General features: G+C 36.1%; 1 protein-coding gene, 1 long non-coding RNA gene and 1 other non-coding gene across 11 annotated transcripts; 2 read left to right on the top strand and 1 right to left on the bottom strand.

Annotated features, from left to right (window-relative positions):
- Positions 1-29,177: 29,177 nt before the first annotated feature.
- LOC110910343 lies at positions 29,178-32,107 on the top strand. The gene is made up of 3 exons (XR_002576027.1): positions 29,178-29,284; positions 29,958-30,042; positions 31,894-32,107. It is a non-coding gene; the product is annotated as an uncharacterized LOC110910343 (long non-coding RNA).
- Positions 32,108-41,267: 9,160 nt separating this feature from the next.
- Positions 41,268-44,822, top strand: LOC110912466. 9 transcript variants are annotated; one of them, XM_035981528.1, is made up of 6 exons: positions 41,268-41,515; positions 41,612-41,667; positions 42,315-42,404; positions 43,497-43,664; positions 44,154-44,330; positions 44,590-44,822. In XM_035981528.1, exons 2-5 carry the CDS (start codon positions 41,620-41,622, stop codon positions 44,304-44,306), a joined length of 459 nt encoding a protein of 152 aa, XP_035837421.1. In that variant the 5' UTR covers positions 41,268-41,515; positions 41,612-41,619; the 3' UTR covers positions 44,307-44,330; positions 44,590-44,822. The 9 variants fall into 9 exon arrangements, with proteins under 9 accessions (XP_035837421.1, XP_035837416.1, XP_035837419.1 ...); XM_035981523.1 differs by having other exon boundaries at positions 41,269-41,515; positions 41,597-41,667; positions 42,322-42,404; XM_035981526.1 differs by having other exon boundaries at positions 41,271-41,515; positions 41,617-41,667; positions 44,154-44,259.
- On the bottom strand, positions 42,881-42,954 carry TRNAN-GUU. Its single transcript has one exon. It is a non-coding gene; the product is annotated as a tRNA-Asn (tRNA).
- Positions 44,823-72,089: the final 27,267 nt, after the last annotated feature.

The following is a 72,089-nucleotide window of genomic DNA, read 5'->3' as shown; positions in this document are numbered from 1 at the left end:
TGAAACAAGCACCAAGAGCCTGGTATGAAACTCTTTCCACCTTTCTACTCTCCATTGGTTTCACCAAAGGCAGAATTGACAAAACACTGTTTTTAAAATGGAGAGGAAAGGATTTGATGATTGTCCAAATTTATGTGGATGACATCATTTTTGGAAGCACATGCAATAAAATGTGTGAAGAGTTCAGGTAACTCATGACAGCTGAGTTTGAAATGAGTGCAATGGGTGAACTCCAGTGCTTTCTTGGTCTCCAAGTAAGGCAGCTGCAAAATGGCACTTTCATCCATCAGGGCAAATATGCCAAAGAACTTTTAAAGAAATTTGATATGGATGATTGTAAGCCATGCAGTACACCCATTGCAACCAATAAATTGGTCATGTCTGATGAAAAGGATGATTTGGTTGATCAGACCTTATATAGAAGCATGATTGGGTCTTTATTGTACCTAACTGCATCTAGACCAGACATCATGTTTGCAACATGTGTCTGTGCAAGATCCCAATCAGCCCCCAGAAAGTCAAACCTTATTGCTGTAAAAAGGATATTCAGACACCTCAAAAGTGCTCCCACACTTGGTATCTGGTATCCAGCTGATGGTAAAATTGAGCTTTCAGGTTTCTCAGATAGTGACTTTGCTGGATGTGACAAGACAAGGAAGTCCACTTCAGGTGGGTGCCAATTCCTAGGCAACTGCTTAGTGTCTTGGCAAAGCAAAAAGCAAGCAGCTGCTTCCACATCCACTGCTGAAGCAGAATATATAGCTGCTGCAAGCTGCACAGCCTAACTGCTTTGGCTTCAAAATCAGTTGCTGGATTTTGGTATCACTGTCTTGAAAACACCACTTATGTTGGACAGTCAGGCAACAGAAAATATCATCAAAAATCCAGTTTCTCATTCAACCACAAAACACATCGACATCAGACATCACTTTGTGAGGGATTGCTATGAAAAAAGGTTTGATTTCTCTGCATCATGTTCCAACTAAGGATCAGCTGGCAGATGTGCTAACCAAAGCATTAGACACATCCACCTTTGAAAGCTTGATCTCTAGGATTGGCATGCTAAATATGGAATAACAGGCAAAATCCTGTTTTTCTATGAATAAAAGCATTAAAATGTTTTCAGAAAATCAAAAATCCATCCTTAAAAATAGCTAAAAATGAATTTTTCATTAAAATCCTTAAAAGTCTGCCATAACCACTGATGAGTTCAAAAGACTGTTCTACTTCAAAAGACTGTCCACTGCTGAAAGCCATCCCTTGTTCTCTCATTTCTTTGATAAACGCTGTTGTTCAAAAGCAGTGTTGTATCCACTGATGAGCTATCCACTGATATAAAAAATCATCCACTGCCTTCCGTACGGTTACAACCACTGCTTTCTTCAGTAACTTTCACAAAAGTACTGTCCTTCACTTCATCAGGGGATGGTACGTGGACAGTACATAGTGGTCAGATCTTTTGTAACCGCTGCCACGCCAGCCTTCACTTTTTCTCCATAAAACCCCCTTTCAAGCCCCAAACAGGGTTTTACTGTCGAATTGAATTCACAAAAATTCTCTTCTCAAAGCAGTTTCCTCACATTTCATCAAATTTCTCCATAAATTTCTTCAATCGTCGTCTTCAAAACGATGACCAAATCAAAGGCTTCCGCAAAATCATCTTCAAAAGCTGCCTCTTAAAATTTCTCATAATCTTCTGGGTCTTCTCACAAAGCCCGTCACCACCGATACCTTTGATTCCATCCTTGATATGCTTAATGCAACAAAGTACAAAACTTTGTTAACCATCGATGCACCAATTTACTTGACGACCCAAAGAGAGTTCTGGAAGAATGCAACCCTTAAAAAACAAGGTGAAACTGTCACTACCATTACCTCTTCTCTAAAGGGCAAAACTGTCAACATCACACCACAATCCATATCAGAGGTCTTTCAGCTCGATGATCAGGAAGGTAAAGATTCTTTCCCTAAAAACGAGTTAAAAATTGACTTCATTGAGAGAGGGTATGCAGACACAATGATGAAGAGGGATACCTTACAAAAAGGTTTCTTCCCTCCTGCAACATGATTTTTATTCCATACCCTCCTCATGTGTGTTTCAAATAAAACCACTTCTTTTAATGAAATACCATTGAAGATTCAAAACCTGGGATATGTTATTCTTTAAGAAGAAAACTTTAATTATTCCCAGGTAATCTTCAATGATTTGGTAAAAATGTTGAAACAAAATCATTCTTACTGTTTCCAAGATTTTTAAGTTATTATTTTGAGAAAAAAATTAGTAAGGATGATATTGCTGTAATAAACCAAGGTGAATCTCTACAAATGCACAGCTTAACTGCTAAAACTTTTACAAGAATGTCAACACCTTGCAAAACACAAGCAGAGGTGCCTGAGCAGAATTTAGCAGCAAACACTGCTCCTCAGGTATCTGCTGCTGAGCCCACTGCTCAAGGTGATCAAGGTAGCAAAACAACTGCCTTGAAACCCACACCTAAAATCACCAAAAAGCCACAGAAAAAGAAAACTCAAAAACCCCCCAAACCTACCAAAAAGGCAACTCTGGAGGATGAGATACCAGAGTAACTGTCTGTGACAACACAAAAGTCACAACTAACCACTGCTGCTTTTTCCTCACAGCAGTTGGTAAAAATATCTCACACCATAACTGAAACTCCTCCTGTCTCTTCACAAAAAGAACAGGTTGTAAAACAAGGGTCACCACATCATGATGCTCTGGAAGCACTTGTTTCCATCATCCACAGCCCAATACCCGGGGCAAATCCTCTTTCTACACCCAAACTCACATCCCCAATTCCCCCAAACACCAAACTACTGTTGGATGCAATTGATTTGAACCTGGCACAAACCAGTCCTTCTCAATAACCTGTTCATGAGAATATACCTCAACATGAGACTGGGCCTGATGTATCAATCTTTGCTAACCCACCAACACAACCTGAGGAGGTTACACCCCTTGAGTTACATGTAACTCTTGGTGGTAATCCAAGTGAAGCAGCCACTACAAGTGTTGAACCTACAGGTTTACACTTGGACAGTGGTTACATCAATAAGACTTCCTTGGAGGCAATTCCTTCCATAACACCCCTGTTATCTGCTAGTGAGTTTGTTTTAACCACTGGTTCCATCAAAAGATTATCAAGTGTTAAAGGAAGAAGACCCCAGTACCAAGAAAAAGGGGCATCAGTTGTTGATGTTAGGAGTATACTCCGTACCTCAACCTCTGATAAAACCACTGCTAGTGGGAAATCAGATGATCCCATTCAGTTGGGTGATGGTTTAAAGTACCAGGAATTGACGGAAAGAGTCGAAAAACTGGATACCTCTGTTGCAGAAATCAAAGAAATGTTGCAACAGTTGTTGATAGTTCAAATGGTACAATCCACTGCTGTTCCACCTCAAGCACCTGCTCCTCCACCAGCAGACGTCACAAATGAGCTTTGGAACCTTTTTCAACCTTTTCTCCAACAACAACATCAACTGGCTGAACAGCAACATGAAAAACATGTTCAAGATCTGAAAAATACAATGGAGTCTAGGTTCAAGGATACAAAAGATGACATCAAGGCTATCAAGGCTCATCTATTGACAACCACTGGCACTGCTCCTCCGACAGTTCTTTTTATTGATGAACTCCCCCCAGATAATGCCAAAAAGGGGGAGAAAATTAAGGAGTGGATAAAGAAAGAGATTGATAATGGGTTGTATCTTGATCCAGAAAAGGATGCAATGCTCAGAAACATTCCCTTGCCAGATGGTAGCAAGAAGGTTGATGTTACCCAGAATGCATTTGATGATGGTGTCATAAGTGTAAAAAGGGATAGAGCGGCAAAGGATTTGTCAAGGTGGAATGAGGAGAAGAGAGCTTTCATAAAGCTGAATGCGCAGGGTTGTTCTGGTGAAAAGGATGTTCAAAATCCTGTTCCAAAAAGAAATCTTACGAGAAAAGTAAGGAAACCCAAGTCCACACCATCCAGTCTTCCAAAGTATACTTCAAAGCCACCATCCAAAAGCCACCAACATCAAACCTCACCCAAACAGCTGCTGAGACTCCTGCTGTATCACCATCTGCCGGTACTTCAATTGTTTCAACAACTGCTCTCATTTCAACACACACTACTTCAACACACACCACTACCACTGCCTTACCATCACCACCATCACCACTTAAAACAACATCTCCACCATCATCTCCTGCCAAAAAGCAGAAGACAGCAGATGTTACAACATCTGTTGTAATGACAACAGTGGTTGAAACACCAGTTGTTTCAACAGCTATTTGTCAATCACAAACCACTGCCTCTCATATCATTACCACTGTTCCATCCACGACATCATCTGCTTCTCCTACAATAAAAAGGAGAAGGGTTATCATACCAGATGATGATTCTCCATCACCATCACCACCACCAACAGCTTCAAAATCCCAAGCACTTGTCACAATTCCAAAACCCATTCCTCTCTCTTCAGCTCAAATCCAAAAGCCATTACCTCCTGCAGGTGTTGTATTTCCTTTGGAACTCATAGCAGTTAGGGAAGAAATCAAATCTTTCTATTATGAGGATGACCCTGCCAAAAGGAGTTTGCCATCGATTGAAGGATATCCCCGGCCAAATAATATTGAAGAATATTTTAAAATCAAGGCCAAGCAAGCAGAGGATATCTCAATCAAAAATAAACATGGGAAATCTGATAGAGAATTTCAGCAAAACTATCAGTTTCTACTCACACAGGTCAGATCTATGGAGCAATTAGCCAAAACTGTATGTCAACAAATCTCTAAAAGGGCAGATGAGTCCTTGAGAAAAGACTACATTGAAAACATCATGATCTACAAGAAATACAAGGGGGAGAAACACATGTATAAAAACTGGACCATTCCTAAGCTTGAAAAAGAAGTAGCCAGGATTCATGAAATGATCAAAAATAAGGTCAAGCAGACTCCTCCTGAAAAATTCAAACAATTTGAAGCTGACAAGGCCTTAGAGTTGAAGAGAATGAAAGAGGAGCTGGTAACAGCTGATTATGGGTCAAAGAATTATGTGTCAAAGTGGGGAGAAGCTAGGGTCAGGGCCACCTATAAAAGGTTGGAGGAACTTAGGAAGAAAGATCCAACAGCTCCACAAAAGCCTGACTACTCCAAAGCAGAGGTCTCAAAAAGACCACCAAAGCTGCAAGCCAAAAGAACCACTGCTCCTGCCGGTGCTGCCATCTACAAAAGAAGGAGACAAAACCAGTTGGGTGCTGAAACAGTTCAAGATCTAATTGCTGGTAATGACCTTGTAAAAGAGGGCATTAGGTTAATGATGAAAGAAGATCCTGAATTGGAACAATCTACAAGTACTGCTCAGCCAGTCATGAATAGGCCAGCATCACCAAATACCTCATCTAATAAAAATCTCCCAAGAAACCCACCAGGATCAAAAGTACTAAAGTGGAAAACTGATAAACAGACCCACGTACTGACTGTGTTCAAGTCTAGTGGAGAAGTGAAGAAATTAACAAGGGAACAAGCTCTTGGCCAGAGTATTGAAGATTTGCAGGATCTCCTTGATCTTCCACTTAGCAGGGATGATGATGACACAGACGCCTTAACCTTTGAATTACAACTCAAAGGGCAAATAAGGGAACTGCTGATGAGGCAATAAAGATCTTTTAATAATGGAGAGTTTTGGCATTATCTGTTCCAGGGGGAGATTGTTGGGATTGAACCCTGCCAAAGGAACAGATAATAAAAGCCAAAACTGGATCAGAGCAGTGGATCCAGAATAAGCAGATGTTATGCATGCAAATCTCTCCCCTTGAAAGTGGTTTCAACATTTGCTGACCTCCTATCCGCTGATCATGCAAACTGCTGACCTACAACTGCTGATGAAGTCAAAGACTGTTGAAGAACTAAAGCTCTGCTGCTCAATCTACTGCCTTGTTTCAAGCACTGCTGATCATGACAAGTACTGCTGTGTTCACAGCAGTGGAAGGATGCAGCAGCTGTTTATGTTTACGTTATGTAATGAATTGTAACATCAATAGTTAGCATAGCAGTGTTTGTATAGGTCAGTTGTTAAGAGTTTGTTAGGAGGTTAGATATCACTTTCTTGGTGACGTCAGCTTAGATGCTCAGTGGTTTGCTAGTGCCTATAAATAGAACAGTGCTCTGTACTATTCTGTTTAGCTCTTTCACCATCTTCTTCCTGCATGAACAAATATTGAGCTCGGGCTGAGGGGGAGTTTGCAAAGCATACATGCAATTGTAATCAAAGTTTGAAATAAATTTAAGCATTTGATTCTTTGTTGAAAATGTATGTTTGAAAGCATTTCTTCTGTTTGATTGTGAAAAGTTTGCGTCCATTTAATTTCCGCTGCACAACTCATTCATCAATTCATCTTAATTCAAACACAAATCACAATCAATCCAAACTCAGATCCTAACAATTGGTTATGTATCAAGCGTAAGTCGTGTAACGGACACGCCAATCCGTTGTAAAAGCATGAGCCCTTGTAGAGGGATTATAGCTCGGAACATTCGCTCGTCAAATGATTTCGAAAATGCACGGATAAATTCTTGTAAACAAGCATGATGATTATTGCACAAGCAACCCTCGGGAGGGGAGTAAAAGCTCACACTTGGTAAATGTGGAAATGGGTGCATTGGCTTTAAGTTTATGAGAAAATAATACATGCTATGGAACTTGTAAACAAATGGGTCAAATAAACAACGGACAGATTATAGAACAACTTTTATAAATTAATATTTTTATGCAAAACATATTGATAAACGCGTCCGTAATTAAATTACGGTCGCGTAGGAAAAAGAATCGGTTAAATCGGACTTACGGATCCAAAGTTATGACCATTTGAAATTGAACATAGTAAAAATTCGGAGCTGGCAGAAAATGCAGGTCCAGAAACAGGACCTGCTGGAAAACGTGTTCTCCCGCGCCACGCGATGGGGGTAGGCAGATCTGGCGCGACACGCGGGGCCTCGCGCCACGCGAGAACCCTTCGTGACACGCGACAGGGTAAAAAGATGAAATTTATTTTATTTTCGATGGTTTCAATCCTAGAACTTGTTTATAAGTATTGTATGTATGTCATAGCTAACTTTTTAAGTGGTTTTGACTCTAGGTACTAAATGGGTCCTTCCGGATGATGATCGAGCATGTTTCAAGAACCGAACACAAAACTTTTGGATGCTTCCGCGTTAACTCGATCTTGTTTAGACAATGTTTTTGATGTAAATGAATTGCTAATCATGTGATCAATGTTTTAAACTAGTTAGTAGTTAACTAGTAGGTGTTATTAAAAACTTGTTTTGTACTTATTATCAATGTGTATGGTCTTTAAACATGAAAATTTGTAAACTCAAATTTTAGTATGAAATTCATGTAATTTATTATCAAATCCCGTCCTTTTTATTAAGGGTCTTACACAACCCGACAATTCTGAGTATTAGGCTCGGTTCGCAACCGAAAGTCGCAAAAGTAGACTTTTGCTTTGACTTTCAGTTCTGACCCAAATTAGCTTAGTATAATTATGCCTTAGGGTTCCTTGGTGACCATATTATATGTTAGTATAACCCTCTAAGGTCATACTACATGATCCCTAGAAATTAGAGATCATTTGCATGTTTCCGTTAAATGCTTAAAAATTAACCATTATGCCCTTATGTTATAAAAACGAGATTTTTTAAAATATGAGAGGATAAAAAGCTTTATTACTGATATATAAGTATGTCCTAAAAATTTGACATCCGTTTCTGGTCTCAAATAAAAGTTATGCAAGATATTGTAAAACAAGACTTTTTGTTAATTAAATTGCATTTCTGGCATAAGTCATATTTAAACCCAATTTTTGGCACCAAACTTCCTACCCACTGTTATGATATAATATTTAGGGATTTTTGGAAATTTTTGTCAAATTTTATACTGACCATAACGTAGAGTTCTAGCATGAATTCGGTAATTGACGATAATGCCCTTTTCATTAATAAAATGAGATTTACATATCTTTTATATGCTAAACTTTTTCTTACTGATGTGATATGTTAAATAAAATATTTCTAACATTCAAGACTGATCAAAACTTCAAAATTTTATAAACATCTCAAATATCGTCAAATACCGACTTTTACGCTAAATATGCGCATAGTATGGTTTAAAACCATATTTAACGCCTAAGACTTGTTACCTACTGATTTTATAAATAAATTTTTATACTTTAACAGTAAGTGTAACTCTTGAACTCAGACTTCCAAATTTGACCTTAAAAGCATATGTGAAATGACCAAAATGTCCCTTCGGTGCATAGTTTGGCCATAAATGATAAACCTCACATATGTATGATATCCTACTGATGTAACTTGATAAAATAAATATTTTTATTGAATATTTTAGACCAGAACCTCAGTTTGCTTTTTTTTTACCGGAAAATTTGGATCACTGACGGACCATTGAAGTATAATCGTGCCACCAGTAGAACCACCCGATCATATCCATCTCCACTAGACATAATGCCTATACAACAAATCAGGAGGAAACCCAACAAATATGGGAAAAACCCCCCTTGTGGGAATCGAACCCAAGACTTATTGGTCCCTCAGTTTGCTATTAAACCTATTTTATAAATTTTAAAATGACCAAAATAACCTTACGGGGCTTAAATTGGTTTTAAATTCGTTTTGGGCATAATTATTGATATCCTACTGATATCATATCATATTTAAAGCATATTAACTTGTGAAACTTGTATATGACCCATTCAGTTACCCATTATGCATATACGTGTTCGGTACGGTTTGTGTAACTAGTTTGCATAAATTAGCCGAAACGGGTCAAACCTTATCATCTTTACTTCAAAATCTAGAATGTATTTAGTTTACCCATTTTATACAAGTCTTCATACTTGTTGGGTCTAAATCACATTCCAATCCGGTCACCGCTTAATCTTGTGTTTCGTACCGTAAACTTTTCTTTAAAACTAACCGGTCTAAGTTACAACTTAAATAAGACCCGTTAGGAATCTAATAGGTTATTAAAACCTTCGTTCCAGATTAGGATCCCAGTAAAAGCTATCTGCACTTGTTGATTAGAATATACGGCTGAGTATAATTTATATTTTAGCTCAGGTAAATATTTTTGACTTATTTTCCCTTATACGGGCTTGGGATACGGTAAATTATTACCGCTTGGTCGGGTATTGAATATTTACTCGATTAGTGGTTAAATCATTGAGATAACTCATTTTAATATGTTTTGTTTGATACAAAGCATTTGGGGGTTAATATGACCGTGTCCTGGATATCCTCGGCTCATTCATTTGAAATGGCCATGACTTAAGCACGGGGTGTAGGCATACAAACCAATTTTGGGGGTTAATATGACCGTGTCCCAAGTTATAAAAGATTTTATGCCTTGTGCATCCAAACCAATTTTATAAACACTTTTCAAAAAAGTCAGTTAATTGTATTTACCAGTTTAAACTGTTTAAACTGATGTATTTTTCAAAAAGATTAAGTGTAGATACTACGCGAAATGGGCTGGAAGCTCCTGAGTATTAGATAAAGAGTCTTGCAAGCTCTTAATACTTAAAGTCTGTCGAACAATATTTTACTTTATGTTTTAGATCCCCCTGTGGATCCACATACAACCGTTTGTATAATATTTCATTATACTTATCATTTTGGTTTGTATTATTTTCATTCTAGACTTCCGTTGTGCATTAAACTGTGATTATTTGACTGTGATGATATCAACTACGTCACGATACTCCCCACTGGGCCCACCGGTAATTCGTGGAAATATCGGGGTATGACACTTACGTATACCCTATTCGCATATGATCTATGTATCATTCCTTAGTTTAACATACCATTTGTACATGTATTTTTCCCAAAGTTTAGAAAATTAAAAAACGTTTAAAAATGGGGACATGAACTCACTGTTTTGCGTCTTCGTGCGTCCTAACTTCACCGGTCTCTTCTTGGTTTGCGACATAACCTATAAATGTTCTACGTATGTTAATCACCTAAACTTTTAATTCACTACGTACAAGTTATCCATCTTGTCTTATATATTTGTTTTGTTTTAGATGTATATGTTCTTGAATTGTTAATATATATCTTACATATATATATATATATATAGTTTTTTATACTTATGAGTTTTATTAACGGGTCTAGTTCTTATTGTGACTTCGTGCCTCGCACGAGTAAGGTGTGCATGTCCGAGACATGTGTGAGTCGTGCCCATTATAGTCGGATTCCACCCGTTCGTCGCATTATCATTAAATTAAATTGTATTTTCTATTTCTAATTATATATATTTTTATTCTCCATATATATATATATATATATATATATATATAATAGGATTAAAAGGGATACGTGTTAAAAATAATATATTTTTAGCTTATCCTTGTATATGTTTATTTGTATTATTTCTCAAAAATAATGTAAGTAAATTGTTAAATAATATTTTCAATATTATTTTTAGTATATGTATAGTTAGGCAAGTATACATGTATTTAAGTATAAATACTTATGTATCTTGTATAATTGTCAAAAATCATTTCTTATAATTTTATACTTTCCGGAATTTTATTTCTTAAAAATAATATATTTTTAAATCTTGTTTGTGATATATATATTTTTGCCATGCTTGTTAAATATGTATATATCTTGTCATTTGTCCGATTTTTGTATAACTTTCATTAATTGTAGTAATTATATATATTTCTCTATACATATATATATAGGGTGAGGTTATTGTAAAAAAGGTGGTTTTTGTGAGAAAGGTAAGAAAGAATATGGTGAGGACATGTGGCACTAATTAAAATTAAGACTTAAGGGTATCATTGTAAATGCATTAACAATTCAAATATGTTAATCCTTGATTTAAGGATTTGGAGAGAGAAAATCATTGATTTAAGGACTTGATAACCGTCCATAACATCATTCCTACTTCATTTTAATTTTTTTTTTTTTTGCATCATTCACAAAAATCAGAGCATGTTCATGACATGGTGTTTTAAATAAATTCATAGTTCAATTCATGGTGTGTTTACAAAATAATATAACACCATTTAGTAAACAAAATATAACACCATTCAGTACACAAAATAACACCATTCAGTACAAGATATAACACCATTCAGTACACAAAAAGATAACACCATTCAGTAAATAATATAACACCATTCAGTAAACAAAATAACACCATTCAGTAAACAAATAACACCATTCAGTAAATAATATAACACCATTTAGTACAAGAATATAACACCATTCAGTAAAGAAATATAACACCATTCAGAAAAAGAAAATAACACCATTCAGAAAAGAAAAAAACAAAAGAAAAATAACACCATTTAGAAAAGAAAAAAAACACCATTAAGAAAGGAAAATAACACCATTAATGAAAAGAAAAATAACACCATTCAGAGAAGAAAATAACACCATTCAGAAAAGAAAAAAAAACACCATTAAGAAAAGAAAATAACACCATTAATGAAAAGAAAAATAACATCATTCAATAATCCTTACATCTCTGTATCATCTTCTTCTCCGCTGCCGGCACCACCACTGCCGGTCTGCCACCGCCATCGTCGAACCCAACCACCCGAGAGTAAAATCTCATTTTCTCCGACGCCGATTGTCTTCAACAACCGCTACGCCTCCATCTCCATACGCCACCACCCTCATCTACCGTACACATCCAACCATCGCGCACCCTCTTCGCACTCCGACACCGGCTTCCGATTGATGTTTGATCTTCCGATTAGTGGTGGTCTAGGAGTTGTGCTGTTGGATCTTCCGATTGATTGAATATGGAAGAAGAAAGGGAGAAAGAGAGAGAGAGAAATTGTGAGCGTATGATAGAGAGAGAACGAAATTGCAGGGATTTTGATTTACAAAATGGGGATAAAAAGACACAATTGCCCCTAGATATTCTAATTCAATCCATATTAAGAAAAATATTTTACATTTTGGTCCCTATTAATCTCAACCAATAGATCAAAAGATCTAATGGCTGAGATTCTTTCTTACCTTTCTCACACTTTGGGCCTTTTTTACAGGATCCTAACTCTATATATATATATATATATATATATATATATATATATATATATATATATATATATATATATATATATATATATATATATATTCCTTATTGAATTTATGGAATTTGGACACTTGGACAAATATATATAGTGGAGGGTTCAAATGAGAAGAAAAATTTTGTAAGAATAAAAAGAATAACTTTTAAACCAATAGAAATGTTCCATTTTACTTCATTTAATATGTGTATTTAATGTTATTAATAAGGGCATATAGGTAAATTTCTAATTGTAATTAACTAGCTAACAAACTAATATTGTAACTCACTTTTAGATATACTCTTTGAAGATAAAATGTTTTAGGATGAAGGACAATTTCGACATGTGTAGGATAAATTTTAGTATATCTAGGATAAATTCTTAAATATGCATGATAAATTTGGATATGCGTAGGGTAAATTTCGGTAAGTGTAAGATATATGTAGGATAAATTTAAAATGTGTAGGAATTAAATGTTTTTTTGCTTTATTAATTAGAGATAACATAATTAATGGGGGAGTTATAAACTAGTTAGTGATTTACCATTATGCCCTTTTCTTCTTTTATTCTCAAATTAAATTTCTTCTCAAATGAACCTTCCCCTATATATATATATATATATATATATATATATATATATATATATATATATATATATATATATTGGTATTTTTGTCCATACACCCATGTATGGATGATTATGTGTATATTATTTTTAAATGTTTCCTTTTGTATTTTATGTGTATTTGGTGTTTATACTCCTTGGGAGTATTTAGTGTATTCTAAGTTCCTACATATACACTAATATATATTTACACATATTATACAGATAACACATAATTTTGGTGACCATTAAATATATATATATATATATATATATATATATATATATATTCCCTAAAAATATACATATTTATACTTGTTTTAATTCTTAAAGAAAAATCTATTTCTTATCTTGTATTTTTGTATAAAAATTAGGGGAAAACCTTGTTTAACATTATTGAACATTTTTGTAGAAAAAGCCTTGTAAAACCTTATATTTTTCTAAGTGTCAAAATTTTATAAAAATTTTGACATAGTTTCCCCTAAAAATGGAGGTTTTCCCATGTCTTAAAACATGTGTCTATTTTCTTTTTATCATCAAAACTCAATCATAAACCATTTTTGCAAGTAATAATCACTAAATTCATCATACTTTCCCATGTAAAAAAGTTGAAGTTCTATGAAAATTTGTAGTAATTTAGATCTACACATCAAACATGTAGATCTACTTAAATCAAGGCTTACTTGTTAACCTTTATAAACTTTGATGAAACTTTAATTTTCAAAATTGTCCATCCACTTGATTAGTAAGTTTAAGAACATGAATATTTCATTTTAAAACCATTTACAAGCTCATTCTTAGGATCTTCAAGTATAATAACATGTTTCTTCATGGATCTTTCAAGATCCATGCTTACACTTGTTAGATCTAAGCTTCTAACAAGCTTACATATGATAGATCTTAACAAAATCCGAAAATCAACAACAATAACTTCATCACATACTTTAAACAACATTAGAAACACTTAATTTTCTTTTGATTATGTTGTTTCTTCACATATTTATCTTTTAAAGTTAAGTTTTCTTGATGGTTTAACTTGTACACATATAACATACTACTTATAAGCATCAAAATGAAGACTAGAAGGCTTACTACTAGCTCTTGTGGCTAGGGAAGTGGCAAGAGAACAAATAAGATGAAGATGATGAGAAAAAGGTGGTTAAAAGCTCCAGGTTCTTCAACTTCTAAGACTTGTAGCTTCCTTTGTTAGCCTTGAGACACCCTTGGATATGCTTGAATTTACTTGAAAGTGAAAGAAAAATGGAGATGGTTGTGGATGCTTGTTGGCCGTGAGTTAGAAGAAGAGATGAGAAGATGATGAAGTTTGAAATGTGAAGTGGTGAATGATAAGATGATGTTGGTGACAAGGTGCTTTATAAACTTCAAGTAAACATTACTTCCATCATACAAAACAATTAACCATCATTCTTCTCACAACATTAGGAGACAACATGGGGCATGTGGGCCCATGTTTGGACCGCCCAAGGCTTAAGGGTGGAGGGGGTAAAATGACAAAAAATGAAAGGTGAGGGGTTAAAGGTGTAAGTTAGGGGTTTAATGATATGTTATATGTGTTTAAGTGTTTTTAAGTGTTATATGACCAATACTAGTTAAATAACACCAAAACAATGTTTCTAGTTCATTTGTGGTGTTTGGTAGTGTCCGGATAATTGTTCGGTTGTCGGTTCGTTAAAGTATTAACTTGTGTAATTTATACGATATGAAGTACCTTTTGTGTCATGATTTCATTACCGACACTTTACAAGTTATTCTGGATGTTTAACACTATTTCTGAATGTTATTTTAACTTGTAAATGCTTAATTTTTGCTGAAAAATGTTGAATTTATTATTTATAATATTTACACATATTATACACATAGCACATAATTTTGGTGACCATTAAATATATATATTTTTTCCCTAAAAATATACGTATTTATACTTGTTTTAATTCTTGAAGAAAACTCTATTTCTTATCTTGTATTTTTGTATAAAAACTAGGGGTAAACCTTGTTTAACATTATTGAACATTTTTGTAGAAAAAGCCTTGTAAAACCTTATATTTTTCTAAGGGGCTGTTTGGTAGCCTCTGAATGGTCATTAAGAGGCTACCTCTTAATGGAACCATTAAGAATTTTACCAATGAGAAGGTAGAAGAATGTGACATGTGATGATTTACCATTCAGAGGTTACCTCTTAACCATTCAGACTTGAGGTTACCTCTTATTTATTCAGAGGTTTTAAACCATTAAGAGGTAGCATCTGAATGGTCATTAAGAGGGCTACCAAATAGCTCCTAAGTGTCAAAATTTTATAAAAATTTTGACATAGTTTCCCCTAAAAATGGAGGTTTTCCCATGTCTTAAAACATGTGTCTGTTTTCTTTTTACCATCAAAACTCAATCATAAACCATTTTTGCAAGTAATAATCACTAAATTCATCATACTTTCCCATGTAATAAACTTGAAGTTCCATGAAAATTTGTAGTAATTTAGATCTACACATTAAACATGTAGATCTACTTAAATCAAGGCTTACTTGTTAACCTTTATAAACTTTGATGAAACTTTAATTTTCAAAATTGTCCATCCACTTGATTAGTAAGTTTAAGAACATGAATATTTCATTTTAAAACCACTTACAAGTTCATTCTTAGGATCTTCAAGTTTAATAACATGTTTCTTCATGGATCTTTCAAGATCCATGCTTACACTTGTTAGATCTAAGCTTCTAACAAGCTTACATATGATAGATCTTAACAAAATCCGAAAATCAACAACAATAACTTCATCACATACTTCAAACAACATTAGAAACACTTTATTTTCTTTAGATTATGTTGTTTCATCACATATTTATCTTTTAAAGTTAAGTTTTCTTGATGGTTTAACTTGTACACATATAACATACAACTTATAAGCATTAAAATGAAGACTAGAAGGCTTACTACTAGCTCTTGTGGCTAGGGAAGTGGCAAGAGAACAAATAAGATGAAGATGATGAGAAGAAGGTTGTTAAAAGCTCCACAAGAAGGTTCTTCAACTTCTAAGACTTGTAGCTTCCTTTGTTAGCCTTGAGACACCTTGGATATGCTTGAATTTACTTGAAAGTGAAAGAAAAATGGAGATGGTTGTGGATGCTTGTTGGCCGTGAGTTAGAAGAAGAGATGAGAAGATGATGAAGTTTGAAATGTGAAGTGGTGAATGATAAGATGATGTTGGTGACAAGGTGCTTTATAAACTTCAAGTAAACATTACTTCCATCATACAAAACAATTAACCATCATTCTTCTCACAACATTAGGAGACAACATGGGGCATGTGGGCCCATGTTTTGACCGCCCAAGGCTTAAGGGTGGAGGGGGTAAAATGACAAAAAATGAAAGGTGAGGGGTTAAAGGTGTAAGTTAGGGGTTTAATGATATGTTATATGTGTTTAAGTGTTTTTAAGTGTTATATGACCAATACTAGTTAAATAACACCAAAACAATGTTTCTAGTTCATTTGTGGTGTTTGGTAGTGTCCGGATAATTGTTCGGTTGTCGGTTCGTTAAAGTATTAACTTGTGTAATTTATACGATATGAAGTACCTTTTGTGTCATGATTTCATTACCGACACTTTACAAGTTATTCTGGATGTTTAACACTATTTCTGAATGTTATTTTAACTTGTAAATGCTTAATTTTTGCTGAAAAATGTTGAATTTATTATTTATAATATTTACACATATTATACACATAGCACATAATTTTGGTGACCATTAAATATATATATTTTTTCCCTAAAAATATACGTATTTATACTTGTTTTAATTCTTGAAGAAAACTCTATTTCTTATCTTGTATTTTTGTATAAAAACTAGGGGTAAACCTTGTTTAACATTATTGAACATTTTTGTAGAAAAAGCCTTGTAAAACCTTATATTTTTCTAAGGGGCTGTTTGGTAGCCTCTGAATGGTCATTAAGAGGCTACCTCTTAATGGAACCATTAAGAATTTTACCAATGAGAAGGTAGAAGAATGTGACATGTGATGATTTACCATTCAGAGGTTACCTCTTAACCATTCAGACTTGAGGTTACCTCTTATTTATTCAGAGGTTTTAAACCATTAAGAGGTAGCATCTGAATGGTCATTAAGAGGGCTACCAAATAGCTCCTAAGTGTCAAAATTTTATAAAAATTTTGACATAGTTTCCCCTAAAAATGGAGGTTTTCCCATGTCTTAAAACATGTGTCTGTTTTCTTTTTACCATCAAAACTCAATCATAAACCATTTTTGCAAGTAATAATCACTAAATTCATCATACTTTCCCATGTAATAAACTTGAAGTTCCATGAAAATTTGTAGTAATTTAGATCTACACATTAAACATGTAGATCTACTTAAATCAAGGCTTACTTGTTAACCTTTATAAACTTTGATGAAACTTTAATTTTCAAAATTGTCCATCCACTTGATTAGTAAGTTTAAGAACATGAATATTTCATTTTAAAACCACTTACAAGTTCATTCTTAGGATCTTCAAGTTTAATAACATGTTTCTTCATGGATCTTTCAAGATCCATGCTTACACTTGTTAGATCTAAGCTTCTAACAAGCTTACATATGATAGATCTTAACAAAATCCGAAAATCAACAACAATAACTTCATCACATACTTCAAACAACATTAGAAACACTTTATTTTCTTTAGATTATGTTGTTTCATCACATATTTATCTTTTAAAGTTAAGTTTTCTTGATGGTTTAACTTGTACACATATAACATACAACTTATAAGCATTAAAATGAAGACTAGAAGGCTTACTACTAGCTCTTGTGGCTAGGGAAGTGGCAAGAGAACAAATAAGATGAAGATGATGAGAAGAAGGTTGTTAAAAGCTCCACAAGAAGGTTCTTCAACTTCTAAGACTTGTAGCTTCCTTTGTTAGCCTTGAGACACCTTGGATATGCTTGAATTTACTTGAAAGTGAAAGAAAAATGGAGATGGTTGTGGATGCTTGTTGGCCGTGAGTTAGAAGAAGAGATGAGAAGATGATGAAGTTTGAAATGTGAAGTGGTGAATGATAAGATGATGTTGGTGACAAGGTGCTTTATAAACTTCAAGTAAACATTACTTCCATCATACAAAACAATTAACCATCATTCTTCTCACAACATTAGGAGACAACATGGGGCATGTGGGCCCATGTTTTGACCGCCCAAGGCTTAAGGGTGGAGGGGGTAAAATGACAAAAAATGAAAGGTGAGGGGTTAAAGGTGTAAGTTAGGGGTTTAATGATATGTTATATGTGTTTAAGTGTTTTTAAGTGTTATATGACCAATACTAGTTAAATAACACCAAAACAATGTTTCTAGTTCATTTGTGGTGTTTGGTAGTGTCCGGATAATTGTTCGGTTGTCGGTTCGTTAAAGTATTAACTTGTGTAATTTATACGATATGAAGTACCTTTTGTGTCATGATTTCATTACCGACACTTTACAAGTTATTCTGGATGTTTAACACTATTTCTGAATGTTATTTTAACTTGTAAATGCTTAATTTTTGCTGAAAAATGTTGAATTTATTATTTATAATATTTACACATATTATACACATAGCACATAATTTTGGTGACCATTAAATATATATATTTTTTCCCTAAAAATATACGTATTTATACTTGTTTTAATTCTTGAAGAAAACTCTATTTCTTATCTTGTATTTTTGTATAAAAACTAGGGGTAAACCTTGTTTAACATTATTGAACATTTTTGTAGAAAAAGCCTTGTAAAACCTTATATTTTTCTAAGGGGCTGTTTGGTAGCCTCTGAATGGTCATTAAGAGGCTACCTCTTAATGGAACCATTAAGAATTTTACCAATGAGAAGGTAGAAGAATGTGACATGTGATGATTTACCATTCAGAGGTTACCTCTTAACCATTCAGACTTGAGGTTACCTCTTATTTATTCAGAGGTTTTAAACCATTAAGAGGTAGCATCTGAATGGTCATTAAGAGGGCTACCAAATAGCTCCTAAGTGTCAAAATTTTATAAAAATTTTGACATAGTTTCCCCTAAAAATGGAGGTTTTCCCATGTCTTAAAACATGTGTCTGTTTTCTTTTTACCATCAAAACTCAATCATAAACCATTTTTGCAAGTAATAATCACTAAATTCATCATACTTTCCCATGTAATAAACTTGAAGTTCCATGAAAATTTGTAGTAATTTAGATCTACACATTAAACATGTAGATCTACTTAAATCAAGGCTTACTTGTTAACCTTTATAAACTTTGATGAAACTTTAATTTTCAAAATTGTCCATCCACTTGATTAGTAAGTTTAAGAACATGAATATTTCATTTTAAAACCACTTACAAGTTCATTCTTAGGATCTTCAAGTTTAATAACATGTTTCTTCATGGATCTTTCAAGATCCATGCTTACACTTGTTAGATCTAAGCTTCTAACAAGTTATGCGTGCTAGTGTGTATATGTTTTAGATGTATATTTTAAGCCCTTTTTACACTTTTAGCCAAGTTTTAAATTTATAAAACTCGATATTCAATAACACTAAACACACATATGGGCAAGTGCACCCATCGTGGACGTAGTATAGTGTTGGTAAGATACCGAGGTCGTCCAAGGACACAAGAGCTTTTAGTACCGGTTTATCCTCAACGTCTAACCAGATCAAAATGTGAGAAAAGATTTTTAAACTAACAAAATAAAACTAACTAAATGCTGAAAAATAAAATAAAAATAAGAACAGATAGACAAGATGAATCACTTGGATCCGACTCGTGTATTAGTATAACCTTTGATTATTTTCGCACTTTTGCACTTGTTTAAGAGATTATCTTAGTTATTGTAGTAGGCCCCGCTTTTGAAGGCGACGTTACCCTCAACCCAGTAGTTTGAGTCAGCAAGGATACAATCCTAAAGGGATGGATTATTGAAAGATGATGAATTAAGTTATTAATGCAAATTATGGTAGGCCCCTCTTTTGGAGGTGACGTTACCCTCGACTAAGTAGTCTGAGTCAGCAGGGATACAGTCCTAAATAGCCGGATTATAGTATTAATAGTAGTTAACTTATGAGGGGGTCAAAGAGTTTGGATCCCCGCCATCCAATACCTATGGGCATTGAAGGAGATCCTACTAAATTTGACCCAGGTCCCTTGCAGGACCTCTAAACGCTGAACAAGGGCAAGACCCTTACCAAACCGTTCCCTTAACCCCCGACCAGGTAGCCAACATACCTCCATATAGACCGTGGAGATATGAATGGTGAAAATCTTTTATTTTATATAGACAGCAAAATAATGCCAAGACACCACGGACAAACGATAAGGAAGAATCACCTCAACATAAGCAACTAGTTATTAAAGTCATTAATACAAAACCAAATAAAAAGTGCAAAAGATTAAAAATAAAAAGTATTATACTGAACACTTGTCTTCACCAAGTGATGTAAGAGACTTAGGCAAACATGGCCTTGATTGTCAAGAACTCTTACGATCAATCTTGGATCCCGAGACGACTCACACACTCTATGATGGACAATGGATGATGGTGTTATGGTGGTGGTGGGTGGTGGATGAAGTGTGAGAGAGGTGGTGTGCCAAGGGATGAGTTGAAATGGCTCCAAGCACTCCTATTTATAGACTGAACAGAAGCCTGGGCACGGCCCCGTGTCCGTCTGACACTCTCTCTCTTCATTAATTGTAATTCGCAATTACAATAAATGCGCCTGCAGTACTCTGACCACGCCCTCGTGTCCGCTGGGCACGGGCCCGTGGTGGGCAACAGAAGCTTCTATCACTTTTGTCTTTTCTGCCAGGGCTGACCATCCTGGACACGGCCCCGTGCTCGCTGAGCACGGCCCCGTGTTGAGCTGGACACGCCCCGTGTTGAGCTGGGCACAGCCCCGTGTTTAGTTGGGCATAGCCCCATGCTCAGCTGGGCACAGCCCCATGCTCAGCTTTCTTCTTGTTTTTGCTTTGGGAGATGCTGTCGAGGAGTCGGGCATGCCACGTTTCTTCCTTTTCCTTGTATTTATGTTGGATTTGGCTGCATTTTTGCTTCTTTTGTTCATTTAAGCTCTTTTAACCCTAAAAATACAAAAGGAATACAAAAGCACACTTTTTCCAACATTAGTACTTAAAAAGGGTTAGTTTTATGCCTCATTTGATGTAATTTATATGTTGCATTTTACACACATCAAATACCCCCACACTTGAATCTTTGCTTGTCCTCAAGCAAAACTCTTTAATATGTGGCTTACACTCCCAAATGGAATGGGTAGAAGAGAAGGTGTTGGGCTTGTCTTGAGTGTCGGGAATCCAAGATCTTTATTGGGTTTTATTTTTATACTATTTACAATCCTATTCGTTATGATTTATTTAGAACGTTTCATAGGATAAATTACTTATTTGGGCATAACATGCCTTTTTAAAATTTCATTTATATACAAGTTCACATACCTCACGGGGGATCACTCAACACTCGGCCGAAGGTGTATTTTTAGTGAATCACTCGAGAGCAGCGTGGAACTTACTCCTACCATAGGCTTGCCAAGCAATCAATCCTCCTCCTATTTAACTATATACCTTTGTAAATATCAAGAGGACTTTTTGGGTGAAGGGTTAGGCTTGGGCTAAAGGTGGGTGGTTGGGTTAGTGGTTAGTAAAAGGGCGAAAGCGGTAAAAAGCGTCGGTTTTCGTAAGATTTTTTTTTTTTTTGACTTTTTATTTTAATGAAGCAATTTTTCAAACAAAGTTCTTTTTGATAACCTTGTTTGTTTATTTCTTTTGGCTTCATTATTATCATCATTTTTCTCTCCTTTTTTTTTTTTTTGATAAGGAAGTCATAAGAAAAACCGCGCTTTGTTAGTAAAATAAAGGGTTTAAAATGAAAAAGGGGGGTTTGGTGTGAAAAAAAGGGTGTTTGTTTTGGGTTAAGAAATGAAAAGGTTTAGGCTCAAAAGGGTTAACTAGGGGGATTTTGGGTAGGTGGTAAAAAAAAAAAGAAAAATAATGGTGCAGAAATAAAAAAGGGGTTAGTCCTAATGCCTCCATCATTTACTTACTCGGGTTTAAGTTGGTAAGGACCGGGAATGTATCGTCATGGCAAGTTCTAGAGTCGTAAGAAACCAAGCGGCTATTCACACAAGAAACGAAAAATGAGCATTTAATCTAAAGATGTGTATTTGTATACTCAATAAAGGCTCAAAACTCACTTATTGTGGGAATGGGTTTATAATGTGATCAAGTATATATAATTAAATTTTAACTAGATTTGTCATGCCTTTTCATAATTTTCTTATGTTGGTTCTTTTTATCACGACGCTGTCGGTTGTAAATTTGTAAAAATATAACCTTTTTAGAACTTGTTATTCCTAAATTAAACCAAGACAAGTAAAAAAAATGAAAAGTTTTTGAAAAAATTTGGGGTGATTAGCGGTTCCAATAGAGTTTTGTGTAAGGCTTGTTATTAGGACTTGCAAAATTCAAATTTTTAGCATCCCCCCACACTTAAATTACACATTGTCCTCAATGTGTCCCAAAAATAAGTTTTTCGGTTGATTAAAATGTGTAAAGTAGGTTAAAAACAAGATTTTATGTTACTGGGTAGCTGAACACGGGGTGGTGTTGGCTGAGCACGGCCCTGTGTCCAGACTGCCAGTACCAAAAGTAAAAAGAAGGCTGGGCACGGGGCATGTTCAATGAGCACGGCCCTGTGTCCAGGTACCTGAACTGGGCATTTCTGCAGATTTTTGGGCACGGGGGCGTGTTGGGTTGAGCACGACCCCGTGCTGAACTTGCAGTAATGAAGAAAAATTGTCGAGAGGCTCTGTTTTTGTGCATGGGGTGTTGGTTCAAGCTTCCCTTAGTATCCTTCACCATCCCGAGTGTGTTTTATTGCTGCAAATTAAAACTAAACTAGAAAGCATAAAAGTTAAACTAATCTAAAACTAATGATAGTTCCGCGGAATGCCTCCGTGGTGCGCCACGTTTATAAGGGTCCTTGGCTAGACCCTCCTTATCGGGTGGTTCTGGCTCATCTTCAATTAGGGGGTCATTATTGCCAAAAGGGTATTTCATTGAGCGCTCAAGATCTATGCTCCTTTTGAATGCCCCTAATTGAAGAGGTAGATTATTAAACTTCTGGTTTTTCAAAGCTTCATGAGTTTTTACAAAAGGTCGTCCCAACACTAGAGGAGCGTCATCAAGGATGACAAAGTCTGTTGGGATTACCGTTTGATTTGTTTGGACCAAGACAACCTCAACTATACCGATTGATTTTATTACTTTCCGATCGGATAGAAAAATGGGTATTTGAAGTGGAGCAAAATCACTAATACTTAATTTTTCGAAAATGTAGTTAGGCATTATGTTAACACAAAGCTCCTTATCAATGGTGATGTTACTAATAAAGGAATTTTGAAAAAAACATGGAACCGGTGTGATGTTAATTTCAAAAGGGTCTTCTTTTATTAGCAAAGTTTGATCATGAGTTAACTTAACACTTACCATTTCTTCAATTTTAGTGTTAGTGTTTAACTCTTTTAAAAACTTAGCATGAGTTGGTACTAAACAGTGATTTTCAAAAGAAGGTGACAAGAGATTAATTTCTTCAAAATTAGACTCTTCTTGGATTTTAACGTTATCGGCCTCACCTTTTTCGTTGTTTAGCTCATGTGTCGGTTTTTCACTTATTTGTTCTTCCATTTTTACATTTTTCAACTATCTCCACGTTATTATTACAATTTAATTCTTCTCTTACGCGGGACTCCTCTTCCCTTGCGCGAGATTCTTTTATGCAACGTTCGATGGTTTTAATGTGTTCTAATATACTATCGGTCACTTCGGTGATAGAGAAAGGATTGGGATCCTCGAAGCTTGAATCCGGTTGTTCGATCCTTGGTTCCTCATAGTACCCATATGAAGTAGATGGTTCACACCATTGTTCTTCATTATAAGTATATGATGGATAAGGGTCAAAATTTTGTTCTTCATAGTACTCATATGAGGTGGGTTGTTCACGCCATGGTTCCTCATAATAAGAGTATGAAGGTGGTGGCTCATATCTTGAATCTTCAAAGTATGAGTATGAAGGCTCATACCTTGGTTCATCAAAATATGAGTATGAGGGAGGAGGTTCATACCTTGGGTCTTCATAGGATGTGTATAAAGTCGATGGCTCGTACCTGGGCTCCTCATAATGGTTGTATGAAGTGCACGGTTGAAACAAGTTACAATATTGTACCGGGTGCGGGTTACCACAATTAGTGCAATAGTCTCTCATATAATCATCCTCCTCATAGGTGTAGTTGTAGCCTCCTGAGTATTGATCCATAGGGATCACTCAACAGACCACAACTGAGTCTCGGGACCAGAAAACAAAAATAAAAATGGAAACAGAAGCTGGACACGGCCCCGTGTACAGAATCTGTATCTGGGCGTTTTAATTAAAGTTACTGGTCTCGTTGAGCACGGGGGCGTGTTCAGTGAGCACGACCCCGTGTTCAGACTCTGTATCTGGGTATCTAACTAAAAAATATGCAGCACGGGGGCGTGTTCAATGAGCACGGCCCCGTGTTCAGGCTACTGTAAATGCAAACTAAACTAAAATGCAGAAAAAATGTGCGCGCGTTTTAAAAAAGGTTTTGAAAAACTGATTACGTTGTCGATTTTAAGCTTTCTTAAAATCCTTGTGTCCCCGGCAACGGCGCCAAAAACTTGATGCGTGCTAGTGTGTATATGTTTTAGATGTATATTTTAAGCCCTTTTTACACTTTTAGCCAAGTTTTAAATTTATAAAACACGATATTCACTAACACTAAACACACATATGGGCAAGTGCACCCATCGTGGACGTAGTATAGTGTTGGTAAGATATCGAGGTCGTCCAAGGACACAAGAGCTTTTAGTACCGGTTTATCCTCAACGTCTAACCAAATCAAAATGTGAGAAAAGATTTTTAAACTAAGAAAATAAAACTAACTAAATGCTGAAAAATAAAATAAAAATAAAAACAGATAGACAAGATGAATCACTTGGATCCGACTCGTGTATTAGTATAACCTTTGATTATTTTCGCACTTTTGCACTTGTTTAAGAGATTATCTTAGTTATTGTAGTAGGCCCCTCTTTTACAGGCGACGTTACCCTCAACCCAGTAGTTTGAGTCAGCAAGGATACAATCCTAAAGGGTCGGATTATTTAAAGATAATGAATTAAGTTATTAATGCAAATTATGGTAGGCCCCTCTTTTGGAGGTGACGTTACCCTCGACTAAGTAGTCTGAGTCAGCAGGGATACAGTCCTAAATAGCCGGATTATAGTATTAATAGTAGTTAACTTATGAGGGGGTCAAAGAGTTTGGATCCCCACCATCCAATACCTATGGGCATTGAAGGAGATACTACTAAATTTGACCCAGGTCCCTTGCAGGACCTCTAAACGCTGAACAAGGGCAAGACCCTTACCAAACCGTTCCCTTAACCCCCGACCAGGTAGCCAACATACCTCCATATAGACCGTGGAGATATGAATGGTGAAAATCTTTTATTTTATATAGACAGTAAAATAATGCCAAGACACCACGGACAAACGATAAGGAAGAATCACCTTCAACATAAGCAACTAGTTATTAAAGTCATTAATACAAAACCAAATAAAAAGTGCAAAAGATTAAAAATAAAAAGTATTATACTAAACACTTGTCTTCACCAAGTGATGTAAGAGACTTAGGCAAACATGGCCTTGATTGTCAAGAACTCTTACGATCAATCTTGGATCCCGAGACGACTCACACACTCTATGATGGACAATGGATGATGATGGTGGATGATGGTGTTATGGTGGTGGTGGGTGGAGGATGAAGTGTGAGAGAGGTGGTGTGCCAAGGGATGAGTTGAAATGGCTTCAAGCACTCCTATTTATAGGCTGAACAGGAGCCTGGGCACGGCCCCGTGTCCGTCTGACACTCTCTCTCTTCATTAATTGTAATTCGCAATTACAATAAATGCGCCTGTAGTACTCTGACCACGCCCCCGTGTCCGCTGGGCACGGCCCCGTGGTGGGCATCAGAAGCTTCTATCACTTTTGTCTTTTCTGCCAGGGCTGACCATCCTGGACACGGCCCCATGCTCGCTGAGCACGGCCCCGTGTTGAGTTGGACACGCCCCGTGTTGAGCTGGACACGCCCCGTGTTGAGCTGGGCATAGCCCCGTGTTCAGTTGGGCATAGCCCCATGCTCAGCTGGGCACAGCTCCATGCTCAGCTTTCTTCTTGTTTTTTCTTTGGGAGATGCTGTCGAGGAGTCGGGCATGCCACGTTTCTTCCTTTTCTTTGTATTTATGTTGGATTTGGCTGCATTTTTGCTTCTTTTGTTCATTTAAGCTCTTTTAACCCTGAAAATACAAAAGGAAGACAAAAGCACACTTTTTCCAACATTAGTACTTTAAAGGGGTTAGTTTTATGCCTCATTTGATGTAATTTATATGTTGTATTTTACACACATCAACAAGCTTACATATGATAGATCTTAACAAAATCCCAAAATCAATAACAATAACGTCATCACATACTTCAAACAACATTAGAAACACTTTATTTTCTTTAGATTATGTTGTTTCATCACATATTTATCTTTTAAAGTTAAGTTTTCTTGATGGTTTAACTTGTACACATATAACATACTACTTATAAGCATCAAAATGAAGACTAGAAGGCTTACTACTAGCTCTTGTGGCTAGGGAAGTGGCAAGAGAACAAATAATATGAAGATGATGAGAAGAAGGTGGTTAAAAGCTCCACAAGAAGGTTCTTCAACTTCCAAGACTTGTAGCTTCCTTTGTTAGCCTTGAGACACCCTTCGATATGCTTGAATTTACTTGAAAGTGAAAGAAAAATGGAGATGGTTGTTGATGCTTGTTGGTCGTGAGTTAGAAGAAGAGATGAGAAGATGATGAAGTTTGAAATGTGAAGTGGTGAATGATAAGATGATGTTGGTGATAAGGTGCTTTATAAACTTCAAGTAAACATTACTTCCACCATACAAAACAAGGAACTCTATGAGATCGAATCTCCCGTTGTTCCTCAGTAGCTCAGTGGTAGAGCGGTCGAATGTTTCAGTTTATGCTCCTACCTATTATCTGGATATACGAAGAATAACCATGATTCTTCTCACAACATTAGGAGACAACATGGAGCATGTGGGCCCCATGTTTTGACCGCTCAAGGCTTTTGGGGGGAGGGGGTAAAATGACAAAAATTGAAAGGTGAGGGGTTAAAGGTGTAAGTTAGGGGTTTAATGATGTGTTAGATGTGTTTAAGTGTTTTTAAGTGTTATATGACCAATACTAGTTAAATAACACCAAAACAATGTTTCTAATTCATTTGTGGTGTTTGGTAGTGTCCGGATAATTGTTCGGTTGTCGGTTCGTTAAAGTATTAACTTGTGTAATTTATACGATATGAAGTACCTTTTGTGTCATGATTTCATTACCGACACTTTACAAGTTATTCTGGATGTTTAACACTATTTCTGAATGTTATTTTAACTTATAAATGCTGAATTTTTGCTGAAAATGTTGAATTTATTATTTATAGTTCGTTTCGGACAGTTTTTGGTGCTTATTTAGGTTTCTGGAAAGTGTTAACATAAACCCTTGTTATCCCACTTGGGATTTAATATGTTTTTGATGTCGGACCTACATCTAAGTCCTAAATATTCTATCTGGCTGAGTACTAAGGCTGTGCTGACACAGCTTGTCTAGCCGGTGAGTCTACTAATTGTTTCGTCGCAACGCTTAAATTGTTTCACAATGCGATAAATGAAATGTTTAACATGCATGATTTAAATGTATGACATGCAAGCATATAATGTTGACATTTAAACACATAATTATAGACAATAGATAATTTTTAAAATAGTACTGACGTTACCGGATTTGTGCCGTTTGTCACATACGTAAGTGTTTTATGCTTCAGTGGTTAAAGGGGATCAAGTGAGAACACTAGATAGTAAGTATGAGACAAAGGCCGAAGGAACTACCCACCTTAACCAACGAACAATTAAGATGTTGGCGGATGATCTTATTTGATTGACTGAGTCAGATAGCATGTTGCTGGCTCAGGTTAGAGAAATTAATAATTTAAATAATTTGTTTATGATTTGTTAGAAATAAGGACTTTTTAATGTTGTATTCAACTTTGTGGGGAGTTTGTGGGTTTAGATTACATTTAAGAATAGTGAATCTTGTGTCAAATTCAAACAAGATGATGAATTATATTGCTACTTTGAAAACATTCAACGAATTCCTAAGAACCTTGTTTCTAATGAACTGCTTATGTGTATTTAAATCGAAGGACTCTCTTTGTGTGCTTGGACTCCTAATGGTTTAAGAGGGTGGTAGAATATATGGGTGAAGTTATGTTTTATGTGGAAGATAAAGATCAAACGCCACTTTTGAAGAATACATGTTGCATACTGATATCGGTGTGGGAATTACAATCGGAGTAGTTGGGCCGATGAGGTGGAATCTGAAGAAGGAAAATTTGAGCCGATGATTAATAAAGGTTGTCAATGCTTGCCAAATTGGAGTTTAAGATCAAGTTGAGGTTCGCTCATTTGAGTACATGGATAAGGAGGCCGGTAAAAGATCCATGATGGGGGCTTTAGTACTGACAATGTGGAATTATTCTCTACTAACTTGTTCGAGTACGAGTTCTAATGTTAGTTTGGGTGCCAACCAGTTCTTCTTCAAGTACAAGTTCTAATGGTGGTAATCGTGTTCTTGAGCCCAATTCATCATGGCTTGATTTTGTTGGTCGATCAATAGATAGTGTTTAGTGATAGAAAATAAATGGCTATACAAATATCCTAGAGGGAAATTTCAAGGCCCATTTCTTTATCTCAGTTGCATAAATGGATCGAATACTTCCCTGTAGCTTTAAAGATATGGAAAACAGTAGAGAAAAAAATATTTTATACTTTTAACCGATGTTCTATAAGGGTGAGTGATGTTTTATAGGGGTGAGTGATGTGATAGGATCAGTAGAACCGGTTTTAAGATTGATAATGTTTACGGGAATTCCAAGATGAAGGATGACGATTTGGTCGCTTTGTATATGTGGTATAGTGCAGCGGGTTTTTGGGTATGTCCTTGTGTAACATCCCAAAAACGTATTTGGTATATAAACCAAATTAACTGGGGATGAATGGGTAAAATACCGTTTGTAGTAAAAGTTAACCCGTAAACAAAATAACTAGGAATAAATTAACCTAGTTAGTAACATGTAAATACGTAACAAAACAATGAGTTGTAGCCATATATAATCAAAACCAAACTTAAGGGACCAAAGCTGTCAAAAAGAATCATGTGTTTAAAACATAAAAAACACACAACACACACATAGTATGTGTGTGTATATCGAACCAAAGAAGAGAAAGAAAGGGAGAAAAACTTAGTTCATCCTTTTCTTCAAATTGAAAGGTGAATTGGGGCCAAATCACATGCATGAACATAAATTCGTGATCATCTAAACTTGGAGATCATAAGGTATGTTGTAATTTACAATTTGGTGATGATAAGTATGTGGGTGAACTTGAAGGTGGTAACCTTGAGTTTAATATTTTTGTTAGTATGGTGAAATTGATAATGAAATTATGTGTATGATCATCATACTTGCAAGTATATGTGAAATACTTAAACAATTTAGAGACTTAAGTATATGTTCATACATGACATGAAATAGATTTTTATAATATAATGAAATTTGATGTTGTTTTGACGCTTATAAGCACCATACTTGCTTGTATGTGTAAATTGCTTGATCATTTTAGAGGTTTGATTCAGTGTTCATATATGTTTAGAATTGAGTTTTGACATGAAAGATGAAGCCATGGTTATTTGGTCAAAATGATGAATTAGCTCGTGATAATGGAAAGTTTATATTAATTTGATATTGAGAAATGTATAAACTTGTTGAACTAAAAGAAACATGGTGATTTTTATGGCAAAGTTAGCTAATAAGATTGCCTAAAAATGATGCCCACAAAGCATATGATAAAATGCCTAAATGAGTTTTATGAACTTGTTAGTGCATTTATATATGTCAAATGGCAATTGACCTATAATAAAATTGAATTAAAAAGATAGTATAAGAGTCCATAAGGTGATGGTCATAGTGTAGAATGACTAATCTAACCATCTTGTGGATATTATGTAATAGCTTGACACTTGACAAGCTAGGTGGGAGCTTGGAAAGTAATGGGTCAAATGGATCAAAGATGCGAGAAGGCTTAAACGGACCCAAAGTAAGTAAAAACTTACACCTCTTATAATAAGTTCACTATATAAGAAATTTGAAGAAGTTGAAATAAACAGCGACTTATTAAAGTCAAGACCCATGGTGTAGACCAAATGGGTCAAAATGGGTAAACTTATGTTAGATCGCATTTTGGTGATCAAATAAAGAATTTTAGAATTTGGACCCTAAGGTGTAAACCCAAACGGGTCAAACAAGTAAAAAGTGATTTTTGGTAATAAGAACTTGCTTACGCGAACCAAATGCGTCAAACAAGTAAAAAATGATTTTTTGATGATAATCACTTGCTGAAGCGAACCAAACGGGTCTAACAAGTAAAAAGTTAATTTTGGTAACAAGAACTTGCTGACCCAAACCAAACGCGTCAAACAAAAAATGAATTTTTTTATGACAACCACTTGCTGACGCGAATCAAACAGGTCAAACAAGTAAAACGTGAATTTTGGTAATAAGTATTTGCTGACGCGAACCAAACGGGTCAAAAAGTAAAAAACTATGTTTTTGATGATAAACACTTGCTGACGCGAACCAAGTGGGTCAAACAAGTAAAAAGTGAATTTTGTTAACAAGCACTTGCTGACGCGAACCAAAACGGGTCAAACAAGTAAAAAATATTTTTTTTTTGTTAAAAACACTTGCTGATGCGAACAAATGGGTCAAACAAGTAAAAATGAATTTTGGTGATAAACAATATAAAGAATGATTTAAATGCAATAAACAAAAAAATGGGGTGAACCAAGAATGGTCAAAAGGACAAACGGGTCATGCGGGTCAAATGGTGATCGCCATTCGAACCCAGTATTTAATGCTTTATTTTGTCAAGTTTTGTGCTTATAGGTAAGCATAATGTATGGGCATGCATTGCCTCGAATTATAAAGAAATAAAAATCGCAAGGTATGGATAACGAGTCAATGGTTTTGACATGCACCAGATATATCTAGTATTTGGGTAAAACGGGCTTTAGAGCCAAGAACACGGTTATGATTCGAAATTACGACCAAATGGATTTTAAATCACTAAACTGTTGGAAACTTTTATGTCCTTAGGGACATAATAAATCTAGATGGAATAATGAGCTGAATGTACCCGCTAGTTTTCATTTAAACTTACTAAAGTTTTACGATTTGAAAAAGGGCTAAAATGTCCTTAGATAATGGGTTTTGGTAACACGTCGAACCAAAGGAATGGTTTGGGAACTAACAAGTTCAGATCCAAACAGGTCAGTGCATAGTTCACAATTTAACAAAGTGCATAGGTCCGTGCACAATGCACAGTTTAGCATAGTGCACAGGTCAGTGCACAGTGCACATTTTAGCAAAGTGAACAAGTCAGTGCACAGCTTAGCAAATTGCACAAGTCAGTGCACATGTTAGTGCACAGTGCACGGTTTAGCAAAGTGCACAAGTCAGTGCACATTTTAACAAAGTGCACAGATAAGTGTACAGTGCGTAGTTTAGCATAGTGCATAGGTCAGTGCACAGTGCACAATTTAGCAAAGTGCACAAGTCAGTGCACGGTTTAGCAAAGTGCACAAGTCAGGGCACAGTTTAACAAAGTGCACAGATCCGTGCACGGTGTGTAGTTTAGCAGAGTGCACAGGTCAGTGCACAGTGCACATTTTTAGCAAAGTGCACAAGTCAGTGCACGGTTTAGCAAATTGCACAAGTCAGTACACAGTTTAGCAAAGTGAACTTACTAACTGTCCCGACATGCGACATTTATAGGAGTTTCGGTTGCAATACGCGCAATAACCCAGTCGTTCAAACATTTTCTTTTGTCATTTTTCATCTGTTAGCACAAAAGAAATATAAACACTAATTTTTTTTGTGTTTATGACAGGTTTATACAAGGGCTGTTACCGGACGGATGATCAAACACGTGAAGAACCGAACACTCTTAAACCACCACCTCCTTGGGAATATCTTCTCAAAAAGATAAAATATGATCACGCGAGACAAATTTATATGTATAAAACCTTATTGTCTTTGACTATAATTTAATTGTGTAATAACCCTTTTAGTCGGTTGGTATGGGTTATCAGTTAACCCTGGTGTGCAAGCTCTAAGTTTTCAAATTAAAGATATAAAAAAAATTGGAACTTAATTACCCGCATGTAATTAAGATTATAAAAAAAAAAAGAGTTAGAGTGTTACACCTTGAGAGTTTGTTCTCGTATTTTTTTCTTCAATCTGTAATTTTGATCTTGTTTCATGTGCTTTTCTTTCTTGTGATTCTCGTTTCTAGTCTTGTGTTTTGTTTGAGGGTCATTTTCATGGATCAGTTTGTAATTATGTCTCGTTTTGTCTAATTTCTTACTAGTTCTTTTTTATATAAGTTTGGTCATTAAAAAAATTAAACGAACAACTTTAATGTCTTACTCATTGACCACCGCCACTTTGGTTGTTGTTACCCTGCCACCATTGTCCCTAGCCACACTCGTGGTTCATCCATCTCCTCGACCACTACCTTCGTTGCATGCACTACATACAAATTTATAAACAAATTGTTATTTTTTTGACAAATAGTGGTCAACTCTAAAGTTAACGCAATGGTCAGAATGCGTCTAAATTAACGCCATGAACACAAAATAGGGGTAGGTGATTGATTGGTGCAGGAGTAGGTGATGGATTGGTATAGAATCAAGCATGGGATTCTATTTGAAGCTCGTGAGGCCCTGAATCTTCACGTACATAACCAGGCGTCTCAGAAGTGGAAGAAAGTCATGTACAGTGGTTTAGACCAACATGTTGTGCATATGGCGAGCTCGAAACAACCTTACTTTTAACCAGCAGCGGCCAAACGCAGCTAGAGTGGTGGAGGAGATAAAATTTGCGGGCTATCCTTGCCTAAAAAACGAGCTAAGCTAGAAGCACTCATGAGGACTTGGTGGTGTAGTTTTGAGGTGTTTTGATGTAAGTTTATTGTTGTTTAATTTTGGTCTAGCACAATGTTATCACTTTGTTTTTAACGAATGTTTTGTTGGTCGTTTAAGAAAAAACTAGTCGGTTGGCCCGCCTGATGCGACGAGTGTCACCGAGACTCTTTTAAAGAGCGCAATCTAACCTGCCCCGCCTTAAACGCTAATTATACTTGGAAATTATTATTATTATTATTATTATTATGTAAATATTTAGTAATTATATAATTAGATATTTAAATAAGATAATACTTAATTTAAATAGTGTTGAGTTATAAAAATACATAGTTAATGTAACTTGTTTTGGAGAGCGCAATCTAACCCGACCTTCATTAAATATTGGTCTACTTGAAATGCATCGACCCTTTAAATAAGATTATACTTAATTTAAATAGTAGATACTTATAATAATATAAATAGTAAATGTAAATTTAAATATGAATTTAAAGTATTATCAATAAGATATAATTTAAATAGTATTTAGTTATAAAAATGTATATTGTAAATATAGCTCTTTTAGAAAACACAATCTAATCTAGCCTGCCTTAAACACTAGCCTGACCCGAAATTGTTTTAGCCCTTAAATAAGATAATACTTAATTCAAATAGTATTTAGTTCTAAATATATATATATATATATATATAGTAAATGTAAATCTAATTATTAATTTAAAGTATTATAAATACGATATACGTTAAATGGTATTTAGTTATAAAAATATAGATAGTGAATGTAACTCTTTTGGAAAGTGCAATCTAACTCAGTCTGCCTTAAACACTGATTCACCCTAAAACTGTTTTGACCTAAACTCGTTTTGACTTGAACCAAAATAAAATTTTATGTGACTTCTGAGTTCTGACGCGACATGCTATCTGACCCGACCAGACTAATACGTATTATTAAATTTCAAATGTCTTACTAAAAGAAATTTATAATTAAAATATTAAATTCAACTAATTAATACATAAAAATATTATGTTTATTGAATATTTCAATAACATCACAAGAGAGATAAAATGGCATATGACAAGTTCTTTACCAAAATAACTTTTTTATGTGACATCTTCTGACGCGACATGTCACACCCCAACTAATGGTGGAAACATCGAGGCGAGATGCAATAGATTGCTCAAAGACAAAATAACCCTAAATTTGCAACAATAAATTAAAATTCAAAATTTTATTTCATTTCACTAAATCAAGCATTACATTGTTTATGAAAATGGAAAGTACGACAATTGGAATTTCAAAACTAACAATATTAAAATGCATATATTAAAACTAGGTGAGTATCTAAATCCACCAAGTCCTTTCTTGCGAAATCATCATCAAATACAACATTTATAAAATATTCGTCAACACAAATTATATAGGTGAGCATACTAGTATGTCTACATAGCATAAGTATGAATAAAATCTCAAATCCACATGTTAATTGTATACTGAGTCATATAATCATACTAGCATGCAAGACTAAATATCAAACCAAAGTTTTCACTTGTGTAACCTTTTCACCGAAGTGAATAAGACTGTAAAGATTGAATACTTAACAATGACCCAACACATGGGGCGATGTGCTAATTCTATAGCGATATACATGTTAAGGGAGGCTTTTTAAAGTTAATGATACATAACATGGCATAAGATTGTTCTAGCATGTTTTGTGATTTAGCATAACAAGTAAGCATGTTAAAGGATTGAGTGCTTGCAAAAGATTGATTGTATGTGTGTGATTGTGTATTTAATTATGGATACATGTTGCAACCCAAATAGTGTTTAAAACGTAAAATGGGTCAAGTATGAACTCACGGTTAGCGAAAATTTTCCACAAAGTGTGAGCGAGCGGATTTGAATGATGGAACACTGAAGTTACCATAAAATGGTAAACAAATTTATATAAGTATGAGGATTTTACGATTAGAATATAAATGAAAACTTACAAGTATGAAAATACATAAAACGTATCTTGTCTAGATACTTATCTGGACACTATTTTTAGTTTGTGTTTTTCTTGAGTGTTACACCCATTAGAAATCCAAAATAAGGAGTTTAAAACTAAAATAATTTCCACCTTAACACAAAAAATCCAACTATGGTTTTGGTTGATATTATGGTTTGGTTTTTGGAAGTATATTATATATGTATATTATTAGGTATATTATAGTCATGTATTAGAGGTAGGGTAATCAACTAACCTCAAGATTTTCATCATTGCACAAAATCACCACATGGATTATTCAGATGGTCATGAATAAAAGTATGAATACATAAATAAACTATCTAATTCACTAAGTAACCAAGTGAGTTTAATTAGACGAGTGCTTCCAATATTGTTATGGTTGGAGACTTGGTGTAATTTGCTCACTTTAGTGCTTGGAAGTTACTTTGAGCTTTACAAGATTAAGAAAATGGAGGTGTGTGACCTCAAAGTTTCTGGAATCATACCTTAACACAAGTCCTTCAACAATAGAACTTGTTGGTAACTCGATTCGGTGTGCAAAAGTTCCAAGAAACAAAGTAAAGTTAACATAGGTTTAAAAGTTTAACAAAAATCCTCACTTGGACCTCAAAAATGGTGACATACCATATTTTTTTACTTTGGTAAACATGTGGAAATGCTCCTAGAGGTTATCCAAGAAAGGAGAAGAAGAAAAAAAAGAACAAGCTCAAAACTCACTTGTTTTGAACTTAGAACAATCTGCCTAACTTAAGGAATTTGATGATTATAGGGTGTTAAAAAGAGTGTTTGGAGTGTGGAAAGTGTTTAGGAGGTGGTAAGGGGTTGTATTTATAGTTAGAATTAGGGTTTGGGTGTTAAATGAGTTGGTTGGAGGTTCAAAGGAGGGAAATGGAGCCAAAATTCGCGAGTTGAAAATGAATCTGCTAGACGGGTTCCATACGGACCGCAAGGATGTTCCATACGGTCACATGGACCGTCAAAAATCCAAAAATTTCATTTTTGGTCCTTGTGGTTATTGGGTTGGTTTTTTGGGGCCATAAACGCATCGTTAAACATGTTTTGGACATTTTAAGGTGTATCTAAGTATGTGTAATGTATGAATTTCATACCGAAAAAAATGTAGTCTCGATGTATGGCTCGGTTTTTAATTAAAAACGCGTATTTCGTGATTGTTTTACGTATTGTGCAAGTATAATTAAACAAAATGATATAAAATATAGTTTCCATTATGATCAAGTTTCAGAACTACAAGGATTGAAATTGAAATACGAATTACAAATAAATGAAAAAGAATTGGAAAAATACGGAACGTTACACGACATGCTATCCGACCCGACTAATATATTATTAAATATCAAATGTATTATTAAAAGAAATTTAAAATTAAAATATTAAATTCAACTAATGAATAAATATTAAATATTATGTTATTAGTTAAAAGATATAAAATTTATATTTATAGAACTTATGTCATTAAATATTATGTTTATTGAATATTTATTAATATCACAAGAGAGACAAAATGGTAAATGACAATTTTTTAATGTATTAATACTTGTACCAAATGCATTATAGATTTTCTTAAGTATCTTTAAATTGAAGTTAAATTACAAGTTTACTCTAAAGAGATATTTTATAAGGAAATAGAGATAAACGTTTCAAGATATATACAACTTAAGTAAATATGGACATAAAGGATATCACCACCTACACAATGAACTATAATTGATTGGGTGGATGTTAACAAATATATTGTGTGTCCATTCCTTGATCCTCGATTAATAGGTTTTCTCACTATCAACTTTGGTCTAAAATCGGTATGGGCCCTCATTTACAAGTTCTTTTAAGCTTGAATATTGTGAGAACTAATGTCTTCTCTCTTGAAAGGTAGAGATCATCTATGTGTAGTCAAAGTACTTAGAGAATTGATGAATACAATACCTAGTTATCATTGTTTGAAAGGTTGGTACTGTTGAATGAAAGTTGAAGTGTGTTACTATTGTTTGAAAGGTTGGTATTGTTGAATGAAAGTTGAAGTGTTGAATGCCATTGATTGATAATTAATGATAATGATGGTATTTGATCAATATTGAAGCTGTGACTACTGATACAAAGTCGTTGCCGACATCAGAATATAGTACTAAAGCAATAAAAGTTACTATAGATGTCTTGTTATTCTCGTTGATAACTAATATTTAGGGCTGGCTCCATAGGCTTGCCAATTTAGGTACGGACCTAGGGTCACCAAAAAATTATGGTCTCCAAGTTTTTAGAAAGTTTTTATATATAGTATATGTACTAAGCCCAAATAAATACATTTATTTCAAAATTAAACTAGTCTTTATTGAACAAGTTCAAAGTAAATATTGTTTAGCAAAAAAAAATCCAGTTTCAAAGCCCATTTTGTATTTATTTCCAGCTATTACAACACAACAACAACCATCGACCTAATCATCATTATTCAGCGGCCTAAAGTCCCTAAAATACAACCGTAATTATCGTTCCCACTTACCATCGCAACATGCTTTCAATTTCTAGGCTATTGGCTATTACTAAACGAAAAAAGTAACCGTTATCACCCATGGCGACGGGTCCATCGGGATTGGAGAAGAGTTTATGAGTGAAATTAGAGCCTCCACTTCATAGTTCGCTTAGGGTCTCTAAAAACGTTGAAACGACCCTGCTAATATTGATGGGTGAGTTAATAATTAACAACTTTAGGTTTTGTTATTACCAATATGGGTCAAGTGTTGAAGAAGGCTAACTTGCTACTTATGGCAATTTAGTATTGAAGAAGAAGTAAGTTGTAGTTGATAGCAAGTTACTACTGAGGTCAATATTTAGTATTATTTTTTGTATCTTAGAATTTATTTTAAATATAAAAAATGATTGAGGTAGAATTTTTATAAAATGTATATATGTTTAACGTTGTTTACTCAGGGTTACTAGCATCAGAAAATGATTATAGTACGTGAATATCTGTTTAGAAAACATATTATTATTTACATTTATTATTAAAATAATTGAGTGCCAACCACCAAACTTGACCACCTCGACTTTGGACTTTATTGCAACTATCCCGACAATAAGTTCCACATTTAATTTTTCTGAATACTTTTTATGCCAAAAATCAATTTTTATTATAAAAGGTATTATTTGATTATAAATTTTGTGTAACTATAAACTTAAATCTTATTAGTTTGATTGGTTAGCAAAGACCTTTTTAGTTTTTATATTTAAAAAGTAAAATTACTGTATTATTAGTGTTGTATGTATAAAAATAATAATTAAGATTAAATAAAGTTTATTGGACACGAATTATTTTCATGTTTTCAAAGTTTGCAACGCAGATGTTGTGAAATTTACATATTGTGATTAACTGAATATTGAAATGTAATGTTTTTAAATTTAAACATGTATGATTGTACTTTACAATATAACTAAATAAAAGAAAAACATTCTTTCGTGTCCATTCCTGGAAAGTAGAGATGTGCAAGCTGCAAACGTGTTTTAAAATGATTATTCTTGCAGCAAATAAGACTGGTGGGAGTGAGTGAGTGACAACGGGGAAGGGAGAGGCGATGGGTGATGTGGTTGTGCTGAAGCAGTGGCGGAGCTTGAACGGAAACTCGGCAAGGGCCGGACTCTTAAAAATTTAATATTTTACACTAAAAAACAATTTTTTTCGGAAATTTTTGGTAAAACTAACACTACGCACGAAAGTCGTCTGGGGCCAGGGCACCAAGAGTTAGTGATATGTAATATTTTCTTTTCTTTTCTTTAATTATACATCATTTACCAATTTAGTTTGATTTTTAATAACTTGTCGTCGTCACTACCAACACTACTAGAAAACTAAGCAATTGCGACCAAATTTTGCGACTAACATAAGACGGTCGCAAAATTAGTGACCGATTTGCGACTAAAACCAAAACAATCGCAAAATTAAAGACCAATCCATATTCGATCGCAAAACGGTGGCAAATTTTGTGGCCATATTTTTGTGGTCGGAAAACAGTCGCAAATACGAGAAGAATAAAAAATAGCAAATGTTACGACCGTTTAAAGCAATCGCAAATAAAAAAAAACAAAAGAACGAAAGTTGCGACCGTATAAAACGGTCAGAAATACGAGAAATATATAAAAAAAACAAAAGTTGCGACCGTAGATACAAGAAAAAATAGAAAAAGTTGAGTTTGAAGTGGAGGATACGGATGGCGATAATGATGAAAAAGTTGAGTTTGAAGCCACAACTTTAGCTGACGAGGATTTCCACATCTTGCTTAATTTTGACGATGAAGATTTAGAGTGACGGGTTTGTTTATTATATACAGTGGTTAGTTTGTTTGATTTAACATGTAGTGTTTGTTAATTTTGACTTTTGTTTAATTTTGACTTTGTTGCTGAAATTTGGTTTGATTTTGACTTTGAACATGGTAGTTTACTCTTTACAGTTTAATGGTATGGTATATTATAGTTGCTTGCAGTTTAGTTTCTACACTTTCATGAAGTTTATTTTATAATTCCTGCAAATGCCACTTGTTTTGTAATCGTCAAATGGGTCAAAGGCTACACAAATGCCTGTTTTGGCTGCAAGTTTGTTTAATGGGTCAGGTTAATCGTCAAACGGGTCACGTGACTGCCAGTTTGTTTAATGGGTCAGGTTAATCGTCAAACGGGTCACTTGCCTGCAAGTTTGTTTAATGGGCCAGTTTTGTAATGGTCATCTATAGGCTGCAAGTTTGTTTAATGGGTCAGTTTAATCGTCAAACGGGTCACTTGACTGCAAGTTTTTTTTATTGGGTCAGTTTTGTAATGGTCATCTATAGGCTGCAAGTTTGTTTAATGGGTCAGGTTAATCGTCAAACGGGTCACTTGACTGCAAGTTTGTTTAGTGGGTCAGGTTAATCATCAAACGGATCACTTGACTGCAAGTTTGTTTTGGCTGTAAGTTTGTCAAATGGGTCAAATGCCGCTTATTGGTAATTAACTGCAAGATACTATGAAGCCACTTTCTAGCCTATGAAACTTTATCCATTAAACTAGTTAACTGGTATGAAAAGTTGAATAGTTTTTTTACCCTGATATCAATAAATCAATAATGACACTTTCTAGCCTATGAAACTTTACAATCGGCAGAAAAGTCAAAAGTCAACTCTGGGAAGTCAAATGCAGCAACATTTGACATTTTCTAGTCTACATCACAAGAGCAATCAAATTGTTACTAGTTTTGTATTTGCATATTTATGTATAGAAGTTTGATCAAAATAGGTTCTTTTAAACCGTTGGGTTAATCGGTTTATTCATGAGTCACACGGGCAGGTTAGAGGGTCACGAATGATGGGTTTTGGGGTACAAGTCAATTTAGCAGTTTATTGTGGAAGACTTGAAATTTAATTAAATTGTTATTAGGAACATATCTTGAATATCGTGGGTCATATTCCTATTCTGCAGGTCAACTGAAGTTAACGGTAAAATAAATTAGAAGTCAAATGCTTGTGGTAAGTGGTCATGTTTAGGGAGTTATTGGGTCAAAATTTGCTATGAATATGGTAAAGGGAGGAGCATGTTAATTAGTTATCTGAAGGTAAAATTTGGACAAGGGATGAAGGACCAGATCATGGAAGTTAACGTAGAGTATATCTGGATTTTGATGATCTGGATTTGATCAAACCTTCTAAAAAGTGGGCCACAGTCAACTAGAAGTCAATGCAGTCAAAAGTCAACACTTGAAGTATGAGAAGTCAATGCAGGAAAACACTCCAAAACAACATGAATTATACACTCAAAGTTGGAATTCTACTATGTTACCATATGACATATGAGTGAGAGCATAAAGAAAACTGCTACAATGCACTGGATACAACTGTTTGGTTTGCTATCTTCTATTGGTAAGCATTCCTAGGTCCAAAGTTTAGACAGTATACATGGGCTTAAAAATTATTTTTTTTTGGAAGCTGGGAAAAAAAGTGTTGACTTTTTTGGTCAATGCTGACCGAAAAGTCAACAGAAGTCACACTCCACTGGGTTGGATGACAATTTTAAGGCAGAGGGGAGTGATAAGCCTTTGGGCTTGTAATTTGCAAATGTGATAAGCCCAGAGACCACTTAGACTTTATTTAAGGGAGAATTTGCAAATTATATAGAGAGCCCATAAATAAATCGACATGGTGCAATTATATGTGGGCTAAGATTAAGCCCAATTTAAATTGGAACTCATATATGTGACACGATATTTCAACCATAACCCTATATAGTGTATTTAAAACTTTATTAATGTTGATGAAGTAATATCGTGCATTGCACCTTTATAAATACCAAGTTATAATACTGAAAAGCTTTCTTTCATGTTTTAAATTTTTATAAATAATCCCACAATCTCTTTAAAATATAAATAATCCCTTTAAATTTTTCATATCCCGCTCCTAATTCCCCCAATCTTTGACTCTGCCCTAGATAGGCGAATGGGCGATTCCCCAATCGTTCCTCCGCATCACCGAAGATTCACCAGTTGTTCTGCATAAAACCTAGATCAATGACTCCTTAATCGTTCCTCTAACCAATTTCTGTCACACTTTTGCTGGTACATTGAAGTTGTTCTCGATTTCACGTCGTTTCACGGATCTAAGGTATTTGAAGGTTAATTTGATTCTATTTTTTGTAATATCATGGCACGTAGTACAGCAGATGCCGGCAGATGTCGTGGTTTTGTGGCAGGAGGCGGCAGAGGGCAAGGTGTGGTCTCTTATTCTCCCTATTTCCTGCCCTAATTTCTTCATATTTTCTGCTCGTAATTACTAAATCACTGTTATATTCTAGGTTTAGGTTAACCTAACTGATTTGTTTATCCATCATGTGTTCGATTTCGATATGATAACTGTAGAAACTGTAAACATAGGTTGTTCGAGTGAGGATTTAGGTTGTTTGAGTGAGGATTTAGGGTTATTTTACAGTTATTTTATACAGTTATTTTGAAAATATCTTATATGGATTTACAGTTATTTCATACTGTAGAAACTGTAAACATAGGTTGTTCGAGTGAGGATTTAGGGTTTATGGATGTTATGATTTATGAATTCGTACACAGTGCGAGTAAATGAATTATCGATTATGTTTTTTGGTTTGATGATATCTGGATTAAACTTATAGTGCATAACTTTAATTCAACTTTGAGATGGTTTGCTTGGAGAACTGCGTGCATGATTGTTGTTTTAACTTATAGTGGTTGCTTGCTGATGCTCATACAGTACCAAGCATGCTATATATGTCTATACTTTTAGTAATGTATATAATGTCTCTACAGTTAAAATGTTAGATATAAGCTGTTTTCTTTGTATTTAGCTTATTACTAACTAGTACTTTTATGTAATCATTTGTGGCAGGAGGCAGCAGGGGGCAAGGTGTGGTCACTGAAGAGAACATGGCAGCAACAAGAGAACTGGGCAACAACAAGAGAACAGGGCAGCAACAAGGTATATAAGCGTGTAATTAGAGTTCTTTTTTAATTGCCTATTAACGTGTAAGTGATTTGCGCTATAATAGTAAGATTTTATCATATGTAAGTTAGTTATGAGATTTTATCATAAGTAAGTTAGTTATGAGATTTTACGTAGTTTTACACTCTTGCTATGTTTAGTTTTATACTCTTGCTATGTTTCTTCTTTGACGAGACGAGGGTATTAATGACATTCCACAAAGTAAAACCGGCATAGATTCCTTTCCAACGCTAGTAGCAATGACTGCGATTTCCGACGTTTGTGTCAAGTGGGCCAATTTGATCGTTTGTGCGATATTACTAGCTAGTACTTTTATGTAATCGTCAAAGGTGAGTTATAGTCTTATAGATCGAATGCTTAAATATAATGGATAACTGAAGAAAGTGTTAAAAGATATAATAAAATAGTTATACTTATATATTTAAATCGTCAAAGGTGAGTTATAGTCTTATAGATCGAAGGAGGGCTTGAACCTCCGACCTTGTGGTTAACAGCCACACGCTCTAACCAACTGAGCTATTCCAGCTGTTTGGTTTTTGGTATTATGTAAATAATTTTATCTTTCATTATTAACACTATATATAATTAAAACTTTATTAAATAATTAAAGAATACCAATTTCTGAGCACTTTCGAAAAACATAAAATATTATTTCAAGCATATTCTAATATCATGTTTTAGAATAACTACAATATTGAATCATGTTTTAGAATAACTACACTTTTGAACTATACAAGCCACAAGCTTCACCATTTATACTTAGCAGTAACAAGAACTTCTTCATACTGATGAGCAGCATTATCCCAACTCAAATCCTGCATCATTCCCCTATTCTGAATCCCCTCCAGCTCGATTTATACTCTCGATACGTGAACAAACAGTTCCCGAGTGCATGAATCAGCTGCCCGCTCTCTGCTCGATGAAACGTCCATCCTAGTCCCGACTCGTTATAAGGATCAAACGGCTGAACCGTATCTTTCAACCCACCCATAGCATGTACAACCGGTATATTTTTCTTTGTATTTAGCATAATACTAACTAGTACTTTTATGAAATCGTTTGTGGCAGGAGGCGGCAGGGGGTAAGGTGTGGTCACTGAAAAGAACATGGCAGCAACAAGAGAACTGGGCAGCAACAAGAGAACAGGGCAGCAACAAGGCAGTTTTGCGAAGAAAAAACTATCTGGAGGCAGTGTTACCAAACTTTCTGTTAGTTCTGTTCCAAACTAAAGAGGATGTAAGTTTTTCATATTTAAGTTCTTTTTTTATTTGTTTTCTGATTTACTGAATGTGATTCAGGTTCCAATTTGTTTTGTAAGGGGAAATAGTCGGGTTTGACCGATTTGAAGCCATGTTTTAACTGGTTCAGGCTCGGTTTGAGTGGGTTCAAACTGGTATCGAGGCTCGGGTTGGCTTCAAACTAGATTCCCTAAAACTGGCTTCAAAATCAAGTTTGGTTCGGGTTCAAAATCGGGTTTTATTTTTCTCACCGCGACACCTAACAAATGGGCTGGACTAAAATAAACCAATAGCTCGGGTTTTATTCTTATTCTTATACTTCCATTCTCAAATCCTCAACACATCTTCTGCCCACTTTTAAATTAAGATTATAACTTCACATATCTGGTGTTTTTTTATAAATAATAAAAAATTACATAACAATTTTATTGTATCTATATTATTGGTTCGGTACTGCAAAGTATGGTAAATTAGGTTGTATTTGTAGGTAAAATATGAGGGATATCTTTTGGAGAAGTATGGGGAGGAAAGTAGCCAGCACCGAGAACTTGACAAAGAATTGTGGTACCGAGCTTCAGGGGGAAAGAAGAGAGGTAAAGTATATGGGTTAAGCAATCTTAAGAATGATTTTAACGTTTAGCATCATGGCAAACAAGCCCAAGAGGTATGTTTATTCTTTTAAGTTGTTTGGTTCAAACATGTTTAAACTCAAATATTGACATTATTTTTTCATGCAACCACTTCTCAGTCAATAATATGTTAACTTTTGTATGTATATTATTGAAAATAGGCTATTTAACCTTAGAAGTCAAACTGATTTTCTCTTTATTATATTATTGTATTAGCAGCTAATAAGTTTCATAAATTGTATAAATTGTGATATTGTTGGCCATTAATATTTCACTTTGCATTGGTTTTATTAGATCGAAAGGTTGAACGTGATTATTGCGGGATTGGTGGTGGAAAAAGAGAAAGATAAGGCGGAGAAAGAGGCTATGAATGAAAGGATGGCAAACATTGAAGCGATGCTAAAAGCTAGGTTTCAAAACGTATAATCATCGACTTATGTTTCAAAACGTATAAACACTTTGTTTTGAATATGTATTTTGTTATGAGAACTTTGGTATTTGATGTTTCAAGTGGGATGTTTTATATATTTGTGAAAATTTGATAATATGTGAAACTTAAAATTGACATTATATGTAGGTTAAAATAGAAAATGTATAAAAATAATTTTTAAAAAATAATAGAAATTGCGACCGCAAAAATGGTCGCAATTCTTCAAAAGACAGGCGGTCGGAAAACGGTCGCAGTTTGTAAAAGACAGGCGGTCGGAAAACGATCGCAGTTTGTAAAAGGCATGCGGTCGGAATACGGTCGCGTCAAGACCGTCACAACCGAAGTCCCACAAAACTAGGAACAGTCGCAATATTTGTGACCATTATTAAAGTCGCAAAACCTGGGTCGCAAAAGATAGCAGCAGTCGCAACTTAGTCGGAATAGAGCAATTGCGACGGGTGTTTTCCCGATTGTAGTTCCGGTCGGAAAACAGTCGCAACAGGGCAATTGCGATCGGTTTGCGACCAAAATTGCGGTCGGAAAAACCTAGTTTTCTAGTAGTGCAACTTCCAAATCAGTGTCGCCACAACCTCCGCCACCGCAAACACTGCCTCGTAATCGATGCTGCCACCACTGTGCCCAACCGGTACCTCCATGCAGGGCCGAAGGTTATCAACCATATGTATCACAACCATCAATTTTTTTTTATTTTGTATACCAATCACTTGAACAAATTTTAGTTTATATCCAAATTCTTTATAAAAGCATCAGTTTTTTAAGGAAAAAAAACTTATGTGAAGCAAAACACCATCCAATATTATACGTAGTAAGAATATTCGTTGGATGTTTGGATGGTTCATGAGGTCCCCTAGCCTTTTAGGGACCAAACCATAATTAAGCCATTTAAAGACCCACCATCAATAGTTTATATAAACCAACCAGAAAAACCAGTGATTGTTTCACAGCCTTTTTGTGTTACTTAGTAAAGTGAATTACATAATTGAAAGGCAAAGAAAACTGGTGGATTAAGTATTAACATAAAAAATTAGGTTCAAAATTGTGGTAAGGGAAAATCAATTAAAAAAAAGTAAAATTTCAATGGTGGGACCAAACCTTGAACTTGAGACCTTTACATTACTTTGTAAATAGTTTTTTCCACTTCATCACTAACATCTTTGTATATAATAAATAGATATATATACTAAATATATATATATATATATATATATATAAAAGGCTTATAAAATCCTTTCGAGCTCTTTGAAAACTTGGGTAACGGGCAACGACACGGATTGAACGTCCCTAATTACAAGAAAGACATAACTTTTGGATTTCTTCTTAGGTGATCTGAGATTGATTCAATATAGACTATAGTTTAATTTAATGGGAAATTATACAATTATATCCTATTAAATCAAAGAATGTTTTGTTTAATGGATAAATGCCAAATGGTATCCACCATCTTTTATTTAATTTTTAATTTTAAGCAAGTGTTTTCTCTATAATATTATTAGTTACATAAAATGAAAAATATGTAACTTAGTTGATTGGTAGTCTAACTTCGTTGTGAGTTTGAATAATGTAACTTAGTTGATTGCTATAGGTTGTGAGTTTGAATCCTACTAGCTCTATTTTTTTCCTTTCAAATTCCAACCTTTGTTTTTTCAAACTCTTATTTTAGTTCTTATTTGTTCTAAGTCTTTAGTTTTAACTTTAATTAATCCTTTAATTTATTTAAGTTTTAACTTTAATTAATCCCTTTAATTTATTTAAATTAGAGTAAAATGCAATTTTACCTCCTGAGATTTGACCCCGCTGACACTCTTACCCCCTAATTCCAAAATCTTATTGTCTTACCTCCGGATAAGTCCCATCTGCATCAACCTTGGCCCATGCTGTTAAATGACTTAGCAGTTCTATTTGTTTTCATGCAAAATGACAATTTTACCCTTTCATATTAACCCCTATTCTTTGTAACTACAAATAATCTTATCCCCTACACAACTCTTTATCATTCCCGCCTAAATTGGTTGACCAAGGCAAAGTCAAAGCATGCAACTGTTATGAATGTTATGAGACTCAAATGCACATCAGTTCCTCATCCTAATTCCAAAACTGAGATCATTTCATAATTAAACGAATGCCCAAAACTGTGATTATTCCTAATCAAAACTGTGTAGATCATTAGCCGTGACAAACCTATAATGCCCTAAACTGTTATCAATAACTGTGATCAATCGATTCAACTGTAATCCAAATGCACATCATCTAATCCGATCAAGAGGTAATGCTAATCAACATATAATGGCCATTATATCAACAAAGTTCAACTGCCTGTTTGAACTTTCAAAGTCAAATGCACAAATATGATCAATTGCATGTCTGAACTTCCTGTTATGACCAACATATAATTCCGAATGCTAAAATATGATCAACCAAACATTATTTAATTAAACATAAGTTCATTAGAATATCATAAGATCATCATCCATATTTAAGTTAGCACGCATAAATATTTAACATAAGATCATCAAAATATCCTACAGTTATCCTACATAAATATTAATCAGAAGGTCTTGATGGTCACTACTGAAGCCTTTAATTATCAGGGGGATACTAGAAATTGAGGAAAGGGCGGTCGTACATTGTGACCACAATGTGGAACACCACAGCTGTGAAGGATATGCGTATCCTCATGTCACACTGTGATTCCCTGTGGGCCCAGACTTGGGGTTTATGCATGACGATTGATATCAGTTATCACAATACACAACGGAAGATGGAAATAAAGTAAATGAAATAAAACAAAAGTTTGAAAGTAATAATTAAATTTATACAAGTTGTTCGTTTGAATATCCATAGGCGGATCGAATATAAAAACCGAATTTAGACTAATGGGTATTTTTCGTGGAGTAGCAAGTTCCAATATGTCTAGACTAAGCCGCTCCAGACTATTCTGTATTTGTTAATTAACATGCGCTTAGTCTTTTGAAAATACGTCAGTTTTCATTGGTAAATACAATTAACCGACTTTTTTGAAAATCTTTCCAAAAGTTATTTGATACCATTTGGTATATCATTTATAAATAACTTGGGACAAACTATATCTCATTGTTACCAGTTTTACATGCTTGTCAATACATTAGGGACTAGAAATCATGTGTCGGTACTTGATTAATCGATACACCACATTTTCAATATCATATAAATATATAGCATTAGCGTCTGTCAGGTGTATGCCTACACCCCGTGCTTAAGTCGTAGCCATTTGCAATTAAATAAGTCGGGATATCCAGGACACGGTCGTATTAACCCCCATGTGTTTAAGTTATCAACCAAAATGGATTAAAACGGCTCATTTGCATTTCTATGACACCATTCGCCATTTTTCAATACTCGACCAAGTGGCTAATGCCATGTCCCAAGCCTTTATAAAATAAAATAGGCTAAGAGTATTTATATGTGCTAGTCTTTATAAATATCAATGTTAAGCACAACTGTAATTCAAAACAACCTAAACATAGGCACAATTTACTGGAGGCTTCTAGTCTAGAATGAATGGAAATATGATCCATCAGAACGTTAATGTGTCATTTATAAGTCATTGACTTTGACCGGTTAACTTTATATGCTAGATTAAGCGTTGATCGGATAGAATGTGTTTTATACCATTCCGAGTGCAAGGACTCGTGTAATATAGGTTAGATAACTAAACATTCTAATTAGAACTAAATTTGAAAGGTTTTGACCCGATTCAGCTAGTTTATATATTTTATTCTATTTAAACTAGTCGTACGCACATATATGGTGTCGGGTGGTCGAATAGGTCTATGACAAGTCCATTATGCTAAAATATATTTTATAAGGTTACAATTTCAGCTTCAAAGTCAGATTATAATTATATTTGGTTTTAAAACCATTTTTATGCCATAACCGCATTTTCGGCATTTTAAAGTATATAATGTGGACTTGTCAAGTAACCCGCTAATTGATATGATTAGAAGGTATAACCTCAGAGGGTTATTCCCTACAATATTAATGATCATATAACAATCTTTAATTGTAAAACTCTATTCCGTTTTTATACAAAATATCTGAAAAATTCGTAGGATTAGTACCCATATTTATTTTTAAAACCTAAAGCTTACATGTCTAGGTTAACTTGATAACCCAGACGAACCGACTTAATGGGTTATTACACAATTAAATTACAGTCAAAGACAATAAGGTTAATGTTATACACAAAACTTTTCCACGCGTGATCATATTTTATCTTTTTCAGAAGATGTTCTCAAGGAGGTGGCGGTTTAATAGTGTTCGGGATATCACACGCTTGATCGTCCATCCGATAATAGCCCTTGTATAAACTTGTCATAAACACCCAAAACAATTAGTGTTTATATTTCTTTAGTGTTAACGGATCAAAAATGAAAAAAGAAAGTATTTTGAACGACAGAGGTTCTGTCGCGTATCGTAACCGAAACACCTTCAGACGTCGCATGCCGTGACAGTTAATAAGTGCACTTTACCGAAGTGTGCACTTTGCGGAAGTGTGCCCTTTACTAAATTGTGCACTAACATGTGCGCTATGCCAAACTGGCCAGTGTGCATTTTGCTAAACTTTGCATTAACCAGTGCACTATGCTAAACTATTCACTATACATGAACCTGTGCACTTTGCTAAACTGTGCACTATGCTAAACTGTGCATTGTGCACGAACTTGTGCACTATGCTAAACTTTGCACTGTGCACGATGTTAAACTGTGCACTATGCACTGACCTGTGCACTATACTAAACTATGCACTGACATGTGCACTATGCTAAACTGTACACTATACTAATATGTGCACTGTACACTATGCTAATGCCCTAACTTGTGCATTATGCAAAACGGTGCACTGACCAGTGCGTTATGCTAAACTGTGCACGGACCTGTTTGGTCCGAACTTGTTAGTTCCCATACCATTCTTTCGGTTCGACATTTTACCCGAAGCTCCAAGGACATTTTAGTCAATTTTAGCCCTTTTTCAAATTGGAAAACCTTTATAAGTTTAAATGAAAACCAACGGGCACATTTAGCTCATTATCCCATCTAGATTTATTTTGTCCCTAAGGACATAAAGGTTTTTAATGGTTTAGTGATTTAAAATCCAATTGGTCGTAGTTTCGCAATATAATTGTGTTCTTGGTTCTAAAGGTCGTTAAACCCAAATACTAGATATACCTCACTTGAATTAATCTATTACCTAATCTGGCCCAACCATCTTTAGTCGGGCCATAAGCACTTACCGAAGGTACAATCCTATACACATACCTGGCGAGGGTCAAAACATTGACCCATTATCAATACCTTACGATTCCTTATTACTAATTCATGGCAATGCATGCTCGTATACTGTGTTTACCTGTAACCATTTGCCCCATTTGACCCAGTTGTCCATTTGACCATTTTTGGTTCGCCCTTTTAGCATCCAAATCAATGTTTATATTATTTATCACCAAAAAATCATTTGTACTTGTTTGACCCGTTTTGTTTCGCGTCAGCAAGTGTTTATCACCAAAATTCTATTTTACTTGTTTGAATCGTTTGGTTCGCGTCAGCAAGTGTTTATCATCAAAATCCATTTTTACTTGTTTGACCCGTTTGGTTTCGCGTCAGCAAGTATTTGTCCCCAAAATCTATTTTTACTTGTTTGACCCATTTGGTTCACGTAAGCAAGTGTTTATCACCAAAATTCATTTTTACTTGTTTAACCCATTTGGTTCGCGTCAGCAAGTATTTTCACCAAAATTTCATTTTTACTTGTTTGACCCGTTTAGTTCGAGTCAACAAGTATTTATGACCAAAATTCATTTTTACTTGTTTGACTCATTTCATGATTTACATCATGGAGTCTCGTCTTAACACACTTTCATGTACACCGACATTAGTTCATCTTAGTTTGACTCGTTTTGACCCATTTCATGGTTTACACCATGGGGTTTCGTGTTAACAAACTTTAATTTATCACCAACAATAGTTCATCATAATTTTACTCTTTTGACCCGTTTCATGGTTTACACCATGGGGTCTCCCGTGAACATTTATTCGGCTAACCATATCTTAACTAGAATACTTTCATCACATATTTTGCGATTCTATTTTAGGATGTGTAAGCTTTACTTACCTTGCGTACATTCAAGCTTCCATGCGCAATTGACTCGTTTGATCCGTTCCTTTCCAAGCTCCCACCTAGCTTTTCGAGAGTCAAACTATCATATAATATCCACAAGATGATTAAATTGTCATCAAATACCATGACCATCACCTTTATGGATTTTTATACAACATTTACCAATCCATTCTACTTTAGGACAAGTCAAACTGCCAATTGACATACATGGAACAATATCAAGTTTAATAAAACTCATTTAGGCATTTTATCAAACACTTTATAAGCATCATTGATGCTTATAGGCCATCATATTAGTTAAATTTTCCAACCAAAATCACCATGTATCTTTCAACTCAACAAGTTCATAAACTTTCAAGCGTCAAGTTAACATAACTCTCAATTATCATAAGCTAATTCATCCTTTTGACCAACATAATTCATGGTCTCAACTCTCATGTCAAAACCCGCTTTTAGTCACTTAATAATACTTATCAAAATCCATAAATTATTCAGTAATTCACACATACAAGCAAGTATGATGATTATAAACATCTATTTATCATCAATTTCATCATATCATAAAACCCATTTGACATAAAATGTGACAACCCGAACTTCTAAGGTTAGCTTCGCAAATTTTGATTCCTCGTTATTCCTCCTCTCACTTTCACAACGGCTAGTTATTTAACGTAAACGCGTCGGGTTATGTTCGAGCGTGTTAGTGGGCTATATCACACTTGGGCCTGTCTTGTGTATAGTCCATGTTATATGTATATGTATTGGTCAAGCCCACAACATAAGCCCGATAGGTTGATGTCCGCTAACTATTAACCGGTCCGCTAAGATAACTGGATAACTGGCCCAACTTCTTTAACTTACAACCGGCCCCAACTCGATTGTAAATTTGTGAGCCGGCCCAACTCCCTTGTTAATCTATTAACTAACCCAACATTCCTTTTAACTAAATTAACTGGCCCAACACCCCTATTGAACTTCTATGTGTACGAAATTTAACTGGCCCAAGTTGATTAATATGGATAGGTAACCATGTATACGAAATATAGTAGAATAAGGATTCTATCCAGTTTAAAACATAACAAACTCCCCATCCCTTTCTCTTAAACCTTCTCTCGGCAGCAGGAAACCCCCCTCGTGAAGCTTCACCAAATATTTCATCCGATACCTTGACACTTTTGGTTAGTATTGTTATGTTGCTTTAATTCTTGATTTCTCGTTCTCTTTATGTGCGACTTGCTGTGTATGATCGAGGCTGGTTAGAAATCATGTTTGAATTGTATGAGATATGATAGACAACTGAAGCGAATAAACGGTTTCTATCGATATCGAACGGCTAAATAATAACGCAGATTTCATGCTAATGAATAAGCGATTTAGAGGTGTAATCGTGTAAGATTAGTATGATGATAGGACCATAGGATGATGACCTTTCTGTTACGATTGGAATCTGGTAATTTTGATAACATAAACTGATGAGATCGGATTCGAGCGTGTATGTGATTATAACGTATGTACATAAGAAACTGGGGTTTAGTTGTTGTTGAATGGAAACTGCTATGTTTAAAATAGTTTATAATAAATTTCATCACCTTTTTAACTCATGTGACTTGGAATGAAATCAAGGATGTTGTCGGCTTAGTGGATAATTGGTCCAATCATTTAATATCACCTATTACATGGTTCAAGTTGCATTACAATTTATGTAAGGAATTAGTAGTGTTGTTATCGGCCACGTGAGAGGGTATTGGAGGTCCAATGAAATCCAAATACAATCAATTAAAAACTGAATGATTATGTACATAAGTTTGATGTTGAGAAGGGCTGTGGAATACTCGATACTGTTTCTGTGATGAACAATTAGTTTAGGTTGTTGAGTGGATGACGTACATTACATGGTAACTGTTGAATACGTGAATGTTTGTACTAAACCTAACTATTATGTGATTTGTGAAACATGAACTCTCATATGACGTAAATACTTGTTATATAATGATATGGATTGTGAATGATTTCCTGTTATGGCTTGCATAACGATATATGTTTTGCTTGTATGCAACTTGTGAAACGTGTATGATATGACGAATACATGATTTACGTGTACATGAAACTGACTTCTATCAGTAATCACAATAGGGACTGTCTGATCATCTGTTAAACGAGTAATTAATCTAACCGAGCAAACCGAAGGTGAGTTCATTGCATTTTCTCAAGCATGCGTCCCGGTGGTTTGGGACAACGGGAAAACATTTGGAAGGGAAACATTGGGTAAATAACTTAATCGGTTTTGGTTATTGCCTGGTGGGCAATGGGGGTGATTAGTTGATAGCGCTATTAGGTGGGAAACCTCACACCGGGCCGTAAGGACGGGCGTGAACTAATTATCTGAGCATGGCTATGGTTGTTAGAGGCACACTCCTCGGATACATATGGGCACTCTCCCTAGGGTATCTAACGATGGCAACATAGCAAACGGTCGTTAAGGGGTACCCACTCCCCGGATACACATGGGCACACTCCCTAGGGTATCTAACATGAGCAACATCAAAACATCGAACATCAAACATCTTAACAACAAACAACATATCGTTTTGTAAACTATTTTACTCACATGACTGGTAACGCAACTTGGTAAACAAACACAAACCTTGAACTCACCAGCGTAGTCTGACACACTTGTTTACATGCTTGTAGGTGATTACTGAAGGAACTTGGGAGCTTGCTGTCTGATGCGGCTGGAGTGGTTGTGGTCATAATAAACCGTTATCTTAATTTGCTTTTGATACATTATACATTGATACTTTTATGCTTCCGCTCAGTACTTGGTTTTGATTTTACTTTCAAACAATACATTTCAATTGGTTTGGTATTTATTTATAACTTGTGTTTGATATGATTGGTGGCTCTCTGTTGAATCGTTTCACCTCCATCAGGGACACGCCCTGGGTGGTAATTTGGGGGTGTGACAGTTTGGTATCAGAGCCACTGGTTATAGAGAACTCGGTTTTAAAACGTTTTCATAAAACCAGACTATAACCGAATTGATCCAAACGTTGACCATGACACTCAGCTTCAGATTGCAAGGTTCGTTCCTCCTTAGATTATGCTTTATATGCCTAGTAAACGTAACTATATTTATAGCATGCACGATATGACATGGTAGGCATCATGACACATTGATAGTGCAGCATAACACTTGCATCTAGTAAATTCTAAATTTGTTAGTAGTGCTTATTTTGTGTTGATTGGGGTGGGAGAAACTTCAGACATAAGTTAAGAAGCATCGAGAGGAGCATGCAAACCGCCTTATTATCATGGGTGCACACATAATAATAACGCGTGGTGCATGCAAATCCCAATGAGGCTTAACGAGTGTGAGAGGGGTTCTTCCCTGTTTGTGTATGAGTATGGTAGTTAATTGTCCTTAACGTGATAAACCTGAACACTTTCCTCGTTTTCGACCCCTAAATTAGTTCATTTCCCATATATAGAAACATGAGTGGACGAGGAAACGGACGTAGCAACTATTGATTGAAACCTTGTGTGCTTACTCTCTCTGTCATATTTCCTTTCTGCGTTAATACCCTCTTTTTGAAACGTTGTGAGTGTGCATTCTTTCGTTTAACTTGCGTTACGTCATCAACTCGACAGGCATGTCTACATCGTCTGCATCTTCCGACCAATCCCGGGCGCCAGGGAAGGCACCCGCTGATACTCACTCACCCCCGCGTCAGATGGAGACGCGTGCTGCTTATAGGAAGAGACTCGCACAGGGCGGGGAGTCGTCCTCCCGACCTACGCATGCCCTACCAGTTAACTCCCTCAGCGCTCAGGCCGAGGCGGCTGTGAGTAAGGCCCTCCGAGATTATAACCAGATTCTAATAGAACAAAACCAAGTCTTAATGGAGCAGAATCAGAAATTACTAAGAAAGGTTGATACCCAAGGAGGGCGATTGGAAGCTCAAGAGAAGCAGATACAGGAACTTATTAGGAGGACTAATGACTTGAAGGCAGAAGCCCTAAAAGGGCGTGAGGTACAGGGTCTGATACTGAGAGACGCTCGATTGGATCATGAAAGGCTTAACTCGCAGGCCCAAACGATAGGTATGATAGATTGGAGGGTCCATCACTTGGAGGAAGCTCGCTTCGCACCTGAACCCGAGCCAGTCCCAGTCCCGGCACCTCCCGAACCAGAGGCGGAAGGGTCTGATGAAGAACCCGAAGAGGAGGAAGAAGATCCGGAAGAGGAGGAAGAAGAGCCAGAGGAGGTCTCAGATAATGACGGGGACGATGATGATGGTAGTGACCTCGGGGATGGTGACGTGGATGACTGACTCGTCTTTCAGTCGTTTATCTAGTTATTTTTCTTTCAGTTGTTTTCGTATAAACAATCATGGTAATTAAAACTTTTGCGAATATTCGATGTAGTGACTTATATGGTTCAGTTTGAATGGATTTCTTATTTTATCGTTTAAGGGATATTTCTTGTACTAAGTCGTCACCTTACCTCTTTTATCCTTGCACCACAAGAGTCACATCTTTGACTCTACGACCGTTACCTTACGTATACTAACTATGTATTGACATTTAATAATCCCTAATCTACCAAAACAAACTCTATCTTTCTCAATCTTGGTCGGTAGCCACATCTCTCTCGAAACCCTCCCCCCCCCTGAGGTCGACGACAACATCAAGAAAAGCCAGCCTAGTCGCAACCCTTTCTCGCGTGTTAACGGGTCACCGTGTGTCGTTTGTCGGGTTAGTGTTCCATCATAGTTAACTATTATTGATTGACGCATGATATGTGTATTTGATTGTGTTATACATGGTGTATACGTGATTGTGTTCTGTTATCATGTGAGTATGTCGCTTGATGAATGAGAACCATGATGCTTTAGGGCATAGAACTCAGTAATTATTAAATGTTATTGTGTGACTGGTTTTGGTTAGTAATTCTTGATTCTTGCCTGCAATAATTATCATTGTATGGTATTGTCCATATGCGATATTGAAGGTGTGATTTTCATATATGATAGATTAATCGTGTGATAATATGTGAATCCTTGTGCATTGATTGTATAGGGTTAGTTGTCGTGGCTAATAATATAATTTCTTGATCTTGCTTTATATGCATATCATGTTCTGATAACCCTTGCATGATTTTGTTGTATATGTGCTTTGAACCTGTAGTCGAACCTTATCACTTTCACTTGTCACCGCCGCTAGAAGTGAAGCAGTCACAGTTTCACGTGTATGTCGTTTTGCAACACTAACCTTTACCCACCAAACTCTGTTTTGGATAATTGATACACTCGCGCGACCGCAATGTGACGAACCTCCCTGTTGTGCCATGCCGCCATGCACCACTACTGGAAAATTACTTCTTGACAACAAATTTGCGGGCCAAATCCTTCGGATGTTTAATGGACCCCTGTTTCGCTCGATTCTTTGTACGAACCTCATTAATCCCCTGTTTCTTTGATCGGCAACTGATATAACCACACGCTAACCACCATACCATGATTTCCACTGATCACAAGATCAGCCCCCCCAGGCGTTGTAAAGTATCTATAGATCGAGTTCGTCGGAACTTACTTCAAACCATTGTTTTAGATCAATTTTCGGGACGAAAATTCTTTCAAGTTGGGGATGATGTGACACCCCGCGAAAACGCTTAACAAAACTAGCTTCCTCAGTGACTGTTTGCTAATTTCGGGACGAAATTTCTTTCAAGTTGGGGATGATGTGACAACCCGAACTTCTAAGGTTAGCTTCGCAAATTTTGATTCCTCGTTATTCCTCCTCTCACTTTCACAACGGCTAGTTATTTAACGTAAACGCGTCGGGTTATGTTCGAGCGTGTTAGTGGGCTATATCACACTTGGGCCGGTCTTGTGTATAGTCCATGTTATATGTATATGTATTGGTCAAGCCCACAACATAAGCCCGATAGGTTGATGTCCGCTAACTATTAACCGGTCCGCTAAGATAACTGGATAACTGGCCCAACTTCTTTAACTTACAACCGGCCCCAACTCGATTGTAAATTTGTGAGCCGGCCCAACTCCCTTGTTAATCTATTAACTAACCCAACATTCATTTTAACTAAATTAACTGGCCCAACACCCCTATTGAACTTCTATGTGTACGAAATTTAACTGGCCCAAGTTGATTAATATGGATAGGTAACCATGTATACGAAATATAGTAGAATAAGGATTCTATCCAGTTTAAAACATAACAAACTCCCCATCCCTTTCTCTTAAACCTTCTCTCGGCAGCAGGAAACCCCCCTCGTGAAGCTTCACCAAATATTTCATCCGATACCTTGACACTTTTGGTTAGTATTGTTATGTTGCTTTAATTCTTGATTTCTCGTTCTCTTTATGTGCGACTTGCTGTGTATGATCGAGGCTGGTTAGAAATCATGTTTGAATTGTATGAGATATGATAGACAACTGAAGCGAATAAACGGTTTCTATCGATATCGAACGGCTAAATAATAACGCAGATTTCATGCTAATGAATAAGCGATTTAGAGGTGTAATCGTGTAAGATTAGTATGATGATAGGACCATAGGATGATGACCTTTCTGTTACGATTGGAATCTGGTAATTTTGATAACATAAACTGATGAGATCGGATTCGAGCGTGTATGTGATTATAACGTATGTACATAAGAAACTGGGGTTTAGTTGTTGTTGAATGGAAACTGCTATGTTTAAAATAGTTTATAATAAATTTCATCACCTTTTTAACTCATGTGACTTGGAATGAAATCAAGGATGTTGTCGGCTTAGTGGATAATTGGTCCAATCATTTAATATCACCTATTACATGGTTCAAGTTGCATTACAATTTATGTAAGGAATTAGTAGTGTTGTTATCGGCCACGTGAGAGGGTATTGGAGGTCCAATGAAATCCAAATACAATCAATTAAAAACTGAATGATTATGTACATAAGTTTGATGTTGAGAAGGGCTGTGGAATACTCGATACTGTTTCTGTGATGAACAATTAGTTTAGGTTGTTGAGTGGATGACGTACATTACATGGTAACTGTTGAATACGTGAATGTTTGTACTAAACCTAACTATTATGTGATTTGTGAAACATGAACTCTCATATGACGTAAATACTTGTTATATAATGATATGGATTGTGAATGATTTCCTGTTATGGCTTGCATAACGATATATGTTTTGCTTGTATGCAACTTGTGAAACGTGTATGATATGACGAATACATGATTTACGTGTACATGAAACTGACTTCTATCAGTAATCACAATAGGGACTGTCTGATCATCTGTTAAACGAGTAATTAATCTAACCGAGCAAACCGAAGGTGAGTTCATTGCATTTTCTCAAGCATGCGTCCCGGTGGTTTGGGACAACGGGAAAACATTTGGAAGGGAAACATTGGGTAAATAACTTAATCGGTTTTGGTTATTGCCTGGTGGGCAATGGGGGTGATTAGTTGATAGCGCTATTAGGTGGGAAACCTCACACCGGGCCGTAAGGACGGGCGTGAACTAATTATCTGAGCATGGCTATGGTTGTTAGAGGCACACTCCTCGGATACATATGGGCACTCTCCCTAGGGTATCTAACGATGGCAACATAGCAAACGGTCGTTAAGGGGTACCCACTCCCCGGATACACATGGGCACACTCCCTAGGGTATCTAACATGAGCAACATCAAAACATCGAACATCAAACATCTTAACAACAAACAACATATCGTTTTGTAAACTATTTTACTCACATGACTGGTAACGCAACTTGGTAAACAAACACAAACCTTGAACTCACCAGCGTAGTCTGACACACTTGTTTACATGCTTGTAGGTGATTACTGAAGGAACTTGGGAGCTTGCTGTCTGATGCGGCTGGAGTGGTTGTGGTCATAATAAACCGTTATCTTAATTTGCTTGTGATACATTATACATTGATACTTTTATGCTTCCGCTCAGTACTTGGTTTTGATTTTACTTTCAAACAATACATTTCAATTGGTTTGGTATTTATTTATAACTTGTGTTTGATATGATTGGTGGCTCTCTGTTGAATCGTTTCACCTCCATCAGGGACACGCCCTGGGTGGTAATTTGGGGGTGTGACATAAAAACTCATCATACACAACTTCATCACATGCCTTAGGTTTAGATGATGCTAGAGAGCTATAATCATCAAACATGCAAGGGAAATTACTTTGGATTTCACTTTCAATCCATTGATTTTGTGTTTGCTATGTTGAAGAAGGCTTCCCCCTTCTTCTTTCTCTCTGGGTCGATACACACACACATGATTTTTGCTTTTTAATTAATAAAATTTGGTACTTGTTCACTTTAAGCCCTTGCACTTTATTAGTTGCTTTATAATGTTCGAAACCCACCCAGCACATCTAGTAATTACTAATCTTGTAACTAGGTTAGAACATTCCTATTTATTTTGTTTACGGGTTAACTTTTACCACTAATGGTATTTTACTCGCTCCTCCCCAGTTAATTTTGTTTAATTACCAAGTCTGTTTTTTTGGGGTGTTACATTAATCATGCTCTAAACTTGACCAAACCGGTCAGAATCGAAAGTCAAAGAAGAAGTCAAACTGTTTGACTTTGGACTACGAAATGAGCTTTATGTAAGACCCCGTGTTTCGAAAGTCAAAGTCAAAGTCAACATTGAAGTCAAAGGAAGAAAAGATTGCTAATGGCGATCTATCACTCCTTGCTCAACTACTGTTTGACTTCTTTGACTTGTAGAGAATCTATTTATTTTATCGCATTAGTTGTATTATGTAGAGTACTTGTTAATAATCGAGGTTTAATCGCTATTTATCGCTTGTTTTATCTCTTTATCGCTTATCGCATCGCAATCGCATTCGCAACCCGAATTATGCGTTCTGGATATTGTTTTTACGTGTGTGTGCTATTTATGTGTTATTTGTGCATGTTTACTTATGTTTATGTTGTGGTGATAAATCGAAACGCAATCGCAGCTCTATCGCAATCGAATCGCAAACCCTAAACGCGAGTTAATTATGATGATTGTATGTTAGATATAGTATTTGTGTGTCTATTATTAATATATCTCGTCTCACGCTCAAAACGCATCGCAACGCTCATCACACGAATCGAAACGTCGAAACTCAATACGCAGGACACCAGGATCGAGTGGCCGCCTGATCGAGTGGTCATCCGATCGGATTGCCATCCGATCGGACAACCATCCGATCGGTGACCCACTCGACCCTTTGCATTTTCCTTTTTGGGAAACCCTATAAATACCCTCACTTGTCACATAACTTGATGTGACAGCTCCTCCACTCGACCCAACCGCACTTTAGCTTCTTTCTCTCGATTTCTCGCGATTCTTGTAAGTTTTCAACCTAAACCTTGTACTTCTATGATCTATACGCACGTCTTCATCTATTTCTCTTTTGAATCTCAACTTTTAACCGTGAAATCAACGGATTTGAGGTGTTCTAGGGTGATGTCATCATAGAGTTCTTATGAACTTCAAGTATTGGCCTCATTCCACCAAGAACAACTCAGGTCTAAAGGATTTCCACATGAATCAACAATGTTTTCACATAGCTCTACACAAATTCATGGTGAAAAGGATTGAAAGATGGTTTTCTAACTTTCTTTCAACTCTTTTACACTCAATGCACCCAAAAACCGATAGAATCGGAGCTTGTTCTGATCTTCTACTCCTTCTTAGTGATGTGTTGGTTCAAGATCTGGTTCCTACCAAAGAGACAACCGATTCCGGGTTAAACATGAACAACCGTCACGAACCAGTGAACGGGTCAAATATGGGTGATTCTTGTTCGATCGGGTCACTAGGGTCTTGACGAGGTTCTGTTGTTTAGCACGTTATCACACCTTCTTGATCAAAACCCCAAAACTTTCAAAACAATCAAGTGACAAGAACGATCAGGCCGTTGGGACGGATTGCCGTCCGATCGGATTGCCATCCGATCGGATTGCCATCCGATTGGACAGCCACCCGACCGGCTTACACTTGGTCCCACACTTAAAATATTATTTTGACTTTTCAAAGTTTTGAACGTCGAACAGATTGCCGTCCGATCAGATAGCCATCCGATCGAACGACCATCCGACCATGTGACGTTTGGGACTTCAACACTTAAACAATTTTAACCATGTTCAATGCATGAACAGTGATCAACGGATTACCACCCGATCGGATTGCTATCCTATCGAGTGACAACCCTGTTGTGAACTTGTTCTTATTAAGTGTCCTACCAATCGGATTGTTACCCGATCGAACCGTCGTCCGATCGACCGACCTGAAGGGTAGAGATACTTCTCTGTTTTCAAAATGCAACAACGAAAACTTCAAAGCCATCATACACAAACACATCCTTTCTAAACAAGATGACAATCCAATCGTATGGCCATCCGATTGGATTGCCATCCGATCGGATTGCCATCCGATCGGATTGCCATCCGACACTTACCACCCATTGCACCGTTTTACGCGCCGCTTATCGTTTATGCTATCGTTAACTGTTCAGGCTAATCTCTCTCAGCGCTCCCTTCAATTCAAGAGTGTGTTTACTAGTTAAACACAATCTGTGAGTATACTCAATCCTTTTTTGCTTTATGCACTTTTTGGGTGTTAGATACGTTATCTATATTCAAACCACAATCGACACACAACGCAAACACTATTTATACGCTAACCATTATTGCATGCTACGTGTTATTCGATGAACGCTTGTATGTTATGTTAACACAGTGATTGTTGTCTGACACCTTGATGGGTTATGGTATGGGACATAATATTAACTATTTGGTAATTTAGTCGTTATGGAATTTCTCTTGACAATATGTTTACCTCAGTGCCATGCCCCGATGTTTCTGTCATCAGTTGGGGTGTGACAGATTGGTATCAGAGACATAACTATAGGGAATTAGGCAAGACTCGACCTAGTACGGGTCGATGTCTTAGAAACGACCTAGTCTACAGTCTAAGTACCAACAGACCGACTTGTACATGCCCCTAAGGGTTTCGTACGAGCTTACTTGCTATTTCTCGCTGTTCTCGCCTACACTACACTATCACTGCACTCAAATTTTCGAAAATAAACGAGTGGTTAGGTCGAGATTAGGTGTAAGTCGCAAACTCTCGACTAAATCGCTTGTTCGACCCGCATTTTTATCTTATAAACAGGAGAATTTGCGTTGAATCAGGAGTGAAATCCATACTTTAACGCAGATTTTCTTCTCTATTTTATCAAAACAGGAACAAAGTTGTTAAGTCAGGGGTGAAACCCGAACCTTGACTACTTGTTCTGATCTCTATTTTGGTTTTATAAAACTCTCACCAAAGTCTCGACGGACTCCAACGACTTGAAGTCACATTGTAACTGGAAGGATGCGTGCCATTCGCCCAAAGTCGAGGCGAGAGCATAGTTCCGAAGGCCAAAGTGTCTACCAAAGGCCCTTGTGAATAGTCGAATCACTTTGAGTAGTTAACGTCTATCAGCCTAAGACAATTTATTTTCGATTTCAGCCTCGCATTCGCTGATTTCATGTGTTTCGATTCTGGATTTCGCCGCCGCTGACTCTGATAATTTGTCGTTTATGTGGATTTTATGTGTTTTATGTGATTTTATCTGTTTATGTGTTTCGATTTTGGTGATTTATTCGCTTTTCGCTCTCGCTTTGATCGACACACACGAATCGCTTTGCACATCTACCTCAATACGTTAACAAATCGTTGCTACTCATGAATAATCGTATGCTATGCTACCCACTGTGTACTCGCTAATCACAATCGCTATTCTCGAACGCGCGCGAACTTGGAATGATAGGTTTCTGTATTCTGACTGCTTCATGTGTTTATGTGTCTTACGTGTCTACGTGCCCCTACGTGCTTATGTGTTCTGTGATTATGTGCTTATGTGATTTTGAGCTTATATGTTACGATTGATCGTGTTCCTGAGCTTTAGTAGTAGTACGCGAGAGGTGAGATTCGATTTTATAGTGTTTTGAATCCTATGGCGCTTTCTATTGCAGACAATGTCGTCATTTGGATCTCACACTGCTCGCTCCGCACATCGCAACCATAAAGACAAGCGTATCGCTTCCTTGGTTGCTAAACAAATCGCGAAAGTCATCCCCCAGATTGTTAGTGAGCTGAATGAAAATACTAGCAAGTCTTCTGAAGAGTCCCGAACAGATTCGCCAAAGTCTACCTTTAGATTTAAGCAGTTCAAAGCTTGCGGTCCAAAAGAATTTACCGGCGAGGATGGTCCTACAGCTATGTTTCAATGGTTCGATTCGATTGAAGTCACCCTGCATCAGAGCAACTGTCCTAACAATCTCCGAACTGTTAACGCCACCGGCGTCTTCCAGTCCCGTGCTTAAGACTGGTGGACAGCTGAGAGAAACAAGAGAGGCAATGATGCAGCTTATGGTTTAACGTGGGATGAGTTGAAAGACCTGATGATGAAAGAGTTCTGCCCTCCCCACGAGCTGCAAAAGTTGGAGGACGAATTCTGGCATCTGAAGTAGAAGGATTGTGACATGCTGCTTTAACTGCTCACTTCAAGCAGCTAAGCATAATCTGTCCGGACCAAGTTAAGACTTCTGAAATCACCATCAAAAAGTATATCCGTGCTCTTCCAGATTGCATGGCTGATTCCGTCCAAGCTGCCAAGCCGACGACGATTGAAGAAACTTTTCTGCTCGCTGCTGAGATCAATGATAAGAGAGTCAAAGCTGGGTACTGGGATAAAGCTTCCAAAAATCTGCATCAAGCCACAACCGCTGAAACTGCCGCCTCGCAGTCGTCAAAGTCCTCCCGTCGCAAGAGGAAGTACAACAACAACAGTAGCAAAAATTGCGCTGTCACCACTGCTGCCCCGCTTCAAGCTGTACCAGCTCAGCAGCAGCCTCAACACCGCCAAGTCGCGGCACCGGTTACTCAAGCACCGCCGGCAAAGCGTGCTTACACTGGTCCTCACCCGGCCTGCCCGACTTGTACCTATCATCACCCAGTGGGAATCGCCTGCAGATACTGCGTGCACTGCAACATGTACGGCCACTTCACCGCCAACTGCTGTACAGGTCCTCGTCAAGCTACAGCTCCAGCTCCTGCTCAACAAGCTCTACTTCCCGCTCCTCAAGGCCAACAAGCGGCTCCTGCGCCCACGATCCATGCTAGAGCTTGCTTCGTGTGTGGTGATCCCAACCACTTTGCGAACATGTGCCCGAATCGAGTGGTGAAGCAAGAGCCCTACAGCAGCAGCCCCAACAACAGCAACAGCAGCAGCAACAACAACAGCCAGCAGCCCGCGGACGTACTTTCAACACCAATGTCCGCCAAGCTCAAGCCGGTAACAACGTGGTTAATGGTACGTTCCTTGTGAATGGTATATATGCCTTTTGTGTCACACCCCGACCACGTAAAACAACAAAACGTGACGGAATCGTCGGGGAGTGTTGTAACAGAATCATTGTTTCATAACACATTGGAAATTGAAATGTTGTTTTATTGATTTAAGAGTTACAATGTCTTAACAAACAAAGAAGTAATACAAAATTTAACTACTGTTGCATCTTTTAATGTCACTAAGGCCTCGTCCAATCCTATGTGAGCATGCGTCAATATCATCATCAAATTTCATCGACTATTGTACCTGAAACACATGTGAAAATATATCAGCATAAAAATGCCGGCGAGTACATAGGTTTTGTGAAAATAGGATTCATGACTTAGATTTAAGAAAATGTTTAATGAAAACTTGTCATGAATCCAGTTTAAGTGTTTGCTTTTATAAAACGTTTGAAAAGCGATAATAAGGTAGATGATATGTAATAGAGTAGTGTAAGGTTAAATGAATAACCAAGTAAAAATGAGTTTGTATAAAATAAGTTGTTTGTAAAACAATGTCTTGTGAAAAATATGTTATATGTCTAAACTGAAATGATTTAAACAACGCTGCGATATGTAATATCATACAAGCACTTATATATAGAAAAGTACCAGCGGCGTATCCACCATGCTTGTATCACATTACACACGCCTCGTTACTTAAATCACTTTACCCAAACAAACCACCAATGTAAAATGTCTATGGTTAAACCAATTGCCAAATGTATTGAATAATATGTCAAATGTTTATGTCAAAATGTAAATCATGTAATGTATAACCAATGTCAAAAATGTTTATGTGTCAAATGTAAATCATGTAATGTGTAACCAAAATGATATGTATGGCTAGCGAAATGCATCAACTAAACCATAGGTGAAAACGCACAAAACAAAGTATTGAAGTAAAACTTGGTTTAAATCAAAGTTACGTTTTGTGGAAATGCATGCTATACTGATACAAACATCTATGCGGTGTTGTGAAAATTCCATACATTCAAGCCTTGAGACAGCAGGATAACCTTAGTGTAAAAGTTATCAAAAAGAAATGTTTTCGGATTCAGTCATTCCTTACACCCAAACAAACCTAGGATGTCAGGAACGGGATTTTTCAAGTCCTATGGTACCATTACTTACTACCGAGCGGCGTGATCAATGTTAATGAATGTACATTGTCCCATTTAAACAACCCAAATGTCATACCAAAATGTAAGCATGTGATGTGATGTAAATGTACTAAGTATGAACAAAATGAACATACATAGCATGTTATGTAAAACAAATGTACTAAGTATGATGAACATACATAGCATGTGATGTAAAACAAATGTACTAAGTATGATGAACATACATAGCATGTGATGTAAAACAAATGTTCTTAGTATGAGCTAAACGAAAATACGTAGGCACGTAGCATAAAATGTCATGTAAAACGATGTACTAAGTATGCACACAATGGACATACATAGCAAAAACATAATGAAATCATGTACTAATAGTGTACTAGTGAACATAGCAAGTATATGATATGAAAACATGAAAAGCATGAAAGTAACAAGTAGGCACATGTGTTTCACCCCAAAATGTTTGAAAAACAGTAAAAGAGGGGTCTATGTACTTACTTGAGGGTGCTTAGAAATCTTGAACAACAACCAAGCAAAGCTAGAGGGATCATGGAATCAAACGGCACCCTATATAGATAACTACATAAATAACCGGACCTAAATCGGGGGATCGGGTAGTACGAGGGTTTGTAAACCAAATAAGTGTGGGAACTTATGTAATATGGTTTAACAAAGCCTACATACTAAAACGAAACCTAACCTAAGTGCTTTTGACCCGTTACGACCCGTTTAAGTAGCTTTTGCTACTTTAATGCGTCGTTTGCGTAAAACGCGTTCGACCGCTTAACTAGTCCTATGACAAGTAAAATATGCCTTAACATGCCTAATATAGTTACTTAATCAGTTTAGATGTCAAAATTTAGGTTATATATGCTTAAAATGAATTTATGTGTAAAAAGGGTATTTTGGTAATTTACCTAAGGCATATAAACTACCTATCATACAACTATTTAAACGAAGTGACCATAAGGTATAACCTCGGAAGGTTATTCCCTATATAACAATGGTCACCTAAAGTGTTTGGTCGGATCCTAATGATCGACCAAATGGGTCGGGTTCGAAAGCATAAGCGATTGTTTAGATCGCTTACCTTTACGACCCTAAACAAGCACAATTCTAAAAGCGACGAGCTAAACATGCTAGAACATGTTTAGTAAAGTTAGAAAACAGGTTTTGATATCAAAACAAACGGTTTTGATATCCTAGAGTAGTTTGGTTACAAAATACACGAGAAAACGCATTTTGGCCGAAACTACAACTCGTCACTGAGCCTAGATAATGTGGTAATCAGTAGGTATAGCTACTAGGGACTATAACCATCGTGATTACGCTCACGTTATGAAGTTCAAACGAACTTCGCGTTGACCATAAACTGGTCAATGCAGAAAGTCAAACGCAGTTTGACTTTAATGCTAAAACGAATGAAAAACGCGAAAGAATACTTACAAAGGGTCCCCGCAAGATTGAATTCCAAGTATTTATCAGGTATGAAGTGATAATCACTCCAACTTAGAGAAAATCTCAGAATTCAAGTGAGGAATGAATGAAATGAAGGTGGGTATTTATAGGAATGGCACAACCGTTAGGATCGTTCATCATGAAACGTGCTTCGATCTCGGCCGTCCAAGTGGGCACATGGTATTTGGATACCATGGGCTCTTAAAAACCATCAAATTTGGCCCCTTGAATGATCAAAAACCATTTACAAGTGTGTGGAACAACTGGTAACAGCTGGAAACTGATTTTTGCAGACCTGGGCCTCTCACGCGGCCCGTGTAAAGGACACACACACATTCACGCAGGCCGCCTGGTCTTAGTTTCCAGAATTGTCAGAATTGGCCCCTGAACTTGAGAAACATGCAATTCGGCCCATTTTTGACACGTTTAAGCCCCGTTAACCTCATTTCAAGCCTCTAAAATGAAGTTAAAGTATAGGGAACTCAAAACATGCTTAAAAATATCTCGGATGTCAGTTCTTTTGGTCGTACGATCGCGTTATTCGCTTAATTACGACGGAATGCGCATAAGCGCGAAAAACGATCCAAATTGCGCGACGAATGGATTTTTCTTATGGCAAACACTAAGATAAAACATTTTAATGCTTACATAAATTTTTGGATGTCCGGAAGTATTCAGAACGTAAGTTATGCGCGAAAATGCAAACTTATGCACTTTTTGACGCTTTTAGTCCCTGAATGACCAAAAAGTTTATTTTAGCACACCGAACACCTCAAAGCCTATTTCTAAGTTATGTAGAGGTTATTTAAGGTATCTTAAGCATATGTCACTATTCCGGAATGTTTGTTGCATTAAACTGGTTATATTTACGCATCAGTGCGCATATAACCTTCCAGAAAGCGATTTAGAGCCGAAATCGAACAAGAATTGATATGTGCAAAAGATACACATGTTTATACAAATCCCAAGTATGAAATACAATATTTCATTGGTTTGTTATTTGTTTGATGGATGAAGTGACACAGGTGTCACAGTCTCCCCTACTTCAGGAAATTTCGTCCCGAAATTTATTTAGAGGAAACTTGTGAGAGCGTGAAACATGAAGTTGAAAAGATCAAACGATACTGGTTAGAGTTCTAAACTTCTAGTAACTTTAAATAACATCATGCTTACAATGTGGGAGGGACACTTATATATAAGTATATAAAGTGTTATTGGTGCGTCCACCGTACCTCTATTACATTGTTCACATTTAGTTACGGTTGCCACTATTGGTTCTTACACATAATAAGTCTTACTATGGTTTCCGTGCACTGAACTTCGTAATTATGTATGCATCCATAATTACGTAATTCCTTGCATAGTCACGTAGTGCATCTTATAATGTGTAGGGGAAGGAAACAATGGACGAGCCGATGATGATTGTGCTTAGACCACCATAGGGTCTTTTAATTAAATCAATGAATGATTTAAATAGACTACTAAGGAGTTTGTTCAGCTATATCACCATATGTCATTCATAACCAGATTCTGAATCAATCTTTTGACTAGACCACTCAAAGGGTCTCTTTTGAATCATGGAATGGTACTATATAATCCAAGAGTCTTGACTATCACGTAGAAGCCCAATTAAGGATTTGAGATAGTACCTTTTTGAATATCCTACTACGAATCCCTCATATGAAGATATGAAAGGTTCTACGAGGATTTGGATAACGAATATCCAGAGTATTCAAAAACAAAAAAAAATGCATAAAAGAAAACACAAAGTGCATAAACACATAATCACATAATTGTTTAACTTGGTTTTACATTTGTCATCATTTTGTTAATTTGTTCTGCTAACTGAGCACATGTATTTAAAGCACACCAGGTATCCAATCAGTGGATTTTGATTGGTGCTTTAAACATTATCAAGAATCTAACTATGAAGGTAGAAAGATCTTAAAGAGAAAATTCGATTTCGATTATAAGGAACCGAAATGTTTGAATTAAGGTACACAAAGAATCCAATTAAGGACTCTGATTTGAATGATAATTATGCACAAGGGTCTAATTGTAATGATAAGAAGATCCCATATGAATTTTAGAAGTTGAAGATGTTTTGAAATCTTGCACTGGGTGTGCTTAAGTCAAAACATGAAGTAAAAATGCTTATGAAATTGAGATGCTAGATACGCCAAGGCGAGACATGAAGCGGAATTTGAAGGTTAAGTCAATGTATGAGGAAAATATTTTGAAAACTATGCATGGGATTCTAAAATGTGTTCAATGTTTTTGGAAACCTTATATATAATACTTTTGAGATCATAAAGTAGGTGTATTAGGTAGGTATATTTATAAAAATGTATTAAAATCATGCAAGATGAATTTTGAAATTATGTATAAGGTTTTTGAAAACATGAATGGTGCTTTTGAAATCATGCACTTGATATAAGTAATTATGCTGTATTAATAACATATTGAAATCATGAAGGTCGTTTTTGAAAACATAGACAATGTTTTTGAAATCATGGAGGTTGTTTTTGAAAATATAGACAATGTTTTTGAAATCATGCATTTGATATATTAAGTAAATACACTATATTAAAAATGTTTTCGACTATATAAAATGTTTTTGAAATCATGGAGGTTGTTTTGAAACTTATGTTATGCATGTTGAAAAATCAGAACGTAATGGGTATGAGATTTGAAAATACCCTTAGTTATCTAACCAGGGATTCAAAGGCATAGATGTGCAAAAGCACGATTACTCATAATGTCACTTTATTTCATGTACTTCGTCTCCTAGAATGAAACGAGTACTTAAAATTTTTGAGGAAATCATGAGCGATCGCTTGAAAGGGAGAATCACAAGAGTAGTTTGTAAAGAACATAGTTCCTTGATGTAGATTTCATAGGGAAATGCCATACACACATGTAACTACATTTGTATATCAGAATTGCGAACAGCGACTTTTATTTATGAACAAAACAGATTGTTTCACAATGTAAGAAAACAAAAGAAACAAAGGCATAAGACAGCAACATCCTTTGCTCGGCCAAATGCTCATCCAAGGGTTGGATTTGCATTGACAATCTTTGGGCATTTGTTCCTGAAATGGCTCGTTTTGCCACAGTTGTAGCACGATCCACGTGAAAAACGAGCTCGGATAGGGTTGGCTTGTGGTTGACTTGGACCACCTTGGCTTGGGTTGATACGATAAGTACTTGCCAGGTGACTAATTCGCCCACATGATACACACACACGACACTTCAGGTGAGCTTGGTGATGCCCGTTACATTTGCCGCATAGTGGTGCTGTTCCCTTGTATTGCTTCTTAGCAGGTGGTGTTGCCTTTTGGCTAGGTCCTGCTGGATTAGGTGCATCTGCTGCGGGTTTCTTTGAAGCCTTCCGCTTCCTTGATTTTGGTGCAGGCTAGACTTCTACTTTCCTCAGTGACTCTTGAGTGGATCCATTTTTAGGCAAGACATGGCAATACCTAAATCCACGGACTTCAGAATTACTTCGCCTATTTGCTGGGCAAGTTTGGCTGCTTGCTCGGACATTTGACCGTTGTTGAGGTAAAGAGACATTCTAGAAGAAAATGAAGGACATAGGAAGCAACAAATGAAATGTTATCTGATAAACAAAACAGAAAGGCAATGCATAAGAATTGTGATCATTTGTTTGTTACCTAAGGCAAACAAATGAGATGGTGACAAATCAAAGCAAACGGGTCATAATAATGTATCGCTGAAGACATGCTTGCCTATAAGTGAACACTCACCCCAAGAGTTCCCAGGTAAGAGTGACTGGTCCGATACTGCGGATTTGTACGAACACACTAGCCTTAGACAGAAAACTCAGAGTACAGGCATTCACTCTTCCGGTTTGCACGTGTTCACACTATTTAGAACCCAAAACCTTGATGAGATTTTGGAAACTTAGAAGGCACTAGGCCAACAATCAAACCGGAAGGGTTCAAAATCATATAATAAATCATCCTAGAACAGATGATTAGTTTTCAAAGCGGTTTTGAAATTTATGTAATTGTTATGGTTGTCGCCTAAGGATAGGTGACGGTATTGTTTTATGACTAAACGCAAGTAAACTCGCGTTAGGGTCCTAGGAAGGTTATAGACTAGGTCAAAGCATTACTAATAACCTAATTCCCTATAACCATGAGCTCTGATACCAACTTTTCTGTCACACCCCGACCACGTAAAACAACAAAACGTGGCAGAATCGTCGGGGAGTGTTGTAACAGAATCATTGTTTCATAACACATGGGAAATTGAAATGTTGTTTTATTGATTTAAGAGTTACAATGTCTTAACAAACAAAGAAGTAATACAAAATTTAACTAGTCTTGCATCTTTTAATGTCACTAAGGCCTCGTCCAATCCTATGTGAGCATGCATCAATATCATCATCAAATTTCATCAACTATTGTACCTGAAACACATGTGAAAATATATCAGCATAAAAATGCCGGCGAGTACATAGGTTTTGTGAAAATAGGATTCATGACTTAGATTTAAGAAAATGTTTAATGAAAACTTGTCATGAATCCAGTTTAAGTGTTTGCTTTTATAAAATGTTTGAAAAGCGATAATAAGGTAGATGATATGTAATAGAGTATTGTAAGGTTAAATGAATAACCAAGTAAAAATGAGTTTGTATAAAATAAGTTGTTTGTAAAACAATGTCTTGTGAAAAATATGTTATATGTCTAAACTGAAATGATTTAAACAACGCTGCGATATGTAATATCATACAAGCACTTATATATAGGAAGGACCAGCGGCGTATCCACCATGCTTGTATCACATTACACACGCCTCGTTACTTAAATCACTTTACCCAAACAAACCACCAATGAAAATGTCTATGTTTAAACCAATTGCCAAATGTATTGAATAATATGTCAAATGTTTATGTCAAAATGTAAATCAAGTAATGTATAACCAATGTAAAAAATGTTTATGTGTCAAATGTAAATCATGTAATGTGTAACCAAAATGATATGTATGGCTAGCGAAATGCATCAACTAAACCATAGGTGAAAACGCACAAAACAAAGTATTGAAGTAAAACTTGGTTTAAATCAAAGTTACGTTTTGTGGAAATGCATGCTATACTGATACAAACATCTATGCGGTGTTGTGAAAATTCCATACATTCAAGCCTTAAGACAGCAGGATAACCTTAGTGT

Source organism: Helianthus annuus, chromosome 13 (genome assembly GCF_002127325.2).
Source record: "Helianthus annuus cultivar XRQ/B chromosome 13, HanXRQr2.0-SUNRISE, whole genome shotgun sequence".
NCBI lineage: Eukaryota > Viridiplantae > Streptophyta > Magnoliopsida > Asterales > Asteraceae > Helianthus > Helianthus annuus.
This window is presented reverse-complemented; position numbering and strand designations above follow the sequence as displayed.

What these genes read in the sequence shown, in the direction of transcription:
- LOC110912466 (XM_035981522.1), top strand. Translation starts at nt 41,601, where the DNA reads ATGGCACGTAGTACAGCAGATGCCGGCAGATGTCGTGGTTTTGTGGCA. An exon ending in GAGAACAGGGCAGCAACAAG is followed by an intron (nt 42,405 to 43,496) that starts GTATATAAGCGT and finishes CGTTTGTGGCAG; the next exon opens with GAGGCGGCAGGGGGTAAGGT. An exon ending in TTCAGGGGGAAAGAAGAGAG is followed by an intron (nt 44,260 to 44,589) that starts GTAAAGTATATG and finishes TGGTTTTATTAG; the next exon opens with ATCGAAAGGTTGAACGTGAT.